Below are 72,089 nucleotides of genomic sequence, written 5' to 3' on the forward strand. Positions count from 1 at the left end.
GCAACAATGTTTTTGACCCTTCAGGCCTGGGCTCAACAAGATGCATGTTTTCAGAGCTGCGGGGGTGGATAGCTGGGGTTCAGTCCCTCTCTACTCCTGGTCCATTTTTCTTTGGCTTTTCTGTTACTTGTACGCGCTGTGCTGAGTCTCTGCTGTGGACCTCTTCTTTCTGCCTGGGGGGAGGTTTTTTCAATGCTGTTCATTTTGTTTTCCCTGTCCGGCGTCTGATAGACGATTCGTTCCATAGCGCGATCGTTCCAGTCTCTCATTCGGTCTGCTGGAGCTCTTTTTGGATTTGGGACTGATGGACACCGTGTGTCGAGTCGTTGGGCCACAGGAAAGGAATTCAGAAGTTCGCGGGGCTTTTCCTGTCTACCTGGCCAGTGCATCCAAGTTCAGATTGCTTTCCAGAGTGGTCACAATGGTGCACTGTGGGATACCGACCGGAGGCCAATACCATCGATTTGCAGCCACACTAATCCTAATCCAACATGGCAATACCGATTTCAGTGATACTTCTCTCATTGGGGAGGAGTACAGAAATCGGTTTAAAGAGCCCTTTATATCAATATTAAGGGCCTCATTGTGTGACGGCTGCAGGGTTAAATCGGTTTAACGCTGCTAAATTAGGTTTAAACGTGTAGTGTAGATCAGACCAAGTGTCAGTGCTGGTCAAGGACATAGACATTAGCTAAGAACTGACAAACTCATAGCTGGAAACCAAACCAACTCACCTGTGTGTTAGTTTTGTTCAAAATATTTATTAGTCTGATAAGAATGTATTTAGTGTTTAGACTCTGAAATGCTTGTAAATTTCTGCATGCGTAATTTCCCTTGTACTGTCTGTATTCCATGCCACAAGGAAATATGTACGTTTTGCTTTATAACTTTGAAAATGTTTGCTCTTAACTTGTGATTCCCCTGGCATGGGAATCGTCCCTTCCCTCCACCTGTTCAAGAGACCTATCACAATTAAATGGGCCATTAAGGAACATCATGATACAAAGGATTGGTGAATGGTCCTATCACATCTTGTAAATGCTATGTGCAAGGGAGCTCTTCTCGTAGACTGGAAGACTAGGGGCTATGTCTACATTATGGACTTTACAGCTGCACAACTCTACCACTGCAGCTGTGTTGCAGTAAGGTCTCCTGTGTAGCCGCTCTATACTGACAGAGAGAGGTCCCCCAATGAGTGTCAGTAGCTATGTTGGTGGGAGAGCATCTCCTGCTGACATAGCGCTGTCCACACTGGTGCTTTTGTCAGTGAAATTTATGTTGGTCAGGGTGTGTTTTTTCACACCCTGACTAACAAAACTTTTGCCAACAAAAGTGCTAGTGTAGACAAAGGCTAAATGTAAAAGATAAAATAGAGTCACAAGAGAGTTTTTCATCTCTTTGCCATTTGAACTCTCACAGGGCCAGACAATAAACTAAGGCAGAGATCCCTAGGGGCTTACCCTGGATCCACCCTGAAAGACATTTTGAATTGACAGAGTACTACTCTCTGTCATTTTTAGATGGTAACTCATTTGTGTGTATATGTTTGCTTGCTTTAACCGGTAAATAACAATCTCTTATTTTTCCCCAGTTAATAATCCTTTAACTAGTTAATTAGAGAATTGGCTATAGGCATTTATCTTTGATGTAAGATCTAAGGTCCATCTTGATCTGAGATAAGTGCCTGGTCTCTTGGTACTGGAAGGAACCTGAATATTGTTATGATTTTTGGTGTAAGTGACCGTTTATCACTAAGTCCAGCTTGCCTGGGAGGCAAGATAGACTGGATCACCTAAGGGGACTGTCTGTGACTCCATGGAAAGACTGCTATAGTAATCATGCATTCCTAGGGGGGAAATCTCAGACTGGGGCTGTGTTGGGGTCACCCTGCAGTATAATCAAGGGTGGTGAGAGCCAGAGTGTAACCCTAGTGTGGCTGGCAAATGCTCAAGGGGTGACTTGCATGCTGGGATGCTGTTTGTGAGATGCTCAGGTGGGAGGTACTTCAGCAAGCCATTGTAGGGCACCCAAGGGCGCAGGGCAGTGGGGACACAGCTGCTCATTAGCCTGGATTTTACCCTACAATATCACAGATACCTGTACAATGACCCACAGACCTTAAGAAATAATGACTCTTAGTCTCCTCTTGAAATGTAGTTTTTTATTTTTATTTATAGGCATTCCTGTGGGGAAAGTACTTCTCGCCTCTGTTTGTTCAAAAAAAAAAAAAAAGGCCAATTGAGCTTGTTACCTTGCTTCTCACACTGATGTGCCATGATGAAAGTGCCTCTTGCACTGAATTTGAATGTAGCACTGATTGACAGGAGGGGCTATGCCAGCAGAGTGGATTCATTAGCAGGGCAGGCAGGCTGCTGTTTTCCATGAGATAACAACATTTTGTACTGGCATCATTTCTATTTCGTGTGTTATATTTTGGCAAAACTATATATTTTGGGGAACGATCTTTCAGATTCATGTTGTATGAGTCACAAGTGGCTGTAGGAAATCCAGCTGCTTTAGCTCTTATGGACATGCCCTATAGAATTGAATAGAAAATGATTTTGCTGCTATAGAATGCTATGGTAAGATTCAAAGCACCTTTTGAAAGGAAATCATTCTCTATTCTAACCTATAGAATATTAGAGGATTTTTCGTAGAACCCCATTGCATTTCTATAGAAATAGAATTTGATCAGTTTAATTCCTATCAAATACTACACACATTTTTCATAAGGAGAATGTTCGTCTTGCAGAGCACAAACCCTGTGATTGTGCCTGACCCCAGAAGAAGGGTGTAAGGAAGGGATGAGAAATTAAAAGCTTCCTGTGTCCTTATACCTACTCTTTTGTATCCACCACTGCATGGATACACAAGACCACGGTATCCTTGACCAGTATAGAATTTCTAGGGAAATTACAGGCAGGAACAGCAGTGCTCCACAGAGATCCTGTGTAGTGGTTAACTGGCAAACATTCAGCATGGGCAATGCCCTGTTACTTATTTGTCCTCTTTTTTGAGTTCCACAACTATTTTTTAAATTTAAATGTCCTAATGAGAACAGTGCCCCTCGCCTGGTTCAGTTTGAACCCTGATCCCAGCAAATGTTTTCCCAAGAACATGTCAGGGTCAGCTGTATTAATCTTATGACTGGGAATAGAATGGCTGCTCACTCAAATCTCTATTTGAATAACTCTTTGTTGTTCCTAAGTGGGTGTGCTTTCCCGTAAAAACACCTCTGAGCTAAGGCAACATCCCGATCCCTTGAGGGTAAAAGAGTTTGTAGACCATTGGGAACTGAGAGCAAGAATGACAGAAACCAGACATTACCAGATGACTGCAGTGAAATGTAGCAGGAATGATCCTTGAAGAAAATAGGTTTTTTTGGTGCTCACTTTCCATTGTCTCCAGCTGTTTGCCTCTAAAGAAGAGGTTTCTGTTAACAAGATTTACTGTTCAGAGTAGATTCTTGAATTAGTTAAACTTCCTGGCTCTGCTGCCAAAGTTGTGTGGCATGAAATTTTATGAGAAGTTTAGAGTAAAGTGAGTGTGATTGTATGTTAGTTTCTTAAATTCAGTGAATCTCTTGAGTTTGTGGTGTTTTAATCTATGGGAGTATTGTCTCATGAGCACTTTAAATTGCTAATATATTACATAACCTTTTATTTAATATCATATTAGTAAAAATTAATAAAGTGCATCAAAAGACACTGGAAGGTGCTAGCTAGGTAGGAGGTCACCTCTGAATGGAGTCTCCTAGCCACACTTCACTGTTCCTGAAAGTGGTGGTGATCTGGAGAACTACTGAAGGGACTATGCTGAGACCACCAAAACTGACAGGGTTTGATTCTGCTTCAGCTAAAGTCAATGGTAAAATTACCACTGACTTCAGCAGTGCAGGATCAAGCTCATATTCATTTACAATCTAATCAGAATTCAAATCCAGTAGTGAAAACCTATTGCGGTGTGTATGTAGGCGTGCAAATGAAGGGAAGTTGCCAAGGCTCCATTTTCTCTTCCTGCCTGTCTGCTTGGAAGTGGTACAGTGAGGCAATTCAAGATGGCTGTTAGAGCAACATACACATTTTATTAAGATGATATTTAAAAAAAAAAGTGAATGGTACAGAGTTTAAGTATAGACGTTTCTGGTTATCAGGGAATAACATACAGATTATTGATGGTGCAAAGTTTGGTTCAAGATCGGGTCTCATCAGGAATACATAATCTGTAATATCCCTGATTGAGGGTAAAAGATTGATGGGTCAAAGTACAGACATTGAGATATGAAGGTATGAAGTTCATAAAGTGGTTATGTTCGGGTGTGGAGTATAATGAGTGGATATGATGATGATGGATTGACCCTCATACGGTGAGATTTAATATTCTGGGAGTTTATGGTTCCAGTTCATATGATCCAATGGAGAAAGTGTCTTGGTCCCATTCTCATAGTCAAAGAATGATATCACTCTGGATCACGCCTCCTGGTACTGTCAGTGGCCAGTAGTGTGCTCGATGTAGATGTCCCTGGACCATCGGATGGTGTCTGAGACCCTGAGTCACTGCATGAGCCATGTGTAGCGTTGACTGATCCTGCAGGTCCTCAGCACTCGCTTGTTGCAGGGGTCTAAGGCGCCCAGGTCTCCGATGATTAGGGCGTCCATCTACACCTTGTAGCCCTTTGCTCTCAGGGTGTTGGCCAAGGCGGCGTAATACACACTGCTTCTCTCCCTTTCTCATGAAGACTTATTTTAGTTTTTTTCCTTAATCTGATGTAAGCCATCCAGACTGGAAGTATGTATCTACCATTTGTGTATGGTAAATAGAAAGAGCTACATTATTAACCTTCCGCACCACCTACATCCTATCTTTCCCCAGAATGACATAAATTTAACATAGATGAGGAAAACTAACTAGCAGTGTGCTTGGGCTGTGGACCTGTGCAGCACTTGACATTACTGTAAGGTGACCATCTGTCCCATTTTTAAAGGGACAGTCCCTTTTTTGGGACTCTTTCTTATATAGGGACCTATTACCCCTTACCCCCCTGTCCCATTTTTTCACAGCTGCTATCTGGTAACCCTATATTACTGACCACCAAACAACATCTTTGCCATGACCCACTCATAGTAGTTTAATCCTCATAAATATATCCAGCCTGACCTGTGTGGGGAGACAATCCAACTAGTAATGCTGAGATGGTCTTCATGAGGGAACACCTGTGGGAGGACAACATAACAGATATATTTCACTATCAACTTTGTAAGAGCTAGACACATCATCCTCTTGTTCTGCCAGTATAATAGAAAATCAGCTGCTGGGATCTATGTATGCGCTGCTAACTAGCTGTTGACCACCTTACTTACTATTAGCCATTCAGAAAACAATATGATCTGACTATACCAGATCTGAAATATTCATCTGTGCTCATTTGCTGTTGGCTTTTTCACCATAAGATCCAGCGATGCTCTTGTTAGCCTATCACAAATTGTAATAAATGGGTTGTCACTCTGTGAATTTCTCCCTGTACAAGACTTGCGTATTGTAACACACTCAGAAAGCATTGCAACGTTCAGGTCCTGACCAACGTAAGAACGGCCTTACTGGGTCAGACCAATGATCCAGCTAGCCCAGTATCCTGTCTTCTGACAGTAGCCAATGCCAGGTGCTCCAGAGGGGATGAACAGAACAGGCAATCATCGAACGGTCCATCCTGTTATGCATTCTCAGCTTCTGACAGTCAGAGGAAAAGGACAGCCAGAGCATGGGGTTGCATCTTGGCTAATATGATGGATCAATCCTCCATGAACTTACCTAATTCTTGTTTTAACCCTGTTATAGTTTTGGCCTTCACAACATCCCCTGGCAACCGTGGTGTAAGTAGAAATCATTTCTTGCCAGTACTGCACTCATTGGAGAGACACAAGGGTGAGGCACGCGATCTCCTCACATGACCCTCCATGTGACTTCTCCCTGCCCAGCCTGGGGCACCCACGCTCTCCCTATCCCCTCTGATGTCCCCCTTTGTATATACAAACATCAACATGCTTAACTACTCACTCCCTCCTCTTCCCCCACCAGATATGTAGTATTCAATCTGTTTATCTGGAATATGGGAGTTGGGTGAGGAGCCATTTCAGCATATGTATGACCTATTAAAAGACAAATTTTAAGTAGAACTTTATCCTAAACTGCTTTATGATATTGTACCCAAACATTGCATTTCAATGGCGGATTCATCTTCCTTTATAGGAACAGACTCATGAAACTCTTACCAGTGGTCCATAGTCATGCAGATAGTCCTATTGTCTTCAATGGGATTGATCAAATGATGAAGGGTTTACAGGATTAGGTTCCAAGTTTGTAAATTGTTCTGGATGAAACTGACAATGCCTGAGCTGTCAGATCAGAAGGAGTTTCATTGGAATAAAGGTGGGCAGATGTGTGATAAGTCTTAGCTCCGTTGCTAAGATGAGGAACATATTTTCTGCAAAGTTCTTGGCAGATTCCTGAGGCAGCTGGTTTAAAGCCTTTGTTTAAGTTTGTTAGCATATGTATTATGCTGTTAAAGTCATTTAAGGAGTGAATTCTCTCCCTAGCTGCATCCTGCTCCTTTAAGGAGCAGAGCGGAGCCTCATTCTCCCCTCTGGGGAGGGCGGGGCTAGCCCCAAGTCTTTCTGGTACCCTGTACCCACTAAAAATCTCTGCCACTACTGCATACTGGAAGGTACTGCCCTACTTGCGTGCCTGCTTGGCAACAAGTTCCATAGGTCTCTGTGTTATTGGAGTTCTGTCAGTAAAGCGTATTAAACCACTTTACAATTTGGTTTTGTGTGACCAACGATTTAAAGCCGGTTTCTAACACTTCAGGAAATATGCTGTTATTAGCTCAAAACAAACAGGATGGTACCAAATCATTTGTGATACTGTGATATTCTGTTTGATAAAACATCTTAAAAAAGGATTGGGCACCCACTCTTGGGCTGTGCATGCAAAAGAGAGGCCATGTGTCAGATCGACCACTATTCTGGCAGCTTTGTGATACCTTAACATAAACATGAGGTGAACTAGGGGTGCAATATTGGTTTCATCTCAGAATCCCTTCACTCTTGTCAGTTGGATTCATCCTCCTAAAATAATTTCAAAGCAGAATTTTTGCATTTTTAAAATTACACCTTGAAAAGATAATTACTTTAAGTGTGCAATTGAACTGAAACAATCAACTGTAGAGACTTCAAACATCTTGTGTTTTCAAAAGAAGAGACTAACTCTTGAATAGCCATTTATCTGATGGCAATTTTCCTTTTTACGTTTTCTTAACATATTCAGACAAAAAACAAAAGAAAAAGCCCTTATGCCCTTAAGAATAACAACTCCCCACCACATTTCATTTGTGACATACTATTTTGCTAAAAGTACAAAATGTAGTTCTTTGTGCAATAACTAGTTGTTTAAACCATGTTTTTCAGTATCTTTCCATTGCTTCCTCTGATTACTATGGGCCAGATTCTGGTAGTCGTACTCATAATGAATAGGACCTTACTTCATTAGTAGTCTCATGATAGTTCCGAAGTTCGTGGCCACTAGCCAGAAGTAAGCATATCAGTAAAGCTGGTCGAAATTAATTTTTCCATGGATTCACAAACTGGGGGAAGATAGGTATTCTTCTAACTCATCTGTGAGGCCCAATCCAGTAGGCATGTTCTGAGCACCCCTAACGTCACACCAAGCAGCTGTGAGGGTTGGGGAGGGAACTTCCCTCATAACTTTTAGTCCAGTTGCTAGGGTACCACCTGTGATTTGGGAGGTCCCTGGATCAAGTTCCCCACTCTGCCTGATGAGGCGAAGGGATTTAAATGAGGCTCTGCCATCCCTCAGAAGAATGCTCTTCCCACTGAGCTGTGGGATGTTGTAATGCAGGCCTCCCTCAGTCTTTCCTGTGGACACTATTCTACTTTGGATTAAATAATGAAAGAGTCATTGGGCTGAGAAGAGAGCGCAAGCCTGGTAGTTAGAGCACTTGCCAGGAGGTGGGAGACCCAGCATCCACTCCCTCTGCTCCAGTGATTCTTTCGTTATCCAAAGTGGAACAGCTTCAGCAGCAGAGACTGAGGGATCACCCGTCAACTTCTTGCAAGAAACACCTTAGGTGCCTGACTCCAATAGAGAGTTCATAGCTGAGAATAGGTGACTCCCTCCAGCCCTGACTTAGGCACTGAACTCATGGGAGAGGGTGCAAAGTAATTTAGCATATATCTCTTGGTTTGGCACCTCACCTCCGTTGGCTAACTTAGGTGGGGAGCTGCTAAGCAGTGCTGGCTTTTATGAATCCCATTCTTAGGCGTCTATCTCCCTCCATTAAGGGTATAGGAAACCAGATACCCTAAGCCAGGCTTTGTGAATCCCAGTAATTCTGAGAAGTTAGACATTGTTATACTGAGCAGCACAAAACCTAAGTTCCTTTGTGAATCTGGCCCTTAGGCACTTGGGAGCTGAAGTCTTCTTTCTCTTTCAATGAAACTTAGGCTCCTAAGTCACCTAAGTTATTGAGGCATTTTAAACATTTTCCCCTGGCCTGATTTATCACACTGCTAAAAATTAGAAATGGACCCAAAGCAAGACTCTGAATCCAGACATTCTTGAATTATGAGGTGTTTTGAAGTCCAAAGTTGGCTCTGAATATTTCAAGTACCTTTATAATGAGTTGAGCTGAACACCTGTACCTGAATGCACCAAATCTTTGATGTGTTCCAAAGCTAAAGACACATTTATTGAAGCTTGACCACACTTTTATTCAATGATTCATGAAATGGTTCAAAAAATTTTAGCGTTGAGAACACTTTGCAGAGTGAAAAAGCAGAAGTCAGCTCTATTTTATGCCTTGCTCAAGTAGCTTAATCAAGAACATTTTGTACTAAAGCACAGAATGTAAGTACTTGGAAAAGAAGTAGGAGGAAAATAATCCAACAATAAATGACATTTAAGCACAAATCCAACAATAAATGTCAGCCAGGGGCACTCACAATAGCAGCGGACAGTACAGAGAGGGAGAGATAACTGTCATCTCATTGCCAGTTTTCTCCAGCAGTAGACGGTACAGAACGACTGGTAACCATCACTACTATCATGCAAAAGCAAGTGAATGCTGCTGTGTAGCGCTGGAGTATCGCCTCTGTCTCCACGGCATCCAGTACACATACGGTGCCGGAAAAAAAAAAAGGCTGAACGGGCTCCATGGTTGCCGTGCTATGGCATCTGCCAGGGCAATCCAGGGAAAAAGGGCGGAAAGATTGTCAGCTGCTGTTTCGGAGGAAGGAATGGACTGATGACATTTACGACCCAGAACCCCCGCGACATATAAGATTCACCTGAAATTTCAGGAGCTGGGGGAGCATGGAGAGAGGAGGGGGTACTGGATCCAGCTATCAAGTCCACAGCAGTCTCTTGAAAAGTATTAGCATTCTGGTTGAGCTCCCAATGGTCTGTAGGTTCAAACACAGTTGTGGCAATGGTTCAGGGAACAGCTCTCAGTTTTCCCCCCACACGTGAAGAAAAGGGAAAGAAATCATCCTTGACTCTTTCTTTAACGTCTACTGTGTATGAATGCTGCTGGTAGAAGGATGCTGCAGGCAGTGAAGAGCATATGCCTCCTCCTCCCATCCGCCCCTGGTAAACGGTAACAATATGCATAATCTGTCGTCGCCATCAAGCCCGTGAGTGCTCTGGCTGGCTGAGGTGAGGCTGGCCGGGGGCACCTGTAAAAGGGATAGATAACCAAGGTTAGCCGAGAAATGAAGATGGTAAAGAAGTTGTAACGAGGGTGTAAACGCATATCATTCAGCATTAGCCGGGACATTGGATAATATTAATGATGCACTCACTTATATGCTGTGTAAAAAGAGAAAGAAGAATCGGATACGGTTGAATGCGAATGTCATAAAGCCCTAGAGGCTTGGTGCGAGTCATATGTTTAAAATATCCTGAAGTTCTTGATTAACGGATCACAATGTAACAAATGGGGGATGGGGGGAAACAATGGAACGGGTAGCACACAGGAGAGGTTAGTGAGGGAGGGAGAAGCACCGGGTTGGGGTTGTTCAGGGAGCCCCTGTGAATACTGACGGAGGCAGCATGTATGCTTCTCGATGTAATAGAGCACTACAAGTAGTTTTGAGAACAAACTTAGACGCCGTGTTTAATTTTTAGTGAGTGAGAAACTGGTATCTAGGAAGATAGAGTTTAAGAAACCTGAAAGGGGAGGATGAGCATCAGGAGAAAGTGTATTTCTCAATTTACATTTGCTATTCAAGAAATTTTCTGCAGGGGCACTCATGGAGAGAGCGGACAGTACACGAGGCAGGTAACAGAAAAGCCGAAACTGCATTTTTAATTTTAAATTCATATAGTGCATGTATACTTTATTGAACATATCACCTATAGTCAACGCTCTCGATGTTGGAAAAGCAAGAGGCTGGTAGGCTCTAGATCAGCACCAACAAAGGATGACACGCAGATACATAGCACGACGGGTAAACTATTGGCCTAGATCGCTCATGAGAACTACAAAGAAGTACAGATAAAAGCAATAGGACCGGAAAAAAGGTATTTCGATTGCGATGTGCTATAGTGGGTGAAGGGAATTTCATGTCTAATAGATCACTGTATAAACAGACGAAGTTGTGTATACCACATTTATTAGAACAGAATGATCAAGAAGTCAAAATGTAGTGTGTAACAGGCAGACAGCAGGGACTTCCGACGAGTGCTAGAGATAAAACGTGAAAGGAGCTAAAAAGGGCAGAGAGAACTTAATAGACGCACCATAAAATACTAGTTGGAAGAACGGAAAGGTCTGGGTAGGGACGAAAAAAAAAAAATCATGGCCTGTTATATGATGAGTACACTAGCGAATCACAAAATGCAAAATATGAGGGGGGCTTGGTCGACCATAATAAGCTTCTATCTATTCGCACTTCAACCTGGATTCAGACGTCGGGGTCATAATCAGACCAGTGCGATGACGATGTAATGTGGAGAGGTGAGGATGAAAGGTATGAATAGACCGCTGAGTGAGAGCTTGGTGAAGAAGCACACTCTAGAGGCAGTCTCCGTTAACCAACAGCCAGGAAGATGACTATTATGAAGAGTAGCGAAGTTTTACACTGTCCAAACCTCTCAAAGAATAAGCCCGAGGGGACTCGACAGATGTGTAGTTATAATATCGGAAAGAATATGGTGGTGTAACTTGTATATCCACAATGGATCATAGAATAATAAAGCAGGAGATTTTAATGATGTTGCATTGGCATCAGAGCGTGTGGGCACGACAGCCAGTAAGATTACATGGAAAAGTTAGTTAACTGTCTGGGGATGGGAGGAAAATCCTCCATAAAAATCCCATGACATTTGTACTGTATGCGAGGTACTCAAAAAGCCTGTATGAGAAGAATTTCTGGAGGCATACAAGCTATATTGGTCACAGCCAATTGATAGAAAAACTTTTCCATCGCCTGCATGTGTAGCAGTAATTATGAATCTATTCTTTCACAGAGCACTGGCAGCGTATATAAGCCCTAGAGTGGCACTGCTGAGATCAAACGAAGTCATTGAGATCGCATCCTGGGTGTAATTTCGTCAGGAGATTATATACATCCATTGTACCTGGTTGAATGCGGATTTAAATAGGAGGGGCAACATTGCGACTTTGCTACTGGGCAGAGCAGGGGAGGGGGAAGAGAATAAGCCGCTGAGAATTTTTCAAGCGTTGTGGCGAAGAAGCTATCCACACTCTGCCACGAGTGCTGCGGGGTGAGGAGGGGATCATTAGAGCAAATCTTACATGATATGTGCACGCATAGCCGATGGGGGTAGGAGGAGTAGGGAAAAGGGGGTTTGGGGTTGCTGTGTTCTATAACAGAACGAAGGATCCAAGAGATCCGGTTTGCGTAATAGAATCGCTGGTGAGAACAGTCAACTTATTACGCCTTACACGTCCGAGCGGATGTAAGTTTGGGTGCCAGCGTCTGCGTCTGTGTGTAGACTCAAGCAACACAACATGACAACTAGGCACTGCACTATGTTAAAATCAAAATGACGAGCCGTCGTGTAGTGAAAATAACATGGCAAATGATAAGGTGCGATAGTGTTCTTGTCATGTGAAAAGATGATACTAGGAATTGTACTTTGTGAAAAGTTCTTTTTAATACTTATCTCCTTGTTTTCACTCCCCATGCAGCTGCACAGTGTTCGGCATCTACGCCATCCCGAAGGCTAGCTCAGATTAAGGCGGAGGAGGAAGAAGATCGAGATGAATGTTCTCAGAAATCATGGAAGTAACCGCAGTGAAAGAGCTCATCAGAATGAGTGGAGGATGTGCTAGCACACTACAGGAAAGATGGCAGTGAAGGCGAGGATAGGAGAGACGCTTGAGCTGAGAGGTGACGGGAGGAAGATCAGAGGTGTAGGCAGGAAGATCAGCGTGTAGCAGGAAGATCAGCGGTGGCGTGAGGCAACGCTGGAGCTGCTGCGTGATCAAACTGATATCCTCAGACGCATGGTGGATCTTCGGAAGAGCAGCAGGGTTACAGAGTGCGCTGCAGCACCTGGATAACCACCCTCAAACCTCCACGTCCATATCCCTCACGCCAAGTGTAAAACGCGTGGCGGGAAGGCTTTCTGCACCACTACCACCTCCCTGGGAGTGCAAGCAAAAGGCTGTAATTACGTTGAATGTTCTTAATGGTTTCCCTTCCCTCTCTCCAACACAGCAGCAGGATACCTTGATATTTCTGCTCTTTTATAATTACTCTTGTATAAGAAAATCCAAAAGGGGAGGTGGGTGCTTACAGGGAATGACTTAAGAAGAATACATGATTTTTAAATGATCAGAATGCTTTTATAATGAATATACATTTTTAGATGAACTGATTTATTTCCCTAGCAAGCTGTAAATAGGGGAAGGGTGGGTTGCTTACAGGGACTGAGTCAATCGGGGGGAGGGTTCATTAAGGGGAAGCAAACACAGCAGTCACACTGTACCCTGGCCCGTGCTGAAACTCGTTTTCAAGGCTTCTCTGGACGCACCGCCTCTGGTGTGCTTCCTAATCGCCCTGGTTCTTGGCTGCTCGTACTCAGCGGCCAGGTGATTTGCCCAGCCTCCCAACGCCAAAAATGTCTCCCCTTACTCTCACAGAGATGTGGAGCACAACGCAAGCACCAATAACAAACGGGACATTGTTTGGCTGAGGTCGAGCGAGTAAGTAATGATCGCCAGCGCCCTTTAAACGGCCAAATGCACTTCTAACCACATCCGGCACTTCTAGCTGTAAGTTGAACACACTCTGACTACTGTCCAGGCTGCCTGTGTATGGCTTCATGAGCCATGGTATCAAGGGGTAGGCTGGTCACCAGGATAACTACATTTCAACATCCCCAACGGTTTTTTCTGGTCTGGGAAGTAATTCCTTGCTGCAGCCATTTAACAGAGTAGTGCTTCTGAAGACCCGAGCGTCATGAACCTTCCTGCCATCCACGTGGCTGTTGGTGAAACGTCCCTTGTGATCCACCAATGCTTAGCGCACATTGAAAGTACCCCCTTGCGTTTTACGTATGGGTGCCTGGTGCTCCGGGCCAAGAATAGGGATATGGGTTCATCTATGGCCCCCCCACAGTTAGGGAATCACATTGAAGCAAGCATCCACTATCACTGCACGTTCAGAGTCACAACCTTTCGTAGCAGCAGTTATGATCTTGGCTACTTGCATCACAGCAGCCCCCAGCAGTAGATTTGCCACTCCAAATGATTCCGCCTGACGGTAGCTGTTGGCGTTGCAGTTCCAGAGGGCTATAGCCCTCGCTTCTCCATGTGAGGGCTGCTTCATGTTTGTTATTCTGGCTTTTCAGGCAGAGGAAAGCAAGTCACAAAGTTCAAAGAAAGTGCTCTTACGCATGCGAAAGTTTTGCAGCCACTGCAAATTGTCCCACACTGCAAACAATGTGGTCCCACCAGTCTGTGCTTGTTTCCTGGGCCCAAAATCGCGTTCAATGGGTGAGCTGCCCCGTTACAGCAGTAGCTCCAAAACGCAGGGCGACGGTTGGGAGAATTCAGCGTCATGTCCTCATCGCTCTCGTCGCACTCTGCATAGCTGCCTCCTACTCTCCTCCTGCTTTCAGTTCATGGTCAGCATAGACAGCACGAGAGTGCGGGAGTGTTGAAACGTCACGATAGCGTTACTGATCTTAGGGTCCATGATTGTGTGCTATGGCGTTTGCTCAGTTCACCAGGGAAAAAGGCGCGAAACGGTTGCTGCTGCTTCACAAAGGAGGGGTGAGGCTGTACCAGAACCACCGCGACAATGATTTCTGCCCATCAGGCACTGGGCTCTCAACCGGAATTCCAAGGGCGGGGGAGACTGGAACTTATGGATAGCGCGGAACGGCTACCCACAGTGCAAAACCGCCCAGAAATCGACGCTAGCCATGGACCATGGACGCACACTATCGAATTAACGTGCCTAGTGTGGACGCTCACTTTCGACTTTATAATATCAATCTTATTAGACCGATTTTAGCTAATTCGATATTATCCCGTAGTGTAGACGTGGCCTTAGGGTCAGATTTCGCTCTCTGCTATGCTGCTGCAAACCAGAATCATTTGGTTCTGCTCTGGATCTATACATCAATGTATCTGACAGCAGAACCCCCTAAGTTAGCAATCTCTTCTCTTGGCTGGGAGATCTATCAAATCTTGTGCCATGAATGTCAATTTCTTAAGCTTGACGTGAGGGCTTGGGGATGGGAGGGAGAGAGAATCCATAATTACTCCTCCTATATTCAATTGTGCTACATGCAGTGAAAGTGAAACCCTGGAAGTACAAAAGGGCAAATTAGAAGTTTGGATCTGAGAATCTGGCTAACAGTGTTGACCTTTCAAAAGCCCATGTTGCTGTTGTGCATGCAGAATATGTGAGAGTGTCTGAAACTGACTGTTTCGCACGCACAGGTACCCTTTCCCTCACATACAGCTTTTGAAAATATCATCTTCATTCTTTGGACTATTGCAGCGGGTATTGGAATGTGTGTGTTGCTAGGAAAAAGTCTCTTAGGTATTTTAGATATTTGTGACTATCCAGGCAGAGTAGGTTGTGCTTTTTAGTTCTCCCATTCTGACTTATTTGATAGATGAGCTGAAAGTATTCGAGTCACTTAAATGCTTAGGCTTCCAGTTGTCTAAATTGGGTTACACTATTCAGGAGATCTTCCCAGAATGGTGGTAGTTTGTTTGAACAAACATGAAATTCTGACTAATATATCATGTGTGGGTTATTATACAGGAACATAGGGTTTACCATACTTGGTGAAATCACTGGTTTATCAAACACAGCATCCTTCTTTTGTCAATTACCGATATCTGATACTTAAGGAGAAATGAAACACCCTTCCCTAATGAATCTTGCTGATTGTGCAGTGCTGTGCACAGGGGTGTGGATAATTATTTCTGGATTCTTACAGATGATCATTAGAAATCCAAGTTCCTATAGGTGCTCAGAAAGCCACAATGATGAACATAGTATTTGAATCTAGATAGATAAAATCATACATTCTGAACATGATCTTAGCATGTATAGCTGCAACACAATAATTATTCAAAATGCTGAGATTGGGTAACTGATTTGGTTGAGGTCATGTAAATCTAATCTGAGGCTGTGTAATTCTTGTGCAGGAAGGAAAGGAAATAAAGAATCATTTAATACAAATCATCAAAACCACGCCATAAGGTCTACAAGTTTTAAGATCTATTTTACAGTGGCTGATTACATCTTTGTTTGTGTGAACTGTAACACAGAAAAGCTTATGCAGGGACTGGAAAATAACAAAACTTCTCTCTCACCTAGGTTAATAATTTTGTTCATGTTCTTTTCTCCTTTGCCCTAACTTCCTTTACTGTTTGTAAACAAATTTGCAAGGACAAAATATCTTTTCAATTTGATTCCTAACTCTGGCATATTCTCCCTTGCTTCTGCATGCAGCACTCATTAACTTACAGTTTTATTTGTAGTCTTCCACGGGGGGGCTGAAATGCCATTTGGACACCATAAGAAATTGACACAGAGAAACACTGACAAGGATATTTCTGAAAGTTCTCTAAAAGGCTGCATTGTGTGTGAGGGTGTCTTCAGAGTAGCATTGGAGCTGCCCAGATGGGGAATGCTGCACATGTACAGATAATGGGATGAAAGTGAACTCACTCTCTCAATCCTTCATCGAAAGAGGGGAAATTGATTAGCTTTTCACTCTTGACCTAAAGTACTAGACCTCAACTTTTTCGTCCATCCTACTTTACTTTTCAATTTAGTCGCTGCCAAGTCTAAAGTCAATATTAGACAAAATATAGACCTCTTGCCCTTTCCTGCAAGCTGAATGCAGACTGCAGATAGCTCTGAATTTGCTACATTGTGTGATGGGGCAAGGCCAGATGGCTACAGTAACGTACTGAGAAACTGGTATGTTAGCCCCAGGCTAAACAAATCCCTAGGACCATGGTAACCAAATGGCAGTGTCAGGTTTAATCAAGGCACCTGCGACAGCCAATTAAGATGCTTTCTAGAAAGGCAATATGACTGATAGCTACTATAATGTAGAACACCTGCGCAATCAATGGCAGAGCTAACAGGGCACCTGGGTTTAAAAAGGGCTCCTCCAGTCAGGCAGGGGAGCAGAGGAGATATCCGCAGCATTGTGTGAGGAGCTGCGCGCCAGAAGGCAAAGGAGCTGAGAGGAGAGAGCTGTACCTGTGCTGGCGGGAAGTGAGAGTGGAACAAGCTTTATCAGACACCGGAAGTCCTGTAGTGAGAGATTAAGAAGGTGGTTTGGAGGGAGGCCATGGGGAGAGTAGCATCAGGGATGTAGCTTTCATGCAACTGTACAGGAGGCACTATAGACAGCTGTGATCCACGTTGGCCCTGGGCTGGAACCTGGAGTAGAGGGCGGGCCCGGGTTCCCCCTAAACCTCCCAACTCCTGATCAGACACAGGAGGAGCTGACCCAGACTGTGGGTTCCACAAGAGGGGAAGATCACTGAGGTGAACAAATCTGCCAATAAGCACAGGACCCACCAAGGTAGAGGAGGAACTTTGTCACAATTGCCATATGCTGTAAAGAAAATACAATCTATTCTCTGAGAGATTTTAAAATAGGTTTACATCTTATTCAGAGTTTAGGGATTAAGTAGATCCTAGCATCTGCTTTTTTAAAATATACACATTACTAACTGGGGGATTTTAGCAGAACATTGGTGCCATGCAGAAGAGACAGGCATTTCTGGGTTGATAAGAAAATTTCCACCCTCACATTTTTGCTAGATGTTTGCACAGCACTTCAACACTTGAGGTTTGATTGTGGAACCTTTACTCTTGTCATGGAGCACTCACACACACATCACAGGCATGAGAAAGTGTCTAGCGCTGGGGGTGAGAGGTTCATAATTGCGCCTCGCATCAGGGAAGTGAGCTCATTTTGTTTATTTTTGAACAGTGTAGGTTTTGGAAGTTTAACTAATGTTTGTCCTTATTTCTGTCATGGTAGACTCATTGTGCTGTGCACGGGGGTGTGGGTAAGTATTTCTGGACACTTACAGGTGATCATTAGAGATCTAAGTTCCTATAAGTGCTCATTAAGCCACAGTGATGGTATCAGGACTCCATTATGCTGGGCTGTACATACCCAGAGTAGTAGACGGCCCCTCAACCGAATAGCTGATAGTCTAAACAGATAGAGATTGGGAGTGGGAATGAAGGCATGGAGTGGTGAAGGGACTTGGCTCATGTCATTGGCTGAGCTGGGAATAGATCCTAGGCCCGTGGAGTCCCAATCCAGTTTGTGGAGTTCACATTCTGATTAAATGAGCTTGGAGTGGGGGGAGAAAGGAGCAGGGAGGGAAAGATATGAAAAATAGGATGAAATGTGGATCAGAGAGTGGGCAGAGGGAAAACCAAATGCCATGAGCTGCAAAAAAGGTCAGGGGGGAGAAGACAGAGATATTCTAATGAAGAACAGTATCCATAGGCCATATTCCATGTCCTGAACTCTAGAATAGGTCCCATTCCTCCCTGTATGTGCCCAAACCTTCCCCCATATACCCTCCTTCTTTCCTATCCTCTGCCCCTTGGACAACACTGCTGATGTAAATGGTTGAAACTCTAGCTTTTGGGTGGAGGGTTTCTTCTATCCCTAGGACATAGCATAGGCTAGAACCAGAGAGTTACTTTCCCTGAAAGGGCAACTTCCGGCTTCATCACTGATTGCTTCTCTCTCCTCCTCTGTGGCTACACTAGAAAACTGAATTATTTGGGAGTTGAACCAGTGAGAATGAACAAGTGTAAATATAACAGTGTGGAATGTCCATACTTGCACTCTTTTTTTTTTTAATTGTGCTGTTTCACCTCACTTCCATGCTAACACTCTACTCCTCTGTAGCACACACCCCTCAAGCATCAGCATGTGGGAGATTTCAAAATATCTTCTGGGAGCACAAAAGGATTGTGGGGCAAGGGGGTGGGGGTCTAACTTCCATAAATTCCTGGGAGATGCTGTCACTTCAAGAGGCATTTGCTTAAAATGGAGGCTGAGCTTGTTCTTTGCCTAGCCAGAAATGTTTCTGCTGGCAGGCACTCAAACAATAATTGGAAGGCATCTCAGGAGAGGTGGTGGAATGTGTACTGGCAGAACGTGTGAAGAGGCAAGTGTTCAACAGATTTAATGCTGTAAGGCTAATTTCCCACCATTTCAGAAAACAAAACAAAAAAACAGATCTATGCAATATTTCAGGATGATCTTCAGAGTGCCTAAATGTGGCTTTTGGATCTGGATAATAACCACAGACAGGTGGGAGTTAGTTGTTCTCAAGACTTGGAACGAACCTTGGCTGGGCAGCCTAGAGTATTTCATTAATAAAAAGTAATATAGCAGGAGAGTTAAAATCTTTATTAAGCATGCTGTGGAGCCATGTGTTATGTTGAGGTGGTACAGTTTGGGAGATAGTGACTTGAACCCCGCTTAAACTCCTAAATCCATTGGTGTCATGTTGAACTAGGTTCCTTCTGAAATCTGACAGTCTTTCACCAGATGCACACATTATACTACATGAAGCTCTGCACAGCTCCTATCCATATGGCACTTGTTCTGTTGGTAATACTAGAGACTGAAGTCCACAGTGTATCAGGCTGATGATAGACCTTGCTGGCACTTTAACAATGGCCTGTGTGTGTGTGTGTGTGTGTGGCCTTTGTGGCATTCTTCCAGGAGTTCAGGCTGGCCTGGTCTGGGCCGAGGTGTGCATTCTCCTTTATGCAGAGGTGGCAGGGTGTGGGGAAATTGTGCACACAGTTCTTTTGCCATTAATATACCTGAGGGGCCAGTCATAGGAGGGATGGAGCAGAAGGTGGGTTGGAGCTGCAGAAGCACCTGGCTATTTGCCTGAGGATCAATCCATCCCTTTGCAGACTGCTGGAAGGTACTCTAGGCCTTTGAGAACCATCAGTACGGGGCACCTTCATCCAGTTATGTATCCAATTCTTTCAGGAGATGGATTGCAGCTCCTGTTTCTTCTGTGTCATGAAAGCATAGAGGATGCCAAAATTCTCACATCACCTGGTGGAGGATGGCACCCCTCTCATGGCTCTGGAAATGATGCAAAAAAGGGCAAGTCTCTCTAAGTTGGAAGCTCCTGTACAGAGCTATGAGCACAGGAGTCTGGTTGGTGAGATTTGTGGATGTACCTGACACGTGACCCTTTTGTGGTGGGAGGTACATGCTGGCACATGCCCACCTGCAGTGCACCAGGCTGCAGCCCCCTCTCTGGGTCCTTCAGAACTTCCTGCTGAGCTGCTGGCTGCGCACTCCCTGTCTGTAGCGCCACAAAGCTGCAGGACCTCTTGCTGAAACTGGTCAGGGTGGCCATTCATTTGACCAGGAGGAGGAGGAGGCTCGATGGAGTGGTTCTCTGCAATGGTAGGGTGGGCTTTTGTCTCCTAATTTTTTCACTCATCTGAGCCAAATTTTCCTGGGTGGCATCCACTGACTCGGTCCCCTTTGTGGAGCAGTGGGTGCTGACTGGGGTTCTCTACTTGGTATCCCCTCTGGTTCCCTCATTTTGAACCTTTGTGCTGCATTCCCATTCCTGTTCTTTTTTCATTTGGTGTTCCCTTCATTTACTTCATTTCTGGCCTCTATTTCATCCTCCCCGTTTGTGCTTGAGGGCAGCAGGCCATTAGTTTCTTATGGGCTTAGGTCCACCTCTTCCTGGAACTTAAATAGGCTGATCCTGGATCTTTGCTTTCTCTCATGTACTTAGTTCACTCCAGTTCCTTTCTGCTCCTTTCTTTCTGTCTGTTGATCAAGGCAAAGTCTCTTTTGGGGGCCTTGTCTGTCAACTGAGGTCAAATGGGCTAATAACTTCTAGGGAGTGCTAAATTCACTTTAAAAAATCCATTGCTTAAAAATATTGGCATTGTCACACAAACTCTGTTCTCATGCAGTTAAATCAGGACACTGAACTCCTCTAAAATTAATATCGAATGGTTACAGATAAAGTACAATAAAAATCCTTTCCAAAGCCCCTGTCTTTCCCACTGATCAGTGGATTTTGGATTCATGCCTTAAGTACACTTTTAGTTATAGCTCTATTCAGCAATCACCCAGTTTACAACCCCAAAGCATAATAATCTACTACAGTGTTGTTTATACCATCACCGTTTCTGGGACATTTCATCAGGTCTATTCAATTCATTTACTGCGTAATTACTTCCATTATATGAGAAGTATACTTAAGTTATAATGCACCATACAGAGCCAAAGAAAAATACAAAAGGCATTCAAGTGTAATGCTATGCTTTTGAAGTACAATATACTGAAGTTGTTAACGCTGAAATATTAATTACTCTAGTCTTTGTAAGCAACATGGAACCTTTGATATATAATTCCCTACTCCAAAAATAGACATGCAGATAAATAAGATACACATTTCTCTATATGCTGCCTGATGCAACCCCCATTGAAATGAATGGAAAGATTCCCATTTGTGAATTTCAAATGTCCATACAATGTGACATTGCACTGGTATAAGTTTTTTATACCACATTCACATCCTCACAAAAGAAAAATGGGGTATTGAGGGGAGGGAGTGAGGAGGCTGGAGCTAGCTGTGTTTTTTGTGTAAGCATTCTACCAATCACACATAGTGGTAACTTGCTAGAAGTACTGGGACTTTCTAGCAGTACCAAGGAGGGATTATATAGGACCTTTTAGAGCCCCAGGTAAGTCTAGTTGTTAAAGGATTCAGGGCTCTCTCTGTCATTGCCTGAGTTTGATTTGTAAGCAGAGAACATGACTGTGTTGAGAGGAAGGGTGGTTTTTTTGTTGAGACACTACGCTGGGACTCAGGAGATGTGGGTTCAATTTCTAGCTTTGCCACAGACTTCACGCGTGGCTGTTGATAGATTAATTAATGTCCCAGTTTCCATTTGGTTTCTATAAAATCCCTCTTTTCCCTTTGTCTGTCTTGTTCATTTCAATTGCAAGCCTTTCAGAATAGAGACTGTCTCTTATAATGCATATGTAGCGTCTAGCATATTGAAGTCCTGATTAGAGTTGAGCAAAAAATTGATATTTTGGTTGCCTGGCAATACCAACAAAAAATAAAAACCAAAAACCCCAAACTTTTGGGTGGACTTGAAAATGTTTTTTTTTTTTTTAGATGTTCAGCAAACTGAAAATTTCATTTCACTACAGCCAAACCATTTTGTTTAACCCAACAGAAAATTAATGTAGATTGAGGGTTTTTTAATGTGTTCATATTAGAATAAAATGGAAATTTCCAAACAAAGAGTAGTGACAAATTGAAATTTATGATTTCAAAAGTGTCAAAATGAAACATTTTGATTTTTTGAAAATGTTTAGGGTTTATTTTTTACCAAAATAATTTAGCAAAAAATCAAATTCACATACACCCCAATCTGCATTTTTTCTCCCCCACAAAAGTTTCAAATGAAAAATTTCACCCAACTCTAGTCCTGATCTTAGTTGCAGGCTTCAGGCATTGACATGATATAAATAACTAAATGTTATTGCAGTGTGTCTTGTGTGGGTGTGTGTGTTAGGGTTGCCAACCCGCGGGGATTGTCCTAGAGTTTCCAGGAATTAATCTTTAATTAAAGATTATGTCATGTCATGAAACCTCCTAGTGTGTATGTGTTTACATATCTGGAGTTCTGCATCTTGCTTGCTTCTTCTGCACCTTGTTTACTAATGCTAGAATAAGATTTTGGTCCTTAGAAGTTTATCTGCTCCTGCTGCTTATTCCTCCCTTGATGGGCTAATACTGACTTTATGACAACTGGAGAAGTCCAATTTTTTTTTTGGACAATTTTCCATTGAAACTGCAGTTTCATGAAAATTGAAACATTTCACTGGAACATAGCATTTTCAATGAAATTTGATGGGAAGATTTTGAAACTATTTGCTTCGACTTTCTTATTTTGAAAACATCAAAACGTTTCACTTCTGTGTTTTCAAAATGTTTCATTTAGACTATTATATACATTTACATTTCTATATTACTAAAACAAAATGTTTAACTGTTTCTGAAACAAACGTTTTTTGAATTTCCCTTTCACAGGATATTTTGATTTTTCTTTCCAATTTGGAATTTTTTTACTGAAGTGTTGGTGTTTCTCATTGGATGATGATTCCATTTTCTGACAGCTCTAGTGACAACATGATACAGCAGCATGTTATAATGTCATGGGGTCAGATCCTCTCTCTTCTGCCATGTGACTAGGCTCAATTTATGGTTCTCCACAAGAGCTAGCATCCTCTTCTCTCTCACCCCCAGGTGTCATCCAGTGTGCATTAGTGGAACTCCACAAGAGCTGCTCACTGCCTTTCATGCCCTTCTTTTGTATTTTCAGGGACCTTGGGGAGAAAAGGAATCCCTCATAAAAGGTTAATGATGTCAACTGAAGAATAAATAGCAAAAGCAGATTAACTCCTGATAGACCACATGGATTCATATTGTTCTCTCCACAAATACAAGAATTCAATAATAACAACAACAAAAATGTCTCTCTCAACAGAATAATAGAATGCTTTTAGAAGTTTCCCATGAGTTAACCAGCAGCCTAACACTATCTGCTAGCTGAATTAAACAAGCTTTCTGTGAAGTACATAGTTCAGCGAATTTTAAAATGGAGCTTTTAGCATTGGATCCTGGCTTTACACCTAGCAAAGCTGTCGCTGACTCTGGAACCTCTTTCAAATAACTTGTTCAGTGTCTCTGAGGTACTTCAGAGCTTTTCTCCTCACTTAAAGGAGAGCATTTGGGGTAACGTCCTTTTCGGTGCTGTGCTAGGATAGCTCCAGCAAGGACAATATAATAACACTTGAAACCAGATGACTTTTTTTTCAATTAAGGAGAATAAAGAACCAGATGGCAAGGACTGTGCCTGAATGAAATAGAGCTGCTGATTGGCCTGTAGGTCTCTAATAAGAGTACTGGTCACTCTAGATGGGAAAGGGGTCACTACTACCCTTTTGAGTCATCCTTTTAAAAACAAAAACACCCTCCCCCACCAACCTCTTGCACCTATTTCAGTCTCAGCCTGAGGAAAATGAAACAATCACTGGATGGTTTTCTTTGGCCACAGGTCTCTCCCTCCTCCTTTTTTCCTCCGCTTTCTCCCACTCATATACTTGGAGACTAAAAACATTCCACTTTTCATCTTGTCTCGTCTCACTGCTAGATCTCTTCTGGCAGTCCCTGCCTCACTGACTGTTACTGCACTAGTCCAAAAGTTCCTATTTTGCTGGTTATAACTCATAAGGAAACATCAAGAGATTTTACTGAACGCACGGTGCAAGTGGATCTATCTTTTCTTTGCAAACTGATGTATGCTGGTCAGGACTGGCGCAAGGAAGTTTCGTGCCCTAGGTGAAACTTTCACCTTGTGCCCCCTTGAGGTGCCCCACCCACGGCAGCTTCCCGCCCTCCGTGGCAGCACCCCGCCCTAGGCTTGGGGAGCCCTACGGTACCTCCCCACCCTAGCTCACCTCTGCTCCGCATCCTCTCTGAGCGCGTTGTCCTGCTCTAATTCTCCTTCCAGGCTTGTGGCGCCAAACAGCTGATTGTCGCAGCAAGCCTGGGAGGCGGGAGAAGCGAAGCAGCGACTGCACCGTGGAACCCCTGGGCTGCCAGCTGCGGCGCACTGACCCAGGGGAACCCCTGGGCTGCCGGCGGGGGCCCGCTGACCCAGGGGAACCCCCGGCGGCCCGCTGACGCAGGGGAACCACTGGGCTGCCGGTGGCGGCCCGCTGACGCAGGGGAACCACTGGGCTGCCGGCGGCAGCGTGCGCTGACCCAGGGGAATCCCTGGGCTGCCGGTGGCAGCTCAGAGTCCCTCTCCATCCCAGATCAGCGGCTGCTCAAACACTTAAAAAAAAAAATTGGAGGGCGCCGCTTTTTGGCACCCCCAAATCCTGGCAACTAGGCAACTGCCTAGTCCGCCTAAATGGTAGCACCTGCCCTGATGCTGGTAGTTGGAGAGGTGTAGCACCACTCAAGCACTCAGCACCTGTGGTGAGTGGCACTGACTTCAAATGTGCAATCAAGTCAATTTCACTCATAACAGGTGCCACTGGTTCACTGCAGGAGACAGCAACTGCCACAACTCCCCAGCTGCTGGCCTGAACCTGGGAAAAAAGGAAAGAGATTCAGGAGGAAAAAGAAATATGGACACACAAGGAAGGATAAAAAGAGGAAGAAAAAGCTGCACAGAGGAGGAGGGAGCTAGGGCCATGTGGAAAGAAGGTTGGTGCTGGGAGAGCAGAGAAAGGAAAAACTGTAAAAGGGATGAAGAAAAGAGGAAAACAAAGAACTGAAGAAAGAGGGAAGATAAGGTAAAATATTTTTGCATAACTATCTCCATAATACTTGCTCCAACAATTGTGATATTAACAAGTAAATAACCCAGACTTGCTTTGAATTCTGTTAAAATTTGGATTTTAAGCTATGCTTAGATTGAGGGAGAAGAGGAATATCATATTCACACTCCCTTTCCCTCAAAATGTGAGAGTTTACAGCACTTTTTCTCATCTCTTTAATCCTTTTTTCCTCCCACCCCGAGCTTTTCCTTATTTAGCAGGCAGATCAGTGACTAGGCCAAACCCACACATCTGCACCCCACCCCATACTTCTACTCCTGGTGCAAATGTCTCTTGTCAGTGATTCCTGGGATGATGTGTTTAAAAATGGTTTCCAAGTAGGTCCTGACCTCTAAGGTATTAATATTGTCTTAGACTCGTGCCCATGCTATGTTTCTAGCTGGATTATATTAGAACATCTTAGTGCCAACAGGATAGAGTCTGAATGCATATCTTATTGTTTGTGCTCCATATTTGTCCCCTCTTGTTAAAGCTCTCACTGTCTGATGTGGTGATCTGGTGCTAGTGGTGGTGGTTTTCCATATGAAAACCCTGAAATCAGAACAATCCCCCACCTCTCACCACCTGGGTTATAGTTAGGGTTGCCAACCCTCCAGGATTGCCCCAGAGTCTTCAGAAATTAAAAAATAATCTTTAATTGAAGATTGTCATGTGATAAAACCTCCAGGAATATGTCTCACCACAACTGGCAACCCCAGTTATAACAAGTGGATAACTATGTTTTTGGTTTCCATAAGGGAAAGGATTGACCAGAGATTGGGAGAGTCTAGGAACAGAGAGGAAGCTGGGTTTTCTAGGTGAGAAAATGGGATCTATAAGTGTCTTACAGGAAGGCTAGAATTACTGCCTACCAATAAGGGTGAGCTGGAGCTGGAAGAGAGGCGCGTGTTCAAGCCAGACATCTGACAAAACTGATTGGCCAAAATGGCCAATGCATACTCATCACTGATTGTGGGGGAAGCTAATATCAGTTTAACTGCATAGGTGCTAGTTATTTTAAATGCCTTCTGTAGTCAGAAGGCTCAAGACTGGTGATGCTTCTTCCTTCAAAGGCTTGTAAATATGGAATATGTAATCACTGGAGCCAATTTCTGCATGTATCCTGAACTGAGTTATTCTTCAGGTGGCAGGAGTTTACTTAGCTTATATAATCACACTTCAAGAGGGTTCAGCATAAAACAATGACTCCCATCTGGGTGCTTCTACAGAGTTACAAAATATTAATGAGTGTTAATAAGTAATCAATGGCTTGATAACCCTGAGATAGGTGATTTTTAAAGAGGACTTGGCCAAAGGTCAGCCAGACTCTGGCAAAGAGAACAGCTATAAAGATTTCTTCTCACTTCCCCTGTCCTACTCAGATTTATAGTCTGTGCTGCGGCAACACTTCCTTTGGTTGAAGTAGGGTAGGCGGGATTTGTAGAGCTGTGAGTGGCCAAAGAGGTTGCTGTAAGCAAAGTGAAGTATTTCAAGCTCACATGACTGAAAATGAAGGGTACATGCTCTGTATGAGGCCCCTTTCTTGTTAAAGGATGGATCAGTTCTTCTCTACCCTGACATCAAGAACTACCCACCCCAAACACACACAGACTGATCAAGAGTGGCAGTAGTTAACTTCATAGCCTGCCCGTCATCTTGTAGCAATCAACAGAAGATAATGCTTTGATATAGGCCTATTGCCTGGAAGGGATGTGCCTTGTCAGTGATTGGGATTATCATAGATATTGCAGCCCCATGGAGTATATTTGGGGACCATTGCATGAAATTTATCAGTGGTTTATGTATGATTGAGTTCTACTCTGTGGGAGAGGGTACCATAGCTCCTACAGTAAGTAAGAACAACAAGAAGTGACTACCCCTGAGACAATAAACCACTTAAGAGAAGTTCCGCCCCCAGTGTGGTTTGCAGATACTGGTTCAGGCTGAGGTTTTTTCCAGAGACAAAGAGAGGCTATATAAAGGCTGAGTTTAAACAGACTGAAGGTTTTCCTTTCACATTCAGGAAACAGACCGGCCTTCCTGTCCCAGGAAAGGCCCTAGCCCAGTCTGAAGGGTTGGAAGGGATATGATGTTGGTCTATCAGACCCCCACAAGGAAGATAGGTGATTTCTGGTATGTTTATAGGGTATAGGAGCTCTTTTATTTTTGTGCTTTCTTGGTGTGTTATTTCCCCCCAGGTTCTTAAAATAAGTGTATTCTGATGAGAAAGAGCTGTCATTGTTCTTGGAGAGACAGCAATATACCCAGTCTGCCTAATGGCAGTGATCTGTGTATCCTTAAAACCCCTGGTCAGAAAGGAGTGACACAAGGGTCCCTGCCCAGAGACAGGTGATGACTGGAGACCTGCTTGGGGACTCCTGCAGTGGATCATGGAAGAGGGGAGTGGCCACAATTGTGACAGGAATAATGGCAGTTGCAATCTCTGAATGGTCGAAGAAAAAGCTCAGCATTTAATCATGATGGCAGACGGAGCCATTGCCCTGGATGTTGCCTGAAAGCATTTACTAATTTCTGTGGCCAGATAGTCAAGGGAGAACAAGATCTAAAATGGGAGGAGGAAAAACTCCTGTCTAAAAACAAGCTGCCCATGCTGTGGTGTTCGCCCGGTAAGCGGGTGTGAATGAATTATGGATGTGATGATGAAGAGGTCCTGTCCGTATCTTCACAGACAGTATCTGTTGCTCACCATGTGGCCATGATACTCAGCTTGTGTGACTCTGGAGCTGCCTCTTGCTCATTGGGGGACTGTATACAGCTGGGCATGATCAGATGTTTCAAGGGGAGTGAGAGGAACACCTTGCACAAGTGTCATCCTCGCACAATGAAACCTGCAAGATTGACTGGTGCCTTGAAGATCCCTTCACTATCTTATATTAGGTACTCACCTGGCCTCCATTACCGTAATATATGAGCACTTCACACACTTTACTGTGTTTATCCTCGTGACACCCCTATTGATAGGAAAGTGCTCTTAGACCCATTTTATAGATGAGAGAATTGAATCTGAGTCCCAGGGGAGATCAGGATGAATACAAACCTCAGTGCGTTCAGAGCAAAATGCAAAACCTACGTCTTTAACATTGCCTTCCTCCAACAGCTCCATATTAAACAAACCAACCCAAATCCAGCAAACAGTGCCTCTTTCCCCCACATAAAATGTGCAAAGTCCAATCATTGCTGACAGGACAGAGAGGAGACAGAGATGAATATCAGAGTTTTCTGAAAAATTGTTTCCATGTTAGAGGATTTGAAATACAACACTTTCTTCCAATTTTTGTGAAATATTTTTTGAGAAATTTTGAATTTCATCCCCCCTTTGCCTGGAATGCATAAAATGAATAATGTCCAGGGTTATCCATTTTCCCCCCTTTTCCAACTTCATCAATTCTGGAAAAGTTATCAAACGACAGTTACACTGTTTCAGTTTTTCTTTTGTCATGCTATATGTTTTCTAAAGCTGAGGAAGTTTTGTAATGGAGTGCATTTGGGGATTGTAATATAAATCCCCTGGACATGATTAATTTTACTGCATTCAGAGATGGAGGTGGGGAGAACCAGCTATGTTGAACATTTTCCGGTGTTTGTTTTATTTTTGAATGCAGTTATGTAACAAAACATTGAAAACTGAAATCAAACGATGTAAAACTTTAGAACCTACAAGTCCACTCAGTCCTACTTCTCATCCAGCCAATCGCTAAGACAAACAAGATTGTTTACGTTTATGGGAGATAATGCTGCCTGCTTCTTATTTATAATGTCACCTGAAAGTGAAAACAGGTGTTCACGTGGCACTTTTGTAGCTGGTGTTGCAAGGTATTTACGTGCCAGATATGCTAAACATTCATATGGCCTTCATGCTTTGGTCACCATTCCAGAGGACATGCTTCCATGCTGATGATTGTTTTAAAAAAACACGTTAATTAAATTTGTGACTGAACTCCTTGGAGGAGAATTGTATGTCTCTTGTTCTGTTTTACCCACATTCTGCCATATATTTCATGTTATAGTTTTCTCGGATGATGACCCAGCACACTTGTTTTAAGAACACTTTCAAAGCAGATTTGACAAAACGCAAAGAAAGTACCAATGTGAGATTTCTAAAGATAGCTACAGCACTGGACCCAAGGTTTAAGAATCTGAAGTGCTTTCTAAAATCTGAGATGGACAAGGTGTGGAACATGCTTTCAGAAGTCTTAAAAGAGTAACACTCCGATGCGGAAACAACAGAACCTGAAACACCAAAAAAGAAAATCTGGCATCTGACTCAGATGATGAAAAACGAACAGTCATCGGTCCATACTTCTTTGGATCACTATTGAGCAGAATCCGTCATCAGGGTGGACACATGTCCTCTGGAATGGTGGTTGAATCTAAAGGGACATATGAATCCTTAGTGCATCTGGCACATAAGTATCTTGTAACGCTGACTACAACAGTGTCATGCGAACATCTATTCTCACTTTCAGGTGACATTTTAAACAAGAAGTGGGCAGCATTATCTCCTGCAAATTGTAACCAAACTTGTTTGAGCGATTGACTGAAGTAGGACTGAGTGGACTGGTAGGCTCTAAAGTTTTACATAGTTTTATTTTTGAATGCAGTTATTTTTGTATGTAATTCTACATTTGTAAGTTCAGCTCTCATGATAAAGAGATTACACTACAGTAATTAGGTGAATTAAAAATACCATTTCTTTTTTACAGTGAAAATATTTGTAATAAAAAATAAATATAAAGTGAGCACTCTACACTTTGTATTCTGTGTTGTAACTGAAATCAGTATATTTGAAAATGTAGAAAATATCCAAAATATTTAAATAAATGGTATTCTGTTATTGTTTAGCAGCATAATTAATCACTTGACAGTCCTAACGTGTACTTGAAGCATCTCAGTGTTAAATATAACATGGTAATGGGAGCTATGTAATAGCCTAGATAATGATGTGTTGATAGTGTTTTAACAAGGGGGTCCCACTTAGCCTGTGATTTAAAAACCCTGTGTCAAGGGTAAAGGTGCTTATAGGGGTGTGTGTGTGTATGAGATGTGTTTTTCTTTCTACTTTTTTTTAAAGCATTTTTTGGTTAGTCACTTAATTTCCTGAAACTGAAAATTTGTGGGGCTAGGGCAGGCAATAATTTAATGACAGTTGGTGTTCATAGTTAAACTTTATAATGCTTAAAACAAATTATCAAATTAAACTCTAAGTTCTCAAGCAGATTTTTTTATTACATTATCTGAAAATTTATTGCTGGAAATATATATATAAATTTTTTGTCTGTGTGTGGTCAGTTAAACTGATGCTGAGCACTAACTGATTTTAAAAATCTAATCTTTTAAGATTACTTATTTTGTAATATAATAGGAGTAATGCTCATGGAGTTGGGACTAGAACAACAGTAAATTGTTGTAGTTATCAAAGACACCCTTTATTGTCTGCTTCACTATTGTTAAGGCAGTCCCTTCAAAGTTGAGATCAAGGCCCCATTGTGTTAGGCTCTGTACAAACAATCTCTGACCTGAGTAGACCAAGAGTGAGATGGAAAAAAGAGGTATAATGACTTGCCCAAGATCACACAGTAGGTCAGTAGCACAGCCAGGACTACAACCCTGACTCCAGTCTAATGGACTATCCATTGGTCCATGCTGTTGCTTGTAAGAGTAATCTAGTTTACTGCAGTGGGGAAGAATGACTTGCAATTGGGCTGTTGGTGATTTTTACTTTCACAGCATTAACAAGGTAAGGACATCACGAAATTCATGTATACTGAGCTTTTTTTCTGTTTGTTTTTGCAGACTTTGATTCCATCTTCCTTTGTTTGGAACTAAGTATTGATTGGTATGTTAAACTGTTGTGGGAACATGATTCTCTTTCATGGCTGTCTCTATTATTTAAAATTCTTGTTCTGCAGAAGATGGAATTTTATTTCCCTTCATCCGCTCTGTCTATTCACATGAATATGTCATTATGCTGCAAGTTGATCTATGTTTGCATTAGTGTACATTGCCCCCTCTGGGTGTTCACCACTCTAACGTGCAATAAGATTTAAAATCTAGAGTTTTGTGCTTTTATATAAGCAGGACTTGCTGTTTCTCCTTTTCCCCCTCTTCACTCCTCTCCTCCCCCAACTAACTGCACCAACCTTCTCTGCGGACAACTAATTTACATCTTATACAGGCTCCTTTCTAGGGGGTGGCAATGAGTACTGTTGGAATTTACACATTTTCATGTTCTTCAATGCTGCATTGCACGGTGAGGCATTGAAGTGTTAAGATTCCTGGTGAAATATGAAAGAACTTGACACTTATTTTCAGCTGAGACAGTCTGTTGTAATGCAGTTTTCCTAGATGAGATGATAGACATATATAATACGGGTTTCTGTTACTGCTGAGCTACATTTGCTGCTGTTGCCTTAACTGTTAACACGACACAAGGCAAATGTTCTAGCACTTGGCTCTGAGGGAGAGGGGAGGAGGACGAATTCCAATTTAAAAAAAATTGCTCACTTTCAAAATCTGAGTCCTAAACTTTTCCTGCTGAAATGAATATACACTTGTCCACAAGTAATTGAGCCTGCAAACTCTCTGCCTCTTCACTTGCAAATCAGAGAATTGAATGTAAAGATTCTTGACCCACCCCTTCCCCCAGTATCCGCACATACTTGATCCAGGATTTGCATTGCTAAAAGCATGTTTCCCTACCACTTGAGTTAACGGAGTAACTCCATTAACTGGTAGCAGTAGTAGGCTCTTGCCCATTTATATTGACCAGGCACTGGGTGGGGGGGAAATTAATGTAGTGAACCAGTGGGTTACATAAGTGCCTAAACAAATATCCATTAGCATGCACAATTAACCCAATTTCTGCAACATGGCTGCACATACCCATTAGTTACGAATATATTGCCAGGCATAGTTCCCAATGAGTCTTGTGTACACACTTCAAGATCTGAATCTTGACAATTTGGCACTATAAGCTATTAGGGATTTGTGAACTTACTCCAAAAACTGGTTGTGCATGTACTCAATTGACCATATTTCTTGAAAAATACCAAGCTCTATTAGAATTTCTTTGTGTGTGTGTTTTCAAAGCACTCCTGTAAGACACTGGTTGTACAGTTGCATGAAAGTTCATGACCTAGCTTAATATAGGACACTCATTTATGGTACATTCTAAATACAACAGTAAAATAATTGCCTCCAACACAGTAGATATCCTGCAAATGGACAGCACCAAGTAACCTCTACCGGCAAGCCCCCCCACCCCCCCCCGTCCCGCCCACTTCTTCCTTCAAGCTAGAGAATTTTTCATTACATTGGTTATGATTTTGTTCATCGCTTTTATGAATTAGCTTATTAAGTTACGGGAAATGGAATCTAATCCAACACAGTAGATATCCTGCAAATGGACAGCACCAAGTTCACACTCTAGGCGAAACTTCCACCCTCCCCCATTCCCGCCCACTTCTTCCTTCAAGCTAGAGAATTTTTCATTACATTGGTTATGATTTTGTTCATCGCTTTTATGAATTAGCTTATTAAGTTACGGGAAATGGAATCTAATCCTTCAGACTTTCTCAGCATTAGATGAGTAACTCAGCTTCTCAGGGGAAGTATGAACAGGATTGCATTAACCTCTGTTACTGAGTTATCATTAGGCTAATATCATTCCCTGGGGACCAGTAGCTGAAGCTTTTAATTATGGCTTGGACTATTCTTATAAAATGTGATTTCAGTAACAAAGCTCTCATGAAATGAATCCTGAGGAGATGCCTCATTAGAACTGTATGAAACGTGGAGGGTTGAGCTTGCAGTGAATCTTGGCTTTGATTTGGCTTGGATCTGCACTTCCTATACTTTGGCTTGTATTTCATGTTCAGATTTATAGACAATTTAAAAAACCTACGATGTGAAACTCTTTAGACCCTCTCAATGCTTTGGGCACAAACCATGTGCAACTGTCTTTTTTTTTTTTTTCCACATGGAAACCGTAAATCACACCAGTTTCACTCAACTCAGCCCAGGCTCACAGAAAGGCCCATGAAACCCGATGAAGCGGGCTTGAGCTTTGGACTTCTGACAAAATCAGAAACCAGGTGAGTTTTGCCTGGTTTCTGGTTGAATTTTAAAGGTTCAGCAGATCTCTGTTCTTAAGCCCACACATGGCCCAGTTTGACTAGACAGACTTTTGCCATGATGCCGTCTCTCCTGGGCTAGCAGTATCTTTGATTAAACCATCCTTTACACAGGGGCCTGCAGCTGCACTGCCCCCAAAGGAATGGTGGGAGAAAATATTTGATTTACAGAGGGCTGGATGTTTATTTACCCAGCTGCACAGGGAAATAATAACTGGATAGTACAAGCCAATCCCTCTGCATGACTGTATTGATGCTCCCTGTTTTGCAGCTTGGGTGGGAAGCAGGGGCTCTCTGCCTGTTACTTGCCATCCCTTGAGCAAGTGGTGGAGGCTGGGGGAGAGAGGAGAGGAGGATGTGGAAGGACAGAGCCTTGCCGCCTGCCATGCAGAGCTGTCACAAGTGTGTGTGGGGGGTGGGAAGTGAGCTATCACTTTTCAAAGGCTGTGGTAAATTACTTATGCTGAAAGCAAAGGGCAGTGGGAACTCTGACCTCCCCAGTGTCCTTTTGGGGGGCAGTGCAGCTTCACACCATCCTTCAGACAGGGTTGTGTCAGGGATGATCTAGATAATACTTAGTCCTTCCTTGAGTGCAGGGGGCTAGAATAGAAGACCTCTTGAGGACCCTTCCAGTCCTATACTTCTATGATTCTATGTGGCTCATATAACCTAGAAGTGATCAATGGTGGAACAAAACCACCAGTGTACACGGCATTTGTTGGCTGTCTCAACACAAGAGTCAAAGACTGAACTAGCCTCTTGTCCTTAGAAGTGGTCATGGTAAGCCAGAGTCTAAACATATTAGCAGGGCAGTGTAGGGAAACTCACTACCTCTGTCTGTGGGTCAATAGAAGAACTGGGTCTTCAGGGTCTGGCAGCTTAACAAAATTCAGACAAACGCTGTATTTGTGTGTATAGCATATATACAGAAATCAAAGAGGAAGGAAGAGTCCCTCCTTCCAAATATTCCCCATTTGAGACTCAAGCATGAGCTTGTGGTTTTTCTGTCTGTTTTTTGCTTGGTATTTCCTTCAGAAAAGAATTTTAGATGGCTGCCAGAAAGCCCAGCGCTTTCCAACTTTTCCCACTGTTCCTTAAAACATTTCTGGTCATGCTATAATACTGCTCAGCTGAGGAAAATTTGCTGCAAGAAGGATTTTCAGGAAGATGGATGGCAGGGGTAAGTGTTCTGTGTGTGTAGGAATGTAACCCCACAGGAAAGAACAGAAGAAATGGTTATAAGTTAGTTTACAAGAAATTTTAATAAAATATCAATTAGTTGTTGGGTTTTTTTTAAAAAAAAGGGAGCCAAAGTTAATTTCTTCTAGAAAAGAAGAAGAGAATGATTGTCTGTGGTAGACAGAACAGCAGTAGAGACAACAGATCACTTCTGAGTCTGTGATCACCTCTGCCCTCAGAACTGGTAACGGGGAACTGGAAACAGCAGAGGTACTTAGCTGGTTTTCACAATGCTACTTCTGAGAGTGAGTGAGAGAACAGTCACAGACCTCACCCAAAGATGGATGCTGAAGATTTTGCCAAAGATGTGTGCTGAGATTTTCAAAAATGCTTCGTATTGGCCTAACTGCTCCTACAGCCAATGGCGAAAGCCGGAATGGAGAGGCCCCCAAACACCATGAAATTTCAGTTTTTCATTTTTGCTTTTGAATTTCAATGGGATTAGGGTGCCTCACTCCTTTGGAAACTCCCTTTGCTGGGAGCAGAGGTAGGCCACCATTGAGCACTCTGGAAAATCCCATCCTTGTTGTGTATAAGGTTTCTCTTTTCTGAGCTTAGTAGTAATACTGAAAGAGGAGAGATTTGAAGTTCTTTCTTTTCCTGTGGCTGCCATTGCAAGTGAACTGGCCATTAAGTGTAAGTGAGGGGGAAATCAGACCATTTGTGTTTACTATTTTAAGTCCCATTTATTTTTAAGAATACTGTGTCATCACAGAGATGATTGGTCATCTTTTGAATCCACAACTAGGGGGAAAAAAAGAGTGACAGGCAATATCCATAAAAGAAGGAGTTGGGAGAGTGCATGATCCTGATAAAGTCAACAGCTGTCTCAATGCAGTAAGAGTAATGAAGTCCTAATGAGTAATCCTGACAAATCCCAGTAGTCACTGTGAAGTGTGGTGTCTCCATTCCTTCCTATAATTTGAAAATCTGTGAAGCATTTTGTGAAGAGCACATTTTGTGGATAAAATGTGTGTGTAAAATATACACATCTCTCTCAAATTACTGACAGGGTGAGAGTGTGGTGTATTAAAAAACACACAAAGCTTTTGTAACTCCAACTCCTACTCTGCCAGAAGGCCTGGAGCCAGCCAGTAACCGCCCAAAGTGTGAATGATGCTGACTAGAAGGGCGATGTGGCTTTCGAAGGCAAAAGATGTGCTGATGCGGCACATTCCTAAGCCAGGCTCATTGAATTAAATTTGCTCTTTTCTTGTGGATCTGTAGCAGTACGGCAGTAATGGAAGTATCACATGCCCTGTCCTAGAAAGGAAACCCACTTGGTGCAGCAACCCTGAAGTTTGAAATCTTGTAGCAGTGGTGGTGACTCAGACTCTGATTATTTACGTGCAGAGTTTTCAGTAGAGAATGAAATCTGATATCCAATACATTGAAGGCAGAAGTATCGCGATAGCCAGCTCTGCCCATAGACAAACATTTGGTCACTGCTCATATTCAGAGGTACTCAGGTGTTTCTCAGCTGGCTCAAGTCTAAATATATTGGGTCTGTTTGTGATCTCACAACTGTAGTAACACTATCAGAACCATGAAACTTGGGATTTCTTATTGCAGGTCCATCTGATCTGTCTGCTCAAATGCCTCATACTGTAAGGCTATTGAAATCATATTTAAAAGCCCAGGTTAGCTTGCTAAATCTAGGGTTTGCAAAGAAAATGTTTGTCTCTTGTGATTTAGAATGCTAAATGTTACCCTTACAGCACTCGAATATTGAAGCCATTTGCAAGAAAATCTGTCTAATTCATTTTAGAATTTTTAAAAAGTTATTCTAGAGTGTTATTGGGAGTAGTTAAGCCACAGCATGGAGCAGCTGCTGCTGTTCTGGCAAGGGTTTAGGGTGTGGCTGGAGAGTTGAAAATTAAGGTTAATCTTCATAGGGTTCTGGAATGCTGCTCAGAACAGAGTGGCATGCTGTGTCTTGGAGCAGGCTTTGCTTTGTTCACTGTTGGGTGGCTATCAAGGGTGTGTGTGTGTGTGTGTGTGTGTGTGTGTGTGTGTGGTTAAAAAGCAAAAAAAACAAAACCCCACAACCCCAAACTCATCTGTTTAACAAATGCTCTACTTCCATGAAGGTGGAAACCACGACTACTTTCACTTTCTGTTCTCAGGTTAAACATTTTGATGGTCAGACATCTGTAATTGTTTGATCCCCATAATTAACTATTAAACCATCTGTTAGAAAAATTTTGCTTGCCTTCCTTCTGTGGATATGTTTGCACTGATTCAAACTACAGATGTTCCCAAATTAGAGTGGGATAAGCAGCATGAGTAATCAAGCAATGCCAGTGAAGTTATTGTATCTGTTCTGTAATGCTTATGGCAAAACATGTGCTCTTCTACAATAAACAAACAACGTAAACCGTGGGTGATCTGTTTCACCTTAGATTTCGTTCTTGTTTGACCTTAAAGCTAAACAGGATATGGCCTTGGATGAGGGCCCTCTGAGGGAAAACTCAGGTGTTACAGGAAGTGTGGAGGAGTCAGTTGCTGTACTGTTTGCATAGCATACCAATGCCGTTGCTGCTTGCTGTGCAGTCTTTCAGTTGAGATGTAAACATTAGGGGCTAGATCTTGTGAAGTTCTGAAATTCCATAGAACTATGACTTCAACTTCCCATTGCTGGATGGTGCTAGTAAATCATGTGCCAAGTTTTCATGTTGGATAAAGATCTGTTCTACACAGTTTTTTACTTGCAAAGCCACGTCAGCAAGGGGTGTGGTTTAGGACAACTTTGCTGGTAAAAAGCCCTAACGTGGATGCAGTTACACTGGTATAGCTTATTTTGCTTCACCAAGCTGAAATAAGTTGTACTGGTATAAAAGTGCTTATACCCGTTTAACTGCATCTACGCAAAGGGTTTCTTGCCACTCCAACTATGCCAGCAAACTCTTAACTGTAGACAAGGCCCAAGAGCCCTATAGCTACATCCGTTAGCTAGGTGAGGCATCAGTGGCTGCCTTCAAGAGAAATGGGTTTTGCATGTAAAATGAAAAGGAAAGTGAAAATTGGCATCCTCTAGCTCTGGGCATTTCCCGACAATACAAAAAATGGACCATTACAATTTTTGAATGTGCTGTGTAAATCAGGAGCCTGATCCAAAACTCACAGACATCAATGGGAGTTTTTGAATAAATTAAATGAATAAATTTTATTTTCCCTAAATAACTTTTAAAAATTTATTTAGATACACATGAACTACAAACACTAGTGCGGTGATCCTGGAGATGAATGAGGAAACATGCTGTCCCTGGTCTTCCAAACACTTTAAAATTTTTTTTTAATACACCCGAGGAATTCAATGTGAGCAGTCCCATTGAACTTAACGGAACCATTCATGTGAATAAAATTAATATGTGTGAGGTAAATGTTTGCAGGATCTGGGCCTTAATGTGAAAATTCTATCCCTAGTCCATCTTCAGTGGGGTTAAATATTGGTGGTAATTTAATCATTAAATATTTAATTTAATTTAGCTCCCTTTGAAAAAAACATAATTTTTACAAATGTGTTTGCTATTTGGTTGTATTTGACCAATATTTGATATAAATATTTCATAATTCAGGATCATTAAAATTGCCTTAAACTACTTGTTTCAATGAGTAATAAATGCACAAATATTAAATAATACAAATTTCAATATTTAATAAAATATTAAATATTTAATGATTAAGTCAGGGATGATTTTGGTTCATCATGTTTCCAGCCAGTGAGATAGTCGAATAAATATACTTAATTATGGCATGATGCAGGCAAGCGGGGATGGAGGTACTGTTCCACCCATATAATGTTAGATTACTCTTAAGGTCTGGTATACATATCCCTGTTACACGAAAGAAAATCCACAGTTTCTCACATTTTCTTTAAATCCTTTATAAGCCAAACCCTGATCCGATCAAAGTCATTGTGGATTTTGCCCTTGACTCACAAACAGGATTTGGCTTGTAGTGACTTCAAGGGAACAGTGCACAGTTTCTTTACCTTTTTCTTGGTAAAGGGGCATCAACATAGCCTCGTCATCCACAGCCAAATGTAATCATCTGCTTTCCAGTGGCGAGATTCTCCTGTTACTTACCATTGGAGTCCCACCTGTCTCAATCAGGAATAACAGAGAGCGTTATCTGGCTCTGTGGTCCTTTTCTTCAGTTGAAGTCAACGAAACTGCAGGTGCTTGGCATCTCTGAAAATCAGGGCCTAGGTTTCCTTTTGTCTGTAACCCTAAGCAAGTACAGTATGGTGAGCTAAGGACACAATGGTAGTTTTAACATTGCCCTTTCTGGGCCTGATCCTGCAGTTTTCACATAGAAAAAACTCTCAGTGTAGGTAAGGGAAATTCCCATCTGATGTTTTCTTGAGAGGGTGAGGATCAGACCTATTTCCTTGTGTCAGTTCGTACTCCGGTGTCGTATTGTTTTAGTATAATTGTGAGTTTAATAAAATATTTGGTTAGGTCAGCTCTTTGCTCTGAATAAATTACATGCTTGAACTATGATCTTCCTGTGAATAAATAACAGCGCAACAGAGCTTCTCCTCTGACATGCAAATCTACAGGCTTATAACAATTCTCACTGAAGCACGAGGCACTCCTGTCAAGCTCTTCTCTCTGCTGGGGCTTGAGTATTGAAATGGCAAACTCATTTTTAAAGAATGGAGAATATTTACATGATAGGGGCCCTGTGATCCTACAGCTTAATGTATAAGCAAATTGTTCTTCCCAATTGACCTGGCAGTAGAGTTTGTGTGTGAGCGAGAATGAGAACAAACAGCAACAAGTGATGCAACAGACAGGAGGAGTTGTAAGAGAGACTGCTCTATTAAACATAGTGAGAGCCTGATGTAGCACGTTGAGGCTGTGCTGTTCATGTCCCAGCTGCCAGTGTAATGTTGCGCATCTGCGTGGTGTGTTTGCAGCAGGAACTGAACCTTACCTGTGGATGTTAAAGCATGAACTTCTCCTGCCTAGGCTAAATGACTCGTCTGCTGGCCATGCTGTAGCAAACTCAGATCTACTAGATGTGTCCAAATTATTGCTAGAAGACAGAGTACCACACTGAGCAGGGATGGGTTACACCACCAAAACCACGGTCAAATTGCTGACCTTCCAGTCAGTCACCAATCTAGGTCCCTCCTGAAACCTGATCTTCTTTCTCCAGGTCTACTTACCATTTTACAAACTAGAGAAACAACATCCTTGCAGTGACAAGGGGGTTAGTGTGTTTCAAACGCCACACCAAGGCCCACTTCAAAAGACATGTAGCTCCCTTGAGAAGTCTGGGTCAAATTTGTTGATGTAAACTCAGGGATAAGTGGCAATGTTAGTGTGAATTGTACACTAACTGGGGGGAAAATATATCTCTGTTTTTACACAGTCCAGGAGACTTTGAATTGCTGCTCCTGGCAAAGAGCCATCTCCCTGCCTCTGTGTGCGGTGTCTGACAACAATAGGAAAGAATAAAAGTACAGTTTCCAGGAGACACTAAAAAGAGACAGACTTTGTGCTAACAGGCTGCACCAACAATATGGCTGTGGAGCTATGCCCAGTGAAGGTTAAAGATATGTAAAGTTGCAGTGCTCAAAAACAAAAGCATCACAGTTATGCACCACAGGTTTCAAATATTGTTTAGGATTGAGAAATAACTATGCAACTACTCATCTAGTAAAAGTTGTTGTTTTAAAATGAGCTGCTTTTAGTTGACCTCGCTGAAAATAAAATTCTTATTGGAGGAAGCTGTTCCAGAGAAGCTCTTTGATAAGGCCTTTAGCAGAATCACAGCGTTGAAGGAGTGTGCAGTGTTCTGTTTCCCCCCAGTTGCTGGTTTTGCCACTCGTCTGCCACTCACAATATTTCTATCTTGTATCCTACATACCAACCACATACAACCTGTAGTTTGTAAAGCACTTCTGGATTTAAAATGAGGGGTAGATCTGTGTAATCATAACTACCCTAAAATGTGTTTTTCTTGATGTCCTCTTCAAGCTTGCATCACTTCCCTCCCATCCCTCCTTCTTTTCTTAACAGTTTTAAAAGCAGTTTCCTTTATGGAGTTTTCCTACTTCATTGTGGATTTGGGATAAAGAACCTAAAAAAGCCATGCTACTTACAATAGATAAAGAATGGTCAGACCAATGGTCCACCTAGCCCAACACCCCATCCTCTGATGATGGCCAATGCCAGATGCTTCAGAGGGAATGAGCAGAACAGGCAATCACTGAGTGGTCCATCCCCTGTCATCTATGCCCAGCTTCTGATAGAGTATGGGGGTTGCATCCCTGACCATCTTGGCTAATGGCCACTGATGGACCTATCCTCCATGAACTTACCTAATTCCTTTTTGAACCATGTTACAGCTCTGGCAAGCAAAAGAGCTACAGATGGGCAAATCATCTGATTTTTGCACTGAACTGATTGAGATTTCCCTAGGCAGGATTTTAAATCCACTGGAAAATTTATAACTGACTTGTTATAGGAAAATGTATGAAAGCTGTGCCAGATTGCCCAGGCTAGAGTTATAGCTATGCAGCTGTTTTAGGGCTGCTACTGCTGTTAGTTTTTTTTTTAAAATTTGTATAGTATATAACAGACAGAGACTTCCCTAAAAAGTTTACAACACCATTTTCCATCTTACATTTAAGAGACGCCAGAAGTCAATGCCTTCAACAGAAGGTTTTACAGCTTTCTTGAAGTGTTTGCTACCACGTATATCTTTTTTATTCTAGAGCTTTCTAATCTATCTATTTCCAGCAAAACCTGACAAAGACTTCAGTACTGAGTCAGAGGATGCACAGATGGCACACAGCACAGATTAGGACAGTAGTTTTGTAAATGTCTTCTGTAGAATAATTGCACAACAAGCAAGTAAGGGTTCTGGAGGAAAAGGACAGTGCATCTTTTTATTTAATGGAGTATGCGCAGTGATTAGTGGCTCACCCCTTCTGGTGTCACTAAATTGCAATGCAGTTAACTACTCTATCCTTGTGTTTAACGCTGACATAGTTAAAGGACTGCAGCAGAATTCCTTTCCATGTGTTTGACAGGTTGTGTGATATGCATTTACACTCTGTTTGGCATCTTGGGCAGCCATTCTTTTATATATAAACATGGCCCAACAACCGGTTTGAAAAGCAATGGGAACTGTCTGGAGCTGCAGCTCTTTCATCAAATCAAAGCTCTTCACAAACTGCTCCTTTGTAACTAATTTTTCCATCTGTACTCCCAATATCTTCTCTCGGATTATAAATGGTTCATCCATGGGATGGATTCTGTCCCCTTCATTTCTCTTCCCACCTTACATCGGGTTCCTCTCTGGTACCTCTGTAAATGAGGATGTTTGCTTTTGCTGGGGCTGCATCAGTTGCAAATTTTAAATCTTGTGCTCTCCTGGGTTTTTTCAACTTGGAAGTAGTGGGAGAGGTGTGGAAATGTTAAGTAGGAGTTAGTGCAGGTCCAGCACAGATTTCTAGTGACCTGCAACCTACTCAGACTCATACCTCTGAGGAAGATATCAGGGACCTGTTGGAGGCCAGGGAGGGTAAAGAATCCTGTGGAAAATTGGAACAGGATGGGGCTTCTTGGGTGCTGGCTGGGTGCCAGCTGGTTGTGCTGGTGGAATAGTGAGAATCAGTTAAGGAAGAAAAGGCAAAGATGATGTCAAGGGTTAAGGAGATGAATCTGAATGGGTTGTGAGGCATGGAAAGAAACAGGTTTGTGGCACAAATTCAAAAAGTTTGTTCTGCGCCCCCCCCCACACCTGATGCAGAGAGATGCACACCAGCCAACAGGCCTGCTGCATCCTGGTGGGAGATCCACCTCTGGAAAAGGGCAGGTGGTGGTTGCAGTGCAACCTTCTCTGAGAGCTATGCCAAGGGAGGGAACTTTTAAACGTTTGTCAAGGCTCCAGACTCTAATGGCTCCTGGCCCACTAGTGAAGGGGGGATTGTGGGCTTCTTGTGCCACCGCTACCCACTCTAGGCAGAGTCTGTGCCCTTGGGGACCCTGCAATCTGGGCTACACTGCTAAAAGATGGATTGAGGCAGAGCTGAATGAAAACCACCTCCTGTATTAAGCAACAGTACAGGATGGTAGGTGTGCTGGGCTCCATAGTGCCTGGACTTGCATGAGTTCTAAAGGAGGAGAGAGAGCACACAAGCCCTTCTCCCTATCCTTAGTCAACCACAGACTAACTAGGAACAGTACTTGTGCTCCACTTATAGCACTAGTCTCATCAGAAGGCCTTGCCTCTAGCCCAACTAGCGGAGCTGGGCTGGTGGTGCACTCTGAAGCACTATGCATCCAGGATCTCCGACTGGGAAGGTGCACCTCTGTCATAAACAGATAGCTAAGGGTTAATGTTTCTTTTACCTGTAAAGGGTTATCAAAGGGAACCAAACACCTGACCAGAGGACCAATCAGGAAACTGGATTTTTTCAAAACTCAGGGAGGGAATTCGGGTGTGGCTTGTCTGTGGAGCGTGTCCTGGCTCGAGAGAGGACTTGTTATTCCGGTTCCTACGGTGGTTCCAAGGGACAGCAAAGTAGAAAGCAATAGGCTTAGGGTGTTTTGTATGACATGCGGGAGTTGCTGGAATGTTTTAAATGTTCTTTTTGGAGAAGGCTGTTTATTGATATTCTTTAGAATTGACCCTAATATATTGATCTTAATAAGAGACCTATTTTATGTCGTTTTCTTCTTTATATAAAGCTATCTTTTTAAATACGTTGAGTTTTCTATGGTTCAAGGAAAGGACGAGGGAGGGGAAATCTCTTGTGTTAGATGACTAGGGGGAATCTGCTAGCTGGTGAGGGGAAGACACTTAAATCCTCGCTGGGTTGGGGTTCAAAAGGAATTGAAGTGGGAAAATTGGGAGAGGTAAAGACAGGAAGGGAAGTGGGTGATGTCCTTGTTGTTAGCCAGGGCATCGAGCTTGGTCCCCCAGGGAAGGTTTTGGGGAGACCAGAGTGAGGCAGGCACTGTAATTCCTGTCTGGTGGCAGCGCTATCAGATCCAAGCTGGTAATTAAGCTTGGAGGTTTCGTGCTAGTATCTTAGTTTCTGAACTCTAAGGTTCAGATCTGAGTAGGAAAGTTATGATAACCTCTCCATAGCCCCATGCCCCAAGTGGGCTCAGCACGTGTACTGTGTGCATAGGAGTGGATAAGGAATTCCAGTTTCAAATATGTACTGAATACTGCAGCTTATTACAAATAGTATAAACAGAGACCATATTCTGAGGCATGGGCCAACAGGGACAGAGTTAATGTTGAATATTCCATCTTAATTCTGTATTTCCTGGTTTCAGTGGCTTTCCAGCCTTAATGCTGTGTTAACACTCATCATTTTGCTTTTAGAATATACTAATGTACCCACTAGGCCTGATTCTCCTGTCACATCTGTCTTATATCAGTGCAAGTCACTGACTTCAGTGGAACTAGTGCTGAGTCTCACTCAGGTTCATGAGAGAATCGGCCCCTATTTGGCAACTTTGTTTGCATAACACCATGCCTCGTGGCCTAGTTCTGAAGTCCATCTACACAATGGAGCTGAGGAATATTAAAACTTATTCTGAATTCTGGTGAAAGGTGTCCAATTGGGGCTTAATTTTCAAAAGTTACTCTTAATCTTGGTTGGCTCAGTTTTTGGTTGTCTAGTTTAGACATTGTAGAGGATCCTGATTTTCAGACGATGCGGGTTTGGCACTTTCTGAGACTGGCCTGTCAAAAATCACTAGTTGCTATTGAAAATAAAGGCCCTAGAGAATGAAATCTCCTTGCCCATCGAAGAGGCTAGTGCTCCCACATTGGACGAGTAATATGTCTCAATCCTGTTCTGGAGAAAGCACCTTTCAATCATTCAGTCCTTCACACTTATGCCAATGTGATTTGTAATCTGGATTGTAAACAAGATTCCTTACAATATATAAAATGAGTCCCTTTGTCACCATACAAATGCATAGAGAAGTGTCAAAGAAATGTCAAAGGGGAGTAAGGGAAGAATATATAGATTTTATATTTTAGTTCAAGTTGACTTTTAAAACCTGGCATAGCAGGAACATATATAATTCTTAACTTTTTCAAATGCCCTATTTCCATGGATAAGTTTTCTAGCATGCAATTTTCCCATTCTTGCTTTTGAAAGTTATCTGGAGCTTTCTGTTGAAACCTGACTGGTCTGAGTGAATTGATTTATGGAGTAAAGCTTGCTTGCTATCCATTTGTGTAGCTCTTGGCAAAAGACCTTCTTGAGCTCTGTATTGCTGAGATATCGCTGTGATGTGCAATTTTCAAGATCCCCACCCCCTGGGACAGAATGATTTGGCAGAGGTAATGTTGAGCAGAAGACTGAGCATATTGCACAAAGATTTCGAACAAAGGGAATTGAAAATTTTATAGAAGACAGCTGTGTGCCCATCTGGATGTAGCCACTTTAATAATAGCCAATACTTTGATTGTGTTCCATGGTCATTTCAGCAGGAGAAAGCGGTAAGGAGAAGATAATTCTGTTTTTTGCCTTGAGGGATTCATAGATTATAGGACTGGAAGGGACCTCGAGAGGTAATCAAGTCCAGTCCCCTGCACTCATGGCAGAACCAAATACTGTCTAGACCATCCCTGATAGACATTTATCTAACCTACTCTTAAATATCTCCAGAGATGGAGATTCCATAACCACCCTAGGCAATTTATTCCAGTGTCCAACCACCCTGACAGTTAGGAACTTTTTCCTAATGTCCAACCTAAATCTCCCTTGCTGCAGTTTAAGCCCATTGCTTCTTGTCTATGCTTAGAGGCTTAAGGTGAACAAGTTTTCTCCTCCTTTTATGAAATTACCTTTTTAGGGAAAGTGCTTCATCAGAGAAGCTACTACACCGATTATAACACGTGGGGTCCGCAAGGGTTGTTTTGGGACTGGTCCTGTTCAATATGCTTCATCACGACTAGAGGTTGCACGAGAAAGTCACGCTTATTATAAGTTGCGGACTGATTATCAACTGGGAGGATGGCCACTGCTTTGGAGGAGAGTGTCAAAATTTCAAAATGAGCTGGACAATGGAGAGAATGGTGTCGAGGTAGAAACCGGAGAAGTTCAACCAAGACGGAAATGCAAAGTTCCTTGAAGGAAGGGAAAATCAGTTTCACACATACGAGAATGGAAGAGGACTGCTGGTGACATGGGTATGGGCAGAAAGAGATCTAGGGGTCATGAATGGACCACAAGTAACTGAGAGTCAAACAGTGTGATACTGTGCAAAAAGCAAACGTATCTGGGATGCATTAACAGTGTGTGTGTGAAAGAACGAGGTGAATCATTTCCGCTCTCTCTGCGCGGTGCCAGCGGAGTATGTGTTCAGTTCGGGACACGCGATTTCAAGAAATATGTGGAGAAATTTGGAGAGGGCCGAGAAGCAACAGAATGAGTAAGTCTGAGAAATCGACCTATTGAAGGAAGGTGGACAGAATTGGGTTTATTTAGTTGGAAAAACGAGAAGACCTGAGAGGAGGGACATGCATAGCAGTTTTCAGGTATCTAAAAGCGCGTGTCATCAGGAGGAGGGAGAAAACTTGTTCACCTTAGCCTCTAATGATAGAACAAGAAGCAATGAGCTTAAACTGCAGCAAGGGAGATTTAGGTTGGACATTAGGAAAAAGTTCCTAACTGTCAGGGTGGTTATGGAATCTCCATCTCTGGAGATATTTAAGAGTAGGTTAGATTAATGTCTATCAGGGATAGTCTAGACAGTATTGGGTCCTGCCATGAGGGCAGGGGACTGGACTCGATGACCTCTTGAGGTCCCTTCCAGTCCTAGAGTCTATGAATCTATGAATCTGACAAGTAGGTTGTTGATTTTTATTGTCCCAGGTACATAACAACCTTTGTTATAGAGTTATACCCATATCCTTTAAAATGGGTTATGTGCATGCAACCAAAATGCTACTTAAGGGTTGATCAATTCTGTTAAATCCCAGATCTAAATTATCATCAAAACTGATTTCAGTGAGTTATGAATATGCTGCATCCCTCACTGATCAAGAAATCTTCAAAGTGAGATATCAATGCAATGGAAGTTGGAAATAGGCATTTATTTTTGTTATTAAGGACACAAAAGCAAACTATCCCACTGGTAGGAAAGATAGGACGTATGGCAACAGACCACCCTGGCTTAACCAGGAGATCATCAAAGATCTGAAACTCAAAAAAGAGTTCTACAAAAAGTGGAAAGTAGGTCAAATTACAAAGGAATATAAACAAACAACACAAGTATGTAGGGACAAAATTAGAAAGGTCAAGGCACAAAATGAGATTAAACTAGCTAGAGACGTAAGAGGTCACCAAACATTCTACAAATGCACTAGAAGCAAGAGGAAGACCAAGGACTGGGTAGGCCTGTTACTCAATAGGGGTAGAAGGGAACAATAATAGAAAATGTGAAAATGGCAGAAGTGCTAAATGACTTTTTTGGTGAAAAACAAACACAGTTTAGTAGCAATTCGGTATCTAACTTAATGAATGGCAGTGAAAATGAGGTAGGATCAGAGTCTAAAATAGGGAAAGACCAAGTTAAAAATGACTTAGACAAGTTCGATGTTTTCAAGTCACCAGGGCCTGATGAAATAATCCTATAGTACTCAAGGAGCTGACTGAAGCGATATCTGACCCATTAGAGATTATCTTTGAAAAGTCATAGAAGACAAGAGAGCACTGCAAAATGGCACTATATTTGCCCAACTATAAAAAGGGGAATAAGGACAACCAGGAATTGCAGGCCAGCCAGTTTAATTTCAATACCCAGAAAGATAATGGAGCAATAAATAATCAATTTGCAGACACCCTAGAAGAGAAGGTGATAAGTAACAGTCATCATGATTTGTCAAGAACAAATTGTGTCAAACCAACATAATAGCATTGTCTGACAGGGGAACAAGCCTTGTAGATGGGGCCGAACCTGTAGATGTGGTATATCTTGACTTTAGTAAGGCTTTTGATATGGTCTTGCATGACCTCTCATAAACAAACTAGGAAAATGCAACCCAGATGGAGCTACTATAAAATGGGTGAATAACTGATTGAAAAACCATTCCCAGAGAGTAATCATCAGTGGTTCGTAGTCAAGCTGGAAGGACATATCAAGTGGGGTCCTGCAGCGATCAGTTCTGGGTCTGGCTCTGTTCAATGTATTCATCAGTGATTTAGATAATGGCAAAGAGAGAGTTTTTGCATGATAGGGGTTGAAAGTGGTTTGGAGGATAGGATTAAAATTCAAAATGATCTGGACAAATGGGAGAAATGGTCTGAAGTAAATAGGATAAAATTCAATAAGGACAAATGCGACGTACTCCACTTAGGAAGGAACAATCAGTTGCACACATACAAAATGGAAATGACTTCCTAGGAAGGAGTACTGCAGAAAGGAATCTCAGGATTATAGTGGATCAAAAGCTAAATATGAGTCAGCGGTGTAACATTGTGTTACATCCCAAAATGTTTGCTTTTTTGCATCAGGAGGAGTCTTGTAAGCAATACACAAGAAGTAAATTTTCCACTCTACTCTGTGCTGTTTGGGCCTCAACTGTAGTATTGTGTTCTGGCCGCCGCGCTTCAGAAAAGAGGGGACGAATTGGAGAAAGTCCAGAGAAGAGCAACAAAAATTATTAAAGGTCTAGAAAACATGACCTGTGAGGGAAGATTGAAAAAATTGGGTTTGTTTAATCTAGAGAAGAGAAGACTGAGGGAGGACATAATACCTTTTTATGTACTTGAAAACTGTTTGTTACAAGGAGAAGACAGGTAAATTGTTCTTATTAATCTTTGAAGATAGGACTAGAAGCAATCGTCTTAAATTGCAGCAAGGATGGTTTAGGTTGGAGATTAGGAAAAACTTCCTAACTGTCAGGGTCGTTAAGGACTGGAATAAATTGCCTAGGGAGGTTGTGGAATCTCCATCATTGGAGATTTTTAAGAGCAGGTTAGACAAACATCTGTCAGGGACGGTCTAGATAATACTTAGTCCTGCCATGAGTGCAAGGGACTGAACTAGAAGACCTCTCAAGGTCTCTTCCAGTGCAATAATTCTATGATTAGCAATGGAAGTTGGAAATATACATTTGTTTCATAATTAGTTGTACGTATCCCCAGGAATAATCTGACGACGATCTCCAGAACCCTCCAAGATGCCAAATTAATATAACAAATTTTGTTACTTAGTTTCACATTTTTTTTCACTTTGATATTTGGATTTTCATTCCCTCCCTTCCACCCCTTTCTCTCTCTTTTGTTTTTCCAGTAGAAAAAGGGGAGGGAGAGGAAAGGTTTAAAAGAAAAAGGAAGGGGGGGAGGCGAACAGAGAGAGCTAGTGAGAGCTAGCTATTTCCTATAGATGGAAATGACACCCCTTCCCCCGCTCCACAAAAAAAAAAGATGTGGGGGGAGAAAGTGAGAAAAAAAAACAAAAATCCAACAATACAATTTTTTGTTTTTAGAAAACTGAATTCTGAGGTGCTTGGATACTGAAGCAAACACAGTAAAAGGGGAAAGCCCACTAGTACCAACGATGTTTAATCCCAGTAGTAGCTAGATGGCTTCGATCCAAAATTGAACAGGCATGGAATGGTGGGCAGGGATCAGCATCTATTCCAGAGCTTTGTTCATACAAGGAATAATATAGAATATAAAAATGTATCTATGCAGCCAAACAATGTCAGGCGATTTAATTGGCAGACTTCTATTATCTTAGGGTGAAGAGAATCATAAGATGGTTCATAAAATTCTTTCATTTGGGGACAATTAAACTCTGAATTCTAGGTTTATGGTCCATATAAAACACTATCTTGCTGGGGAAGGCATATAAAAAGATCAGTGTTCCAAGTAACTCATTGAGAAGAGTAAATAGACAATAATATTCTTATTGAACTGTCATCACCTTTAACTAGTCAGAACAACATAATCTGTCTCAAAGTAAAACCTGACATATTTGCAAATTAAATTAGTTTAGCTTCCAACTGTAGTCTAAGTGTCATGCTTGCTTGTCTCAGATGTCACATTAGTCTAAAAAGAAATTCCTTTGTTTTGCAGCCCTTTTTAACAGATTTTTTTGCTTATTTTCTTTCATTACCAGTGCCCGGAAAACATCCTTTTGATGGGTTGTGGAGAATGCACTTCATTTTTTATTCTAGGTTATAAGAAATCTTATAGTTTTCCAAAATGGAGACTAATGGGATCTATGACTCAGGCTCTTTCCCAAAGGTCAAAGAATTTCAGAATTGCAGATGCTGAAAACTTTCCAGGAATAACAATGTTATATAATTTCTGTAGCAATCCTGTTTTATGTGGGTTAAATTCAAGCCAACTAGGAGTCTTTTAATTTGTGCCTGCAGCATCCACGCGGACCAGTTACAGCCCAGCATTTTGGTGCATGCTGCTATTTACGCTCTAGTAGTCCATACTGCTGGGCAGTGTAGATAAGCCCACAGCATTCCAATCCCTGCCATGCACAGCCCCCCTTTCTGTGGGGGGAGTTAGGCTCCAATTCAGGAGCCAACTTAAGTTCCTGCCTTCCTTTTTGAGGAGCAGCTTTCTGCCCTCTGTGTCCAGTCCATCTACTCTTGCTTGCAAGTTGGGCGAAAAACTCAGCGCTGCTCCTTGCCCCTTCTCTGTCCATGGATGAACAGCTCCTGCTGTGCCCAGATTGTGATCCTACCATGTGGGTTCGAGGAACAAGGGACAGAGGGTGTAGCCCCCTGCATGGCTGAATAAGAATTGTGACAATCTAGCCCAGTGTGATTCTCCACCCCCACCCCCCATCCTTGAAAGAGCAGTACAAAAAAGAACTAATCGATTCATAGAGATGAAAGCCAGAAGGGACCATTAGCTCAAGTAATCTGACCTGCTGTATCTCACAGGCCATTAAATTTCACTTAGTTACCTCTTTATTGAGCCCAATAACTTGTGTTGTATATAATGTGAACCTTCCAGATAGGTATGCAGCCTTAATATGAAGACATCAAGATATAGAGAATCCATCACTTCCCTTCAGATGTTTCTCCAGGGGTTAGTTATTCTCCCTGCTAGAAATTTGTGCCTTCTGTCTAATTTCAGTTTTTCTGGCTTCAGTTTCCAGCCATTGGTTCTTGTTAAGCCTTTCTCTGCCAGATTAAAGAGTCCTTTAATACTCAGTATTTTCTCTCTGAAGGTGCTCATGCACTGAAATCAGTCTTCTCTCTCTTTGATCAACTAAAAAGATTTAGTTCTTTAAGTCTCTCACTGGAAGGCATTTTGTCCAGCCCTCAAATCATTTTTTTGGCTCTTTTCTTCACTTTCTCCAATTGTTCATTGTCCTTTTAAAAATGTAGACACCAGAACTGTGCATAGTATTTCAGTATCTGTCTCGCCAATACCATATACAGAGGTGAAATCACCTCCCTCCTCATTACTCTCGGTCTCTATGTCCAAGAATCACGTTAGCCCTATTTGCCACAGCATTGCATTGGGAGCTCAAGTTCAGTTTCTTGTTCACTATGATCTCTAAATCCTGTTGAGGGGCCATATTTTCCAGGATTCTGTCCTCCATTCTCTACGTATGGCATGCGTTCCTTTTCCCTAGATGTAAAAGTTGGCATTTGACTGTACTTAAACCCAATTTTCTTTGACTGGGACCCACTTACGCAGTGATCTAGATCACTCCATATGACTGCACAGTCTTCCTCATTATTTACCACTCCACCAATCTTTGTTATCTGAACATTTTATGAGCTGAGATTCTATGTTTATTTTCAACATTCATCAGGAAATATTGAATAGCATTGGGTCTAGTATAAATACCCATAGAACCCCTTTAGAAATGCTGTCATTCAGTGATTATTCCCGTTGAGAGCTACTTTGAGATCTGTCTGTTACCTGGCTCTTAATCCATTTATGGTGTGCTTTCATATTGGATAGTCTAAATTTTTTAATCGGAATGTCATCCCGTACTAAATAAATGCTTTACAAAAGTCTAAGTATATTACATATATTACATATATCAGAAGGTAACTTGACACAGTTACCTTTGTCAGCCAAACTTGTAATGTCATCCAAAGAATAAAATTAGGTTTGTTTGAATAACTAGGCAAAATCACGAATCAGACCAAATCACGAATCAGAATGCCTCTGACCTTTGGGATAGTCTGGCACTGAGCCCAAATTTTGAATCTTAGGCCATCTGTCTAAATAATCCTCACAACATCCCTCTGGACGAGGATGATGATTAGCCTCATTTTACAGATGAGAAAGTTTAAGGGAATGAGGTTATCATTTAAAAAACATGAATTTACTGATTATCATCACACTGCCTTCATATATGCACCTATAGCTCCCAATGGGAGCTGTGTTTGCACATGCAATGGCAGAATTTGGCTCAAAATGTTTAAGTTGTGGTCTCTCTTTTTTTTTTTCATGACAACCAATTGTTGTCACCAATCCAGGAGTTCAGCTTTGTTGAAGAATCACACAAAGGGAAAAGCTATGATCAAGGGATTGTGCAGAGAACAATAGAAATGGCAAGTCTAGAAAATGATTCCTTTTAATGCTAAGATTTGCTAGTGTGAAACTGAATAAACACATGGGGGAAGACAGACAACCTCAAAACACTACACTGGATATACACATCTTCCCATTGGGAGAGGGTGAGAGAGAAAATGAACCCTACACAATTGATGTTCGTCGCATTGCTTAATGCACTTGGATATTCCAGTGATGAGGTCAGTATGAAAACCTGTATATAATAGGAGTGTTTCAGATACATTATATATAAAGGTGTTTATAAACAGCTAATGAACTGATCTTCTAAGCATGTCGCAAACCTGAGTAGTATGTCACAAGCACATCAGAAGAAGGTTGTGAGCCAAGGTTATAAGGAATTCATTGACTTGTTGGACTCAAAGAATCTATAATTAACAATTTATTAAAAATCTATTAGTCATTTATTAACTCTTTATAAATGGAACTCTAAAGAGAAAACACTCGTATTAATTGACAGTGGTGGAAAAGGTATTGATTCAATTAACTCTTCATTTTTTCATAATGTGTGGTGAGTCTAAATGGTGCATTATATGAAAATAGAGATGGGCCAGATTTAAACCACTGATATCAACACTCTTTACATTTAGGGATGTTCCCATCCAGATCAAGATAAAAATATTATTGTGATATGGGCTTAGTTCTAATTACTTAGTTCTCGGTTCTATTTTTCTAATCCATTTTATCTATGTACTTATATTGCAGTACACAAATAACCAATGTACTTGCCAACAGGCCCTCTGCACCATTCCACTTGGAGATGTTCATTCCAAGTCAAGCCCATCTCTAACCAGAACTAAGGGAGATGCAGATACAGGTTTCTGGATGCTCTCCTGAAGTGAAGCTGGTGGCAGGGAGTGGAAGGGAACAGCTTTCCATTCTCCTAAAGCAGTGGCTTTTAACCTTTGCAGACTACTGTACCCCTTTCAGGAGTCTAATTTTTCTTGTGTAAGCACAGTTTCACCTCACTTGAAAAATACCTGCTTACAAAATCTGACATAGAAATACAAGTATCACAGCACACTATTACTGAAACATTGCTTACTTTCTCATTTTTACTATATAATTACAAAATAAATCAACTGGAAAATAAATATTTTCTTACATTTCACTGTGTTGTATATAGAGCAGTATAAAGAAGTCACTGTTTCTACGAAATTTTAATTTGTACTGACTTCGCCTGTGCTTCTTATATAGCCTGTTGTAAAACTAGGCAAATATCTAGATGCTTTGAGAACCCCCTGAAAGACCTCTCTGTACCCCCAGAGGTATGTGAATCCCTGGTTCAGAACTTCTATCCTAGAACAGTGTTTCTCAACCTTTTTTGATATTAGGAATAGGCTTGCTGCCTTCCTAAACTGTGCAGGGAGATCTCAAGGACTGGCATGGGTCCATAGACTGGTAGTTGAGAAACGCTGTCCTAGAACAGCTGACTTCAGGCTCATTTATAGGCATTCTTTCTCTTATGGAACAAAAGCATCTTGATCCCTGGGCAGACACTAACTACATCACTTTTATAGAAATGGAAACATATGTGCAGCAACACCAACAACAGTCCATGATGATGACAACACATATATAATCTCAGTACAGAATATCCATGACAGACACTTGCTGCCGCTAAAATAAAAATTACAGTTATCAATGTTAAAGTCCCACTTGCTTCATTGTAAATTCCATTTAGATTTTTTTAATAACTTCTATGCTGCTCGTTGGCAATGGTACAAATCCAGAGCCAAATCTTGAAAAAAAACAGCACCTGCATTTTTTTCAAATCCAGAGATACTTATTTGTTTTCTATTTAGTCCTTACTCTGGGGGTTTGCCTAAATGAGGGCAAAGATGCAAATAAGCACCCAAGTTCTTGGCCAATTAAACTAATAGGGGTAGCAGGTACTTAGCACCTTTCAGGATTTGGTCTACAATGAAGAATAAAAGGTGACTTGACAAACACTGCTAAATTATAAGATGGTGGTAGTTCAATACTGAATGGTCATCACTATCTAATATGACCCACTGTGTTTGGCAGATTTATGACTCTCTAATATTCTTACCTCTCTCACCTGTTCTTGAACATTCACAAGAATGTTATAGCCTATCCCACATTCTAGGAATGCTGTTCCTACTCAGTCCTTGTCCCTTTTAACTGCCTTGGTAATGAAAAGGGAATTATGGCTAATTCCAGTGCTCATTCCAGTGCTCCTGTGTGCCCAGACTGCACAGGGCACATAGGAACATGCCAGGAAAGGTAGCGGAAGTGGCAGGATGTCCTGGAAAAAAAGGAAGCCCTGAGAGGCAGTTTTACATTCTTGGCACATGGGCAGCATAACCTTCCTTATCTGCACCACTTCACCGTCTGACCTATTGCAGAGCAGGCACTAGCTATTTCTTTATGTAAGTGTTGGCCAAATTGTGACCTGCTAGATAAGTGCAGCAGAGAACTGTGGCAGAGGGAAGAAGAGCACATATTAAACCTGGCGGGGAGGCAATAATTTTCACAGGTGGGGGCACTCCACAAATTTTTGGTAAGCTGTCATGGGACACACATTTCTACTACATTATTGGGGGGAGGAAGCAAGGTATGGGAGGGAGTTTGGGTGCAGAAGGAAGTGCTAGGAAGCGTTTGGGTGCAGAAGGAAGCGTTTGGTGCAGGTGGGGATGCAGGGTCTAGGAGGCAGCTGGGTTCTGACCTGGGGCAGGGGGTTGAGGTGTAGGCTCTGACTGGGAGGTGCTTACCACAGGTGGCTCCCGGCCAGTGGTGCCGCAGGACTCAGGCAGGCTTCCTGTCTGCCTGCCATAGCCCCATGCCGCTCCTGGAAGCAGTTGCAGAAGGCTGCTGCTGGCCTGTCTCTCCCCACCCCTTGGGTGGGGGGAGGAAGCAGGTTTCTGTGCACTGCTTGCACCCGCGAGCACCACCTCCACAGCTCCCACTGGCTGGAAACTGGCCAATGAGAACTGTGAGGATGGTGCAGGGGTAGGGGCAGCACGAGAGCCCCCTCCCACCTGCCAGAGGCACGCAGAGATATACCAGAAGCAGCCGGCTGCAGCCACTTCCTGGAGTAGCGTGGGGCCACAGCAGGCAGGCAGCCTGCCTGAGCACCCTGTTGTGCTGTGGGACTTTTAGCAGCCTAGAGATTTTGAGGGGGCAGAGGAGGCCGGACAGAAATGTTAGTCATGGTGGGCCAGACGGAAACGTGAGGCCGGATTTTGCCCACCCCTGTACTAAACTGTCAAAAGGCAACGTCTCACTGTGAGATTTTATATGTTTTCTTTATAAATACACACACTAGCTCACTGTCCATCCCCATCCTAACAACAATGAATTTGTTCAACACTCCAGTTTCTCTGTTTGACTCATAAACAAAGAAAGCTACACTCTCTTCCACTAAAGTGCAGATATGTCTCTAGGAAACAATTAGTTGCTGTTCTAATAGACATGCATTATTGATACCACTTTGTGAATTAGGAAGAACGCTATCTTGCTTGTATGACAGGCCAGCTGCGTGTAGCTCAGAAACAACTCAAAAGAAGACATGAGCTATTGAAAGTGTGGATATTCAGCAAGAGAATCTTTGCTAGCATGTCTTGCTTACCGCTGAGGGAGAAGACAAATGATCAACTCTTACATTACATATTTGGAGGGGCTGACTGAGTTACTGGGTATAAGGTCATCACTAATGCTGTTTTATTTCATGTCCAGTTCAGATCACTTTGTGGCCCCAAGGGGGTTTATTTAATAACCTTAAACCAGGCCTGTGTGAATATTGGTACTCTTAATAGATAAACTCAGTATCTAACATGTTAAAGGCAGGAGCACCAATGAACCATTCAGAAATCAAGCCTCGTATATATAAAGGGGTTTATTTTATGTTAATATAAACATTCCTTTACACGATTCAAATTCACATTTGTTTGCATTAGTCTCCTTGGAGATATTTTGTGCATCCACTGGAACGCTATTAATTTGATGCTAGAAACACATAAACCAATGAACATACACCCTGAATCTTCTCTTAGCACTAGGTGCTTCTGCATTTTTATTGGGATTGCAAGTGATTGTGCAGTTGGTTGTAGTATGGTATACCATCTGGTTATATCATCTGGCCTGTGAATAAATCAAGAGGTTCTGTTATTTGGAGCTTAACCTTCAAACAAAAAAGCTTATTTTCCCAATAGCTTTCACTGTTCAAGCTTTTCTGAACTGAAATGCTGAACCTGATGGAGTTTGCCCCTCACTGTGTGCATCACTATTTTATGACACAAAGCAAATGAATATAAAAAGGAAAAAGCTCACATGCCCATTTTTCAGAATAGGATTATCTGTAGAGAGTTTCTGAAAAAAATGAAAGCTAGGAAGATGATGGGATACAAAGTTCTGGTATATATTTATGGGAAGATTAATTAATGCCCTGAACTTCCATTCATGAACTATCCACTGACAGCATCTTGAAAATTATTGGGTTACCTCTGAAAGCTCGTTAGCTCAGACAGTCTCTGCATATATTAAATAAAAACCCAAAATCTTGTGGCATATGTTCACTGGCTTTCCATTTCTTTGAGTGAGGAGGCACCTCTTTAACACTTAACATTTATATTAAACAGAGCCAATAAGGGAATCCTTGTCAAAAAATGAATATCAAATCCTAATTGCCCTCTAGGCAATTGTAAGTTAATAAAATTGAATGAATTTTGCAGTATGTATGCGAAAACCTTAACAGGCTTGAGGCAAAAGGAGGAGTACACCTCTGGCCTTGGCTCCTCTGAGATCTAGAACTGCATCAGGAGCATATGCCAATTAAAGGAAAGTCTCCTCGTTGACTTCAATGAGAGTTTAGATTGGACCTTTAATTTGACATTTTTAGATTATTTTGGGCTCGTGTACCACAGGTCTGACATCACTGGAATTTTATGAGACCGCCATTGAAATAGCATGGAGGACCAACCCACATATACATGAAAAGGAACAAAGGTGACACCTCCATCACATGATTGGCCAACGCAAGGAAGTCCATGCCCATCCTTACCCCCTTTTTGGGGCATTGTGTACCCGAAGGAGAGTAGACTGGGACTTCTGTAAAGTACACAAACAAATCTGAAACAATTGTTTGCAGATGCACAGATGGACTAGATACTATTGGTGAAAAACCTAACCACATTGAAATTAATTATTTCTTTTCACAGTTTTTTATAAAGTATAACTCTGTGTTGAATTATGAAGTTTCTTTTATGTTTCTTTGGCTTGACTATAGGCAGGATCTAAAATGCTGCTATGGAGGTAGGACAGTTTCTCTCCATTTGCCTCTATCCAGGGCCAGCTCCAGGGTTTTTGCAGCCCCAAGCAGCAAAAAGGAGGAGGGGGAAAAAAAAAAAGCTGTGATTGCAATCTGCAGCTCTACCACCACCACTTCAGTGTTCGGCGGCAATTCAGCGGCTGGTCCTTCGCTCCAAGAGGGAGTGAGGGACCTGCAGCCGAAGACCCAGATGTACCGCCCTCCACCGTTGACCGCCCCAACCCGCTGCTTGCTGGGCTGGTGCCTGGCGCCGGCCCTGCCTCTATCTGTGCTCCTTTTAGAAAACACAGGATTGCCTGTGATGTGATTATGATTGCCTATGATATGACTTATTTATCCATGTGCGTCTGTTTTTCTATTTTGTCAGTAGCTGTGTAGCTATACCATTCAGGAATTTTACTGCTCTGTGTTTGGCATCTCAGTTAATGGTATTCTATTGGTACTTGACACAGTTGCGTCCATAATTTTTATAAATTTACCATACTGTGCAGGTGTTTTGAATTGGTTGAAAAAACTCAGTGTTTTATTTAGAACTGCAGGGTTGGTTGTATATTGACAACAGAGTGGGCATGATTCTCCTCTCACACCAGATCACTGTTTTCAATGAGGTTACTCCTGATTTACACTAGTGGACATAAGCAGAGAATCAGGTCCTATACCTTCCAACAATGTAGCCTTCTGGTCACCAGCTTGGACTGCCTTTCAGCAGAGCCTTTTAGCTCCAAATGCAGGCTGACAGTCTTCATTCTTTATGCTAAGTGAGGGGAAGGAGCCAGATTGACAACCTAGGTAAGTGAAGTCCTGGAAACACGAGCAGCATAGATAGTAACAATGTAAGCTCGCCAATGTTTCTCAAGCCTAGCCTAAAAAGGAGCACTTCTCAATGGGATAATGTAGAGGTTGAGAGAGCAATATTCTCTGTAGAAACTGTTTACAAGTTACCAATTGGGATAGTGGTTCTTGTGATGACACCCAATTTTTTGTGGATAGGTAAGACTACCCAGTAACTTCACTGAGGTTACCAAAGAGCTCTTAGAGAACCATGGCCTTTAGTCCTTGCTGATGTTGGAAGGATTTTTTCTCCTGCTAGAAGGGTGTTGCGCTTTAGACTGAAGGCCAGTTCCCTACCTCTCGGCTAATAAGACAGTAATTGACTGCTTCAAGTTTGGGGCTGTGGTTTGTTATAGGTGAAAAACATCTGCCAGTGGATTGTTCCAAAGAATGGTCCAAATGAAAGGGCTTGATTCACTGCTGTCTTGGACTTCAGTGGAGTAACGTCTATGTAAAAGTAATGGTGAATCAGGTCCACAGAGACTTTTTTTTCCCAGTTTGATATTGGTTCAGAGCTTGTACACTAACATCTTTTACAATCAGTTACGTTTCAGATGGCTGTTTCTCATCTAATCTATTTTATCTAATCTAATCTAATCTAATCTGGGTGTTCTAGGCCAGGGGTAGGCAACCTATGGCACGAGTACTGAAGGTGGCATGAGAGCTGATTTTCAGTGGCACTCACACTGCCCAGGTTCTGGCCACTGGTTCGGGAGGCTCTGCATTTTAATTTAATTTTAAATGAAGCTTCTTAAACATTTTAAAAACCTTATTTACTTTACATACAACAATAGTTTAGTTATATATTATAGACTTATGGAAAGAGACCTTCTAAAAACATTAAAATGTATTACTGGCATGTGAAACCTTAAATTCGAGTGAATAAATGAAGACTCAGCATGCCACTTCTGAAAAGTTGCCGACCCCTGTTCTAGGCAGTCCTTCCTGATCTGGAGTTATTTTGTCAGAAGCCCTGCTGCAGGAAGAAGTGAACAGAGAACTCTCCTCCTCTCAGAAACAAACTTTGCTTCAACTGCATTTTTTAATTTTATTACTTTGTTAGAACTGTAGGCAAGGTCTAGGGATGACTTGATAGTCATTGAAAATGACTCTCTCCTGCGTCAGTTCTGGCTTGTAAGTTTTCCACTTTCACCCTTGTAATAATTGCAAACACTGTGTGAATATGCGTTGTCACAAACAATTTCTGATCAAAGTGTTTGCATCATTATTGTAGATGAGCATCCTGCCGGGTTTGCCATTCAATAACTTTATTCTTGCTTGCGAAATTAATTTTTTTAGGCTGTTGATGCCTGATTTTACCCAGTAACTGAAAAGTGATACAAATAAATGGGGTTTCTGGTATACAATAATAAATTTAAAATGTGGAAACCCTATTACAAGAGTGAAAAACTGCAAAGAACAGAGAATCCTAGGGTTTTGAAGTAGTATTGTAGGTACAAGTATGCACAAAAATTATTGATCTCCTTAGTCTGAGAAAATATTGCCTTCTTACTAGGGCTGACAACTGATTTTAAAAAAAATTAATCGTGATTAATTGCACTGTTAAACTATAATAGAATACAATTTATTTAAATATTTTTGGATGTTTTCTATATTTTCAAATATATTGATTTCAATTATAACACTGAATACAAAGTGGCCAGTGCTTACTTTACGTTTATTTTTTATTACAAATTTTTGTACTGTAAAAAACCAGAAATAGTATTTTTCAATTCACCTAATACAAGTATTGTAGTTCAATCTCTTTATCATGAAATTGAACTCACAAATGTAGAATTATGTACAAAAAACTGCGTTAGATACTAAAACAATGTAAAACTTTAGAACCTACAAGTCCACTCAGTCCTACTTCTTCTGCAGCCAATTGCGCAGACAAACAAGTTTGTTTATATTTGCAGGAGATAATGCTGCCCTCTTCTTATTTACAATGTCACCTGAAAGTGAGATCAGGCATTTGCATGGCATTATTGTGGCTAGTGTCACAAGATATTTATGTGCCAGATGCGCTAAAGATTCATATGTCCCTTCATGCTTCAACCACCATTCCAGAGGACATACATCCATGCTGATAACGATCCAAAGCAGTGCAGACTGATGCATGTTCATTTTCATCATCTGAGACAGATGCCACCAACAGAAGGTTGATTTTCTTTTTTTGGTGGTTCAGGTTCTGTAACTTCTGCATAGGAGTGTTGCTCTTTTAAGACTTCTGAAAGCATGCACCACACCCCATCCCTCTCAGATTTTGGAACGCGCTTCAGATTCTTAAGCCTTGGGTTGAGTGCTGTAGCTATCTTTAGGAAATTCACATTGGTACCTTCTTTGCATTTTGTCAAATCTGCAGTGAAAGTGTTCTTAAAAGGAATAACGTCATCCAGACTGCTATAACATGAAATATGTGGCAGAATGCAGGTAAAACAGAGCAGCAATTCTCTCCCCAAGAAGTTCAGTCACAATTTTATTTAACAGATTTTTTTTTCATCATGGAATATCAGGGTTGGAAGGGACCTCAGGAGGTTATCTAGTCCAACCCCTTGCTCAAAGCAGGACTAATCCCCAAACAGATTTTTACCCCAGTTCCCTAAATGACTCCCTCAAAGATTGAACTCACAACCCTGAGTTTAGCAGGCTAATGGTCAAACCACTGAGTTATCCCAGCCCTCCCAATGAGTGTCATCAGCATGGAAGCAGATCCTCTGGAATGGTGGCCGAAGCATGAAGGAGCATACAAATGTTTAGCATATCTGGTATGTAAATAACTTGCTATGCCAGATATGAAAGTGCCATGTGAATGCCTGTTCTCACTTTCTGGTGACATTGTAAATAAGAAGTGGCAGCATTATCTCACATAAATGTAAGCAAACTTTTTTTGTCTTAGTAATTGGCTGAATAAGAAGTAGGACTGAGTCAACTTATAGGGTCTAAAGTTTTACATATTGTTTTTGTATTCATATGTAACAAAAGTCTATATTTGTAAGTTGCACTTTCATGACAATGAAATTGCACTACACTACTTGCATGAGGTGAATTGAAAAATACTATTTCTTTCATCATTTTTACAATGCAAATATTTGTAATAAAAGTAATATAAAGTGATCATTGTACACTTTGTATTCTGTGTTGTAATTGTAATCAATATATTTGAAAATGTAGAAAAAGATCCAAAATATTTAATAAATTTCAGTTAGCATTCTATTGTTTAACAGTGAGATTAAAACTGCGATAAATGGCAATTAATTTTTTTAGTTAATTGCATGGGTTAGCTGTGATTAAACAACAGCCCTACTTCTTACAGACCTTTCAGAGAGATTTTTTTTCATTCGAACAAGTTATAGACGAGGTGCCAAACATGTTGGGGGAGGTGCAGGGAGCAAAGGACAGAGCCCCCGCTGCCAGTAACTTGCAGCGGGGAAAGCGCTGCGGCCCCAGGCTAGTTGCAGGGATGGAGAGCACACTGGGCAGGGGAGGCATGTGGGGTGGGAACATGTCTTCCCCTATAGCCTGTGCTCCTACCTCCCTCCCCAGTATGAGGAGACTCCAGTTGTCTGTGCTGCCTGGATGAAGTCACATGAATCAAATGCAGAGGATGAATTGGATTTGGGCATAGGGTGCCTGTGGGGGAGGGGAGATTTGAGGTTGTGGGAGTGGGAGTTGGGGAGTCAGAGGAGATTGGGATTGGTTGGGCAAGGTGACTGGGATTTGGAGTGAGGGAGGGACGGAAATGATGTGGGAAACTGGGAGCAAATGCATGGAGAGCAGACTGAGATTGGAGAGGAAAATGAAGTGGCTGGGCACAGAGTGAGGTGGGGGTAAGAAAGTGGGGGAAGGGTTAGGGAGAGAACTAGGGCTGGCCGGGTAAAGAGAATGAGACAGCAAGACAGGTGGAAAGGGGGGCCTTGATATTCGACAAATTGCCCATGGAGGAGACTGGGATTGAGAACCATTGAAGTTGGAGGGTGTGGGTGTTGGGGAAGGGAGAGAGCCTCATTGGATTGAGCAGCTTGGGGGTGGGGAGACCAGGATTGGCTGGACAAAGAACCTGGAGTCAAGGATCTAGGAGTGGGATGTGGGGAGACCTGGGAATGGCTGGGCAAGGTGACTGGGAGCAGGTGCTAGACCACTAGGGCTGGGAGTGGTGGTGGGAGGCAGTGAGTGGGATGAGGAACCTGAAGGAGATGACTAGGACTGGCTGGGAAAGAAGACTGGTGCTAGGATGAGAAGCCTGAGGAATGGAGACTGGGACTGGCCAGGTGAGGAGAATGGGATTGGGACAAGGAGCCAGTTGGGGGGAAGAGACAGGATTGGATCAAGGCCATATTAGAGGGGAAGGCGTCATACTTGTGGGAAATGGAGGTTCACCAGCTCAGTAGTAAGGACCGTCCTCTTTTCTTAATTTCATCTCCTACTATTAAGTGGCTATTTAAAGTGCCTGCTGGGATTATAGGCATCTATTATGCTGGCAATGTTTTTACAGTTCATTGTGACTATATTCAAAAATTAATTCAACCAACAAAAAACTATTTAAGGACCAATATAAACTGCTGTCTTAATTACCTGATGTAGCTGTTAGAAAATAATTTGTAGGCCAATATCAGGGTAGCATTAAGGCAGTGGAATTATGCACTCACCATATCCCTGTTTCTACTGCAAGTGACCCAGCAGATGATGTTGACACAGCTAGACCAGGAAGTAGAGATATTGTTCCAGCTACTGTTCTGAGGCCTATGATATTATGCAGTGATACATCATTTAGTGACAGTAGTATGTTTGTTAGAAGTCCGATAGTACATAGAGATTGTACAGAGTATTTTAGTGTGTACTGACTTCACTGGTGCTTTTTATGGAGCCTATTGTAAAACTAGTCAAATATCTAGAGGAGTTGACCTACCCCTGGAAGACTTCTATGCACCCCCAGGGGTATGTGCACCCCTGGCTGAGAACCACTGATTTCCATTAAAGAAGGAGTATGTCTTATATAAAACCAAGGTTGCATCCCTTTAAATAATTTGCAAACTCTCTAGTAGTGCTCACTGTGTTCCCTGTTTGAGAAGTTGCCAGAATCCAACCCAGGGCAGCAGTGTATATATTTTGCTAGACCTTTCATAATGTATATGATCAATAAAAATGTTTATTTTAACACCTCCATGTCTGTGTGATTCCCTTTTATGTTTGTGGAAAAAGCAAAAAACAACATATGTTAATGATATGAACAACATTCATTGTTTTGTGTTGTTAACTTCATGTGTGAAGCAGACTAAGAAATGTTCATAAAGAACAAGGTAAAATGTTCTTGAGAGAAAGTATTTGCTTTATTAATGAGGATGTGGATACAATTAATGATGATTTTAAAAATAATAGATACTGATTTCCTGGTTCAAAACGGTTTTCAACATGAAAAAAAAAGACATTTAGTAATAGTTTAGAAAAAAGGAAGGATCATCTTAATAGTTACTAGTCTGAAAGTTACTATTGTCTCAAGAAAAAACAAACACAACACACCTTAAATGGATCTGAATGTCAGAGAACCTATGCATTGCTCAGCACTGTCTGAAAATAAGGCCCATTTAAGACATCACATGTTGGACATTCCCCCCCCCAACACCCCAAACCTCTGCCTCAGGCCAGAGCCTCCTCCTGCTCCCCACCAATGTCTGTCACTAAGTCTGGTAATTTTGCCAAGTGTCCGTCACACAACATGGCGGTGCTGACCCCTGTGCAGCGCTCCCAAGGGAAGTGAATAACAAACTGTGGCCATAAATCAAAGAGCAGTATAGGCCCTTAATCGTTGTCTGTCACATATCCAAACTGCACCTCACACACCAGTTATGGGTTAAACTCTCTTTATCCTGAAAGCCACAACTTTCCTTCCTGGAGAAACTCTATCCAGGCATCTTTTGCACACCAACATAGAATGACCATATTTCCCAAAGGAAAATGCTCGCCTGAGCCCTGCTTACCCCTTGGGTGCTTTGCTGGTCACTTGAGCCCTGCCTTCTCCCCAAGCAGGGCTTGCATCACTGCTCCCCCATCCCACATTCCTCTGCTCCTTGTCCCATTTGCCCTTGCCAACAGCAAATAGGACAAAACCCCATTTTTGCCAAAAACATCAGGGTTTAAAAAAAGCGGGGAGGGGGGGGAGGCTTTCCCAGGCTTTCCCAGGTGTATGGCCCCTGTAATCAACCACCATAATAAAAACCAGGAAGAGAAGTATTTGATATGTCTCTGACTCACTCACTGTACACTCAGTTAACAGTAATGTTCTGTGCAAAACCCACAGAATAACAAGCCCTACTTTCTGAACAAGTATTGCTACAACAAATGCTGAAGGATAAGCCAGCTCTATTACTCATGGACAGATAATAATGAAGAGGAAAAAAGAGAAGGAGAGAATCTTAATAGTGATTGAATTAAGAACTGGGAGACAGCAGAGTCCTTTTACAGGACAAACCAATTCTTAACACTAAGTTTGACACCTGTGTCCTCATCCTGCACCAATGATATGAATGGAAAATTTGTCACTAAAGTCAGGGGCTGCAGGGCTGAACTGCTGGATACTACTGCATTAGGTGTGTTGGAAATGCCACAGGACAGATATACACTTTTAATTTTTAAAGTCTCTCTTCAAGAAATTCAAACACACAGTGTCCTTTCTAGCCAGTGAACTGGCTAGCAGTAGCTGCTAACAAGTTATTTCAGTTAAATTGGGGCATGGACAGGTTCTGTCAGACAGCCGTATCTCCTCCTCGTCAAACTTGAATTGAGGGGAGAAGACAACTCTATTGCACTCCGCAATTTAAATTTTAGATGTCAGTTAGTATTAGCCACAGGACTAGGGATTACTGTATCTATTTTAAGGGCAGCCATGTTGTACCCAAAATATCCTCTAGACAATATCTTAAAACAGGCAAACTGCTTATCACTGTATAACAAAAATAGACTATACATCACAGCTCATCATGAATAAGTGACAATACAGAAGACATTCATTTGTGGTATACTTTTCTCCCAACTGGAATACTGTTAAGGCCAAATTCATCCTGGTCTAATTCCATTTCACAGATTAGACTTCTCTGTACAGAATAAAACAAAGCATGTCTGTGATTTTTTAAAAAAGTTTGTATCAAGTTTGACACCTAGGCATCGAACCTGTTCCCACTAGGCGTGCCCTATAGTACCTTGGTATTGGTTCCACTTTGTAGCTCTTACCAAAAGGGATCCATCAAATTATGCTTAAAAAATCTGGGGAGTTTGTGCTAAAAAACATGCTACAAGTATGAAACGCTCCTATTTGCTATTCATGCATCTGCAGGGCTCAGACACCATGGTGATGAGTGTATGGTGTAAGAATCTGAATGAAATAGAACAGGGACATACTGCTTTCTCCATTGGCACTCTACGACTGTAATTGACTACTCGGGGAGAGGGGAGAGTGTCCGACACTTCTTCCATTGTAGACTACATCTCAGTACAGAGCGTGTCTCACAACCAGCTCCTCACAAATTCACATTTGCACAGACCACTTCCTCCCATTCATAGTCACACCTCCGCAACAACCACAGCAATTGCTGATGCAGCAGAGTAATATTAGGGAAGTATCTAATGCAATTTTTGCTGTCCTTTTATGCCATTTGGGAGCAGGAACTAAAGAGGAGAAACCAGCATCTTGGCTAGGATTTTCAAAGGAGACTAAGAGCACTTGCGTCCCATTGGAAAGTCTCTGAGAAGTTATGGTCTAGCTGTGCCTTTCTTATTCTCTCACACACAAACATTAAATTGTGCCAAAATCAGCAGCAGTTTGATCAAAAATGTGATCAGATTTTTCTATTTCATTTGATCACTTGTTATCTTGGGTATCACAGGCGCCACTGTTTGCAACTGAAGAAAACCTGCCATTGGCAAGACTTCCCTCATGACCTCCTCACAGAGCTCACAATGACACTCTACTGGTGGAGGGCCAAATTGTCCCTCCGGCTCCTGGATACCTTCCAAGATATGCTTGTCTAAAGGTCGCAGAATGGTTAGGGAAATCCAAAGAAGGCCTCTTCTTAAAGACTCACACTAACTCAGTTCACTTTCTGCCAAATGAGTTATAAACATACTTTCTGCTCATGTGTGTCACAGTGGACTTGAAACTATTAGCTCATTTCTGAAAATCAGGCTCTTTTACATCTGCACATATTGCTCCAATAATTAACTATTGGCACATATTATAATATTTAGACTTCTAACTGAGCTCAACTCCTTCTGAAAATCAGGCCCCTTTGAGGTATCAAGAGAGGCACCTGAAAACACTAGTCACGTTTGAAAAACCTTAGACTTACTATCTGTGGAGATTAATGGAAGAAGGAGGCACACGTCAGGACTGTAATGGGGCTCTGGGTGATCGCTACTTCCCACCACCCAACACAGATGTAATGAGGTTGAGTAGTGTCCACAAAAGAGAAACTAAACAACCAATTATTCCTCAAGAAAGGTTTTAAATGGCTTATGACTATAAAGGCAACACAGACAGAATGTGCCTAGTGACTTCACATGTACTGTAACCATCCCCAACCAACACAAATTTATATGCAATACTGATACATTAATCAACTGTAGTTTACTAATTTTAACCTACCTATTAACTTATATAACAACTTATAAACTTCTATACTACACTTGATGGTAACTTATACTGAAGATGGGCACAGCGACTTGTAAAGCCACTATGATTTATAAACTACTAACTTCACCAACACTGTACCCGGTTCCAGCAAGGCACAAAACATATACAGTTACTATTTATTGATTAAATATTGACTACTACTATTTTTAAACAACTTAAATAATTTACTAATATACTAATATAGAATTAATACAGACTTAAGATTAACCAGCTCGAGCATAACCAGACTTTTTCAGTTCAGAATCTTACCCTGCATTCTTCCAAAGATACTACCTTCAGATGACCATTTCCTGCACTGGCCAGGCACAGATAGTCAGTGAAGCACAAGTCCCTTTGGTTCAGGGGGTGTATGTGAGCCTGAGAAAGAGTGATTTCTTTTAGGTCAACACACACACACACATACACCTGCGCCTCTGCATCTTATTGATATGGTATTTTCTGGCCGTGTTTCAAAACAGGTCAACCAATCAAGGTGGCCAAATATTCTAGGGTGGTATTTGCAGTTGTCTTCGTCTTATGAACTGTGTAGCTGTGCTCAGCTCATCTTTTCTCTATGCGTCTAATTGTGGTCAATTTGCTATACTCAGAAATGCTCGAGTCAGCTTAAAGAGATATTTGGTTGCAGAGCATAGTATCCACAAGTCTATATCTACCTTTACAGAGTTTCCTTTTTAGTCTATAAAGCTTCCTAGATAGATTATGCTTATGCTTGCAGGATTCAACTGTACTCGCTTCTTACAACTTCCAGAAGTTTGAGGCCTAACTGTACTTGACAAGACTTATACACATTAATCACACTATCTAACGTGTTGACAAGATGAATGGGAATAAGTTGGGGGTGTGTTCTTATCATGCAGACCTAGTCCTGATCTTTGAAAGAGGTCAAAACCCAGACTCCAGTTCTTTTGGTGCCTGCAAATCAGGTCATTAGACGTGTAAATATTATAATTTCTGCCAACATTTAACTCTGGGAGCACGATAGCTGGTGGTACTGTTAGGTACTGAAAGTCAGACACTTAACCAACCCACTGCAGTACAGCACAAGCCTCTAAAAGGCTTTTGACAATCTAGGTCAACTTTATATGAGTGGTTGTTAAGAAGATGAAGATCATAAGACACGTAGAGGATTGCAATTTTCTCAGGGTGAAATCTTACTTTGTTTCATCCATCTCAAACAGGGGTGGCTCCAGGCACCAGCGCACCAAGCATGTGCCTGCGGTGGCAAGCCGCAGGAGGCGGCCTGCCGGTCGCTGTGAGGGTGGCAGGCAGGCTGCCTTCGGTGACATGCCTGCAGGAGGTCCTCTGGTCCTGTGGTTTTGGCGGCAATTTGGCGGCAGGTACGCTGAAGGCATGGGACCATGGGACCTCCCGCGGGCATGCCTCCAAATCTGCGTTACCAGTGGACCTCCCGCAGGCTCAATGCCAAAAGTCGCCTGACTACCATGCTTGGGGCGGCAAAATACATAGAGCCACCCCTGATCCCAAATAAAATCAGCAATTTTCTTGAAATTGTGCTCTGGATTTTTTAAGGGACGCATGGTGATTATATCCTAATGAACACTGTGCCCAGGGTAAGCCATTTAGTTAACCCACCCTGACAGTGAAAGATGCATCTGCTTCCACCTATCAGTGTTTGGATTTTGTGAAGAAGCATGAAAAAAATATCCAGTATAACCAGCCAATCGGTTATTAACCATATTCCAAAGTTTTTCATTCTCTCCACTTGCCATTGGCAGAGGAAGAACTGTGGGCAGAAACAGGACATTGACAATGTTTATTTATGTTCAGTGATAGCAACAAAGTTTAATTTTTATACCTGACAAAAGTCATCTTCCTTAAAGCTTAAGTCTCTTATTTTCTTTATGAAAGTAGATACTCTGGACACTAATTCAAATAAACAACTCTATTGTTACTGATGATACTGGGACTACCATTTAAAAATCCAAAAGCGAACATGCTGCATTGACAAAACAGTCCATCATTTTTCTCTTCAACATGTCAGTAAGTTTACACTTCAGAGGTTAAAGATATTATATGGATGACTAGAGAGGGAGATACGTAAATATAACTAAATAAAGCATATAAATGAATTGATTGGTAAGTATATGAACTCAGTGTAGAGTCACTTTTAATAATTGAAGTGAAAATTGAAGAAGAAGAAGAAGAAGAAAATAGTTTAAAGTTGGGAACCTCTGCAGATGATGGGTGAAGGATTTACTACAGCAATGGAAAAGCCCCTTCCATCACTATGGAAAATGTCTTCGCGAGAGCACTACAGTCATGTAGAAGCAGCTGTGCCACTGTAGCACTTATAGCTTAGACATATCCTTAGTGTTGTTCTACCGTGAAACTGGAGGTGTGACTGCAGTGTGGGTAGGCTTGCTCTAGGCATAGGTGTGCCTCTCAGCTAAACACTGAAGGGTCCCTAGAACACAGTGTCACAAGGGGAGTAGAGCACATTGCTTTTAAGGATGAGCCATAACTTTTTCACTTGCGGTAGAACCTCAGAGTTACAAACACCTCAGGAATGGAGGTTGTTCATAACTCTGAACAAAACTTTATGGTTCTTTCAAAAGTTTTCAACTGACCATTGGCTTAATACAAACTTTATTACACAGAAGAAGAATGCTGCTTTTAACCATCTTAATTTAATGGAAATAAGCACAGAAACAGAAACAGTTTCCTTACCTTGTCAAATTTTTTTTTAAACTTTCCTTTTTTTTTTTTAAGTAGTTTATGTTTAATACAGTACTGTGCTGTATTTGCCTTTTTGGGGTGGGGATGGGGTGTCTCTACTGCTGCCTGATTGTAAACTCCCAGTTCCAAATGAGGTGTGTGGTTGACTGGTCAGTTGTAACTGTGGTGTTTGTATCTCTGAAGTTCTACTGTACTTTATTCCAGCTACTCTTCTGTGTGGAAGGAGAAGGATTTTAGTATTGAGCCTCAGTAGCTGAGCCACTGAGTCCAGTTTATGAATCATAATTTTTCAGGGTTCAGTTTTTGCAGCTGAACCTCTCACAAGTGGAGCAACTAACATGAATGGCATAGTACTCATAAATAAGTGTTATTCAACAGGACAGTTGCAGAATCAGGCTTTCATTTTATTTTTAGTACAACACCCCAGTGCCTTTTTGCAAAGGGTTTTCAATACCTTTCATTTAAACAAACTGCTCACTTCTCCCTTTAGTACAAGATTAATTATTTCTCAAAATGTCTGCAACAGATCTAGTGTTGAGAAGCTGTGGGCTTATAATTAATGCCTCATTTTTTCCTTTCGCTCACATAAATCCACAGTTCAGTGAACTCCGATTTTATATCCTTTCCTTTCCCCAAAGTGGCCAGAGTAGATTGCTTACACTTCTGCAGATTTTGTCTTTAGCATGTTAACAAGCTTCAAGAACCTATTGCCAATGCAAGCCGCATTATTTTAAGGCTTTATCCACCATGTCACCAGGGAAAATACCTTCAAGTAGCACTTCTGTTTAAAGGGGAAAATACTTCAAATCTCAAGCTCTGAGACAAATCAACATTCTTTCAAAGTAGAGGTCAGTGAGGTTTTATGTTGTTTGCTGTCCAAGGTGAGAGGTTAGTGACTGCAGGTTTCTGTTTTGAAGAGAGGTTTATTTGGACCAATGTGTTTAACAGAGTTTGTGCAGCTATTTAGTTTCTTTTGATCTCTTGGAAGTAGGGTGACCAGGTCATTGACTGTCCGCACCGCACGGCTCTGAGGGAAGCAGCTGGCATGCCCCCCACCTCCAGCTTCTACATGTAGGGGCAGCCAGGGGGTTCCACATGCTGCCCCCACCCCAAATGCCACCCCACAGCTCCCATTGGCCGGGAGCCACAGCCAATGGGAACTGTGGGGGCAGCGTCTGTGGACAGGGCAGCACGCAGAGCTGCCTGGCCGCACCTCCACTGGAAGCCGGAAGGGAGATATGCTGCTGCTTCTGGGAGCTGCTTGAAGTACGCACCATCCAGAGTCTGACCCCCTCCTAAGCCCGAACCCCCCAGCTCCAGCCCAGAGCCCCCTCCTATACTTTGAACTCCCAGCCTGAAGCCCTCTCCTGCACCCCAAATCCCTCATCCCCAGCCCTACATCAGAGCCCACACCCCCAGCCAGAGCTGTCACACACACCCTGCATCCCAATCCCCTTCCCCAGCCTGGAGCCACCTTCCGCACCCTGACCCCCTAATTTCTGACCCCACCCCAGAGCCTGAACCCCCAGCCAGATCCCTCACTCTCTCCTGCACTTCAGCCCCCTGAGCCAGCTCAATGAAAATGAGCACGTAAGAGAGGGTGGGGAGAGTGATCGACAGGGGAGGGGAAATCGAGTGGACAAAGGGAGGGGCCTCAGAAGGGGTGGGGCACGAGTGTTCGGTTTTGTGGGAGTAGAAAAGTTAGCAACCCTACTTGGAGCACAAGCTGTGGCTAGGTTTCTCCTATTTTCTCCATTATCAAAACTCACTTTACAATTAACCCTCTCTTACCAATTCACAATCCACCAACCATTCCAGATGCTTGCATCCATTAAAACAGCAAAAATAAGAAAAAAAATTTAGGTTCATTCTTAGTTTAACAGGGCTTTCAAACCTCAGAAAAGTTTTTTGAATGCATCTTGGTGATTTCAGGTTCAGATGTGATTTGAATTAGGAGTGCCACAATACCAAAATAAGTTATGCTCATAATATACCACTTTAACCGAAAATTAGGAAGCACTGGGTCTCACTAAAGAGAGACTAAACTTGATGGATTTAGACTCCCAGTACCTAGACACATACAGCTAAGCTTGAACATTTTGGAGAGACAATAATTGCTGTTAATAAAGACTCTGTTCACAAACAAAAACATTAAAGGTAGATACACTTTTAGGAGAATGAAGCCAAGTGTTTTTGTAGTACAGTAGAACCTCAGAGTTACAAACTGAGTGGTCAATAATACACCTCATTTGAAACCAGAAGTATGCAATCAAGCAGCAGAGACAAAAAAAAGCAAATACTGTACAGTACCGTGTTACACGTAAGCTACTAAAAAATAAAGGGAAAGTTTATGAAAAGATTTGACAAGAGAAGGAAACTGTTTCTGTGCTTGTTTCATTTAAATTAAGCTGGTTAAAAGCAGCATTTTTCTTCTGCATAATAAAGTTTCAAAGCTGTATTAAGTCAATGTTCAAATGTAAACTTTTGAGAGAACAACCATAATGTTTTGTTCAGAGTTAGGAACATTTCAGAGTTACGAACTACCTCCATTCCTGATGTGTTCGTAATTCTGACTTTCTACTGTACTGGATAGTGTAACATCATCATATAAGAGGACGCCAACACAAGGACAGTTACAGAAAGGACAATGTTTTATAGCAGGATTATCTG

This window comes from Chelonoidis abingdonii, chromosome 2 (genome assembly GCF_003597395.2).
Source record: "Chelonoidis abingdonii isolate Lonesome George chromosome 2, CheloAbing_2.0, whole genome shotgun sequence".
Taxonomy (NCBI): domain Eukaryota; kingdom Metazoa; phylum Chordata; order Testudines; family Testudinidae; genus Chelonoidis; species Chelonoidis abingdonii.